This window comes from Heloderma suspectum, chromosome 2, assembly GCF_057233095.1.
Source record: "Heloderma suspectum isolate Gila_16-S chromosome 2, 16-S_ref, whole genome shotgun sequence".
NCBI classification, from domain to species: domain Eukaryota; kingdom Metazoa; phylum Chordata; class Lepidosauria; order Squamata; family Helodermatidae; genus Heloderma; species Heloderma suspectum.
The window spans coordinates 406740561-406812027 of NC_139459.1; the positions used below are offsets into that span (position 1 = coordinate 406740561).

At 49.6% G+C, this 71467-nt stretch overlaps 1 protein-coding gene across 1 annotated transcript; it reads right to left on the reverse strand.

The window, feature by feature from the left end:
* Window positions 1-1793: 1793 nt before the first annotated feature.
* Window positions 1794-17552, reverse strand: LOC146356774 (extracellular calcium-sensing receptor-like). The gene is made up of 9 exons (XM_084830291.1): window positions 17440-17552; window positions 17038-17326; window positions 15448-16302; window positions 15015-15301; window positions 14365-14511; window positions 14204-14270; window positions 13456-14094; window positions 12828-12954; window positions 1794-2698 (listed from the first exon to the last, which is right to left on the reverse strand). Exons 1-9 carry the CDS (start codon window positions 17550-17552, stop codon window positions 1794-1796), a joined length of 3429 nt encoding a protein of 1142 aa, XP_084686417.1.
* Window positions 17553-71467: the final 53915 nt, after the last annotated feature.

Consider the following 71467-nt stretch of genomic DNA (forward strand, 5'->3'; position numbering starts at 1 on the left):
CCACAGAGTAGTGGCCACCACAGAGAAGGCCCTCTCCTTCATCCTCACCAGCCTAGCTGTCCTGGCTGATGGGACAGGGAGAAGGCCATCCGAGGCTGATCTTGTTGAGCGGCCTGTCTGGCGTTGCTGGAGGCGCTCCTTGAGAGTAGTGAGCCTGAAGCCTGGTATAGGGTTTTAAAGGTCAAAACCAAGACCTAGAATTTGGCCCGGAAAACAACTGGTAATCAGCGCAACTCCTTCAATGCTGGAGTGATGTGATCTCGCCGGCAGCTGCCTGTAATCAGGCGAGACTCCGCGTTCTGTGCGAGCTGCAGCTTCCGAACCGTCTTCAAGGGTAACCCCACGTAGAGTGCATTACAGTAGTCTAGACGAGAGGAGACCAGGGCATGTACTGCCGATGGGAGCAGATGGTCAGGAAGGTGGGGGCACAGCCACCGTATCAGATGGAGTTGGTACAATGCTGTCCAGCTCATGGCTGACACCTGAGCCTCCATGGACAGCTGGGAGTCTAAAATGACCCCCAGGCTGCGGACCTGGTCTTTCAAGGGCAGCCGTACCCCATTCAACACCAGGTCGACATCCCCCAGCCTCCTCTTGTCTCCCACCAAAAGTACCTCGGTCTCGTCAGGGTTCAGCATCAGCTTATTCCTCCCCACCCAGCCACTCACCATCTCCAGACATTTGGACAGGGATTCTACGGCCAACCTTGGTGAAGATTTGAACGAGAGGTAGAGCTGCGTGTCATCCGCATATTGATGACACCACATCCCAAACCTCCTGCTGATAGCCCCCAGCGGCTTCACATAGATGTTAAATAGCATCAGGGAGAGGATGGAACCCTGTGGCACCCAACAAGTGAACAGCCACGGGTGTGGCACCTTCTCTCCCAGTGCTACCCTCTGGTACCTGCCAGACAGGAAGGACCGGAACCACCGTAATACAATGTCTCCAATGCCCATCCTCTCCAGGCAGTCCAGGAGGAAAATGTGGTCAATGGTATCAAAAGCCGCTGAGAGGACAAGGAGAACAAGGAAGGAGCATTCACTCCTACCCAAAGCCCTCCTCATGTCATCCACCAAAGTGACCAAGGCCGTTTGAAAATGAAATATCTTTTTTTAGGTGTGCTGACCAGAACTGTACACAGTATTTCAAGTGTGGTCGCACCACACATTTGTACAGGAGCCGTATGATATTGACACATTTATTCTCAATTCCTTTTCTAATTATGCCTAACATGGAGTTTGCCTTTTTTATATCAGCCGCACACTGAGCTGACATTTTCATCAAGCTGCCCACTGGTACCAGTTCCCCTCTACTCAGCAGTGGTTAGGCCTCATCTGGAGTACCACAGTTCTGGGCACCACACTTGAAGAAGGATGCAGGCAAACTGGAGAGGGTTCAGAGGAGGGCAACAAAGATGATCAGGGGACTGGAAACAAAGCCCTATGAGGAGAGACTGAAAGAACTGGGCACATTTAGCCTTGAGAAGAGAAGGCCAGGATCTCTTCTCCATCATCCAGAGTGCAGGACATGGAATAAAGGGTTCGAGTAACAGGAAGCCAGATTCCGGCTGAACATCAGGAAAAACAATGGAACCAATGACTTAGGGAGGTTGTGGGCAATCCCACACTGGAGGCATTCAAGATGAAGCTGGGCAGCCATTCATCAGGGATGCTTTGACTTGGGACTCCTGCACTGAGCAGGGAGTTGGACTCGATGGTCTTATAGGCCTCTTCCAACCCTACTATTCTATGATTCTATGATCAGGGTCTTGGTAAGACTATGAATCAGATTTAGACTTTTGTTTTTGTCACAAGATGCTCCTTTGTATTCAGCTCAGGCCTCAGGACAATAATGTAGCACTTGGGAAGAAAGATGCATCCCAGTAACCCAGCACTGGAGGCCAAGATGGAGAAGACCTGCACGGCCACCATGTATTTCCCCTTCGTGCTCAGGTAGGTGGGCACAAAGGACACCCACACGCTGCAGAAGACCAGCATGCTGAAGGTGATCAGCTTGGCCTCATTGAAGGCCCCGGGCAGCTTCCGGGCTAGGAAAGCCACCGTGAAGCAGATGGCAGCCAGGAAGCCCATGTAGCCAAGGGCAGCATAGAACATGGCGACAGAACCTTCATTGCACTGCAGGACGATCTCTCCAGGCTGGGAGTGCATGTCAGAGTCAGGGAATGGGGGAGAGAGGCCCAGCCAGATGGTGCAGATGACAACTTGGACAGTGGAACCAGAAATGACAATGGAGTTGGCCAGACTCTTCCCCAGCCACCCCCTCGCCCTGTTCCCTGGCTTTGTGGCCAGGAAGGCCAGCACCACAGTGATCGTTTTGGCCAACAGTGAAGAGACGGCAACGGAGAAGATGATGCTGAAGGCCGTTTGTCGGAGGAGGCAGGTCACTTTCCTTGGCTGGCCAATGAAGAGAAAGGAGGAGAAGAAGGAAAGCAGGAGGGAGACGAGGAGAATGTAGGAGAGGTCCCGGTTGTTGGCTTTGACTATTGGGGTTTCAAGGAATTTTATGAAGATTCCTAACACAAGGCCTGTGGTTAAGGACAGGAATAGGGCCAAGGAAGCCAGGATGATCCCCAGATACTCTTCGTAGGACAGGAAGGTTGCAACCTTGGGCATACATCCATCTCGGTCCTGGTTTGGATGCTGATCGCCGGGACACTTGGTGCAATGGCCTGAATCTGAAAGGCACAAGAGTCACATCTCCCTTCCGTCCTCAGCAGTCTCTGTGCTTTTACTTTCCCTCCAGCTGTTGCTGGGGGGTGACTCACGGCACGCCTTGATTTCACGCAGGGCGCAGGCAGGCCTGCTGGGCCTCCCCCTTCTCCCACGTGAACACGCCACAGTTGGTGTTTCGTGTGTTTAAACATGTATTTGTTTATACCACCAAGCAGAGCTACGAAGAGATCACATCAGACTTTGAAGCTCTGGGAAGGAAACTCAAGAACTTTTGGGCCCAGATAGTTTTCCCATCCATCCTTCCAATAGTTAGAAGAGGGATAGAAAGGGAATGAAAAATACTCCGGGTGAATGACTGGCTATGAAGGTGGTGCCGACGAGAGAGATTTGGATTCTAGGACCACGGGCTATACTTCCTGGAAGATGGGCTGTCGGCAAGGGACGGGTTACACCTCACAAAGGATGGGAAGAATGTGTTTGGCCACAGCATGAAGAACTTCATCAGGAGGGCTTTAAACTGAATCCTACGGGGAAGCGAGATGTAATGTTGGGGGTAACAATGGACGTAGGCGCATGCACTGCACCGGAGAGAACAGCTCTGATAGCGCCCAATAATAGTCTTCAGACACATGCAGGAAGAAAGCCAGACTATGAAGCACATGGTCTTCGATGTCTATATACTAATGCCCAGAGTATGGGAAACAAACAGAACGAACTTGAACTCTTAATACAAGAGGGAAATTATGACCTGATAGGTATAACTGAGACTTGGTGGGATGACTCTCATGACTGGAATACAGCAATGGAAGGATATCACTTGTTCAAAAAGAACAGGAGGAACAGAAAGGGAGGTGGGGTTGCACTGTATGTGAAAAATACATATCTCTGCACAGAAATACAGGAGGAGGAGCTTGGTAGCCCCATCGAGAGCATCTGGGTTGAAATAAATGGAGCAAAGCATAAAAGGAACCTGGTGGTCGGAGTCTACTACCGGCCACCCAATCAAGGAGAAGACGAGGATGAAACTTTTGAAAAGCAAATAGCCAATGTTTTAAGGAAGCATGATGTAGTAGTAATGGGGGACTTCAATTTCCCCGATATTTGTTGGGAGACAAATTCAGCAAAACATGGCCCCTCCAGGAAATTTCTGACTTGTGTGGCGGATAACGTCCTCGTACAGAAAGTAGAGGAAGGAACTAGAGGATCGGCTATCCTTGACTTGATCCTAACCAACAGAGATGACTTAGTGGATAAAGTAGCAGTTACAGGAACTCTGGGGGAAAGTGACCATGTTGTACTTGAGTTCTTGGTTCTAAGGGAAGCAAAAGCTGAGTGTAGTCAAACATGTACCCTGGATTTTAGGAAAGCTGATTTTAATAAACTCAGAACAATGATCAGTAAGGTCCCATGGCAAGCAATGCTAGTGAGAAAAGGAGTCCAAGATGGGTGGGAGCTTTTAAAAAAGGAAATTCTCAAGGCACAATCACAAGCAATTCCAACAAGAAGAAAAGGTGGAAGACAACAGAAGAAGCCAATGTGACTTCACAAAAAGCTTAGGGATGACCTGAAAACAAAAAAGGACACATATAGGAAGTGGAAAGAAGGCCAAGTAACAAAGGAAGAGGACAGGCAGATAGCACAGAATTGCAGGGATGGCGTCAGGAAGGCTAAAGCTGAGAACGAGCTGAGGTTAGCGAGGGAGGCTAAAAACAACAAAAAGGCTTTCTTCAGCTACGTGCAGAGTAAAAGGCAGAGGAAAGAAATGGTGGTTCAGCTATTAAATAAGGATGGCAAAATGATAACAGATGACAAAGAAAAGGCAGAGGTGCTCAATTCCTACTTTGGCTCAGTCCTCTCCCAAAAGAGGGTCTATGACCCCCCTGGAAAAGGCGAAGTACAGGCTGAATGGGCAGGATTGCAGCTTGTGATCAATAGGCGTATGGTCAAGGAGCACCTAGTGACTTTGAATGAGTTCAAATCTCCAGGGCCGGATGAACTGCATCCTGGAGTAATAAAGGAAGTGGCAGAAGAACTCTCAGAACCGCTATCTTTTCTCTTTGAGAAATCATGGAGGACGGGGGAAGTGCCAGATGACTGGAGGAGGGCTAACGTTGTCCCTCTCTTCAAAAAGGGTAAAAAGGAGGAACCTGGGAACTACAGACCAGTCAGTCTGACATCAATCCCTGGGAAAATTCTGGAGCAGATCATAAAGCAATCCATCTGGAAGCACCTTGACAACAATGCCGTGATTACTCAAAGCCAACATGGATTTGTCAAAAACAAGTCCTGCCAGACAAATCTGATCTCATTTTTTGATCAAGAACCTCCCTTGTAGACCGTGGGAATGCTGTAGACATCATATACCTCGACTTCAGCAAAGCTTTCAACAAAGTGCCCCATGATCTCCAGATGAACAAACTAGCTCAAAGTGGGCTAGAGGAAACTGAGCCCTGCGGTACCCCACTTGTTACCTCTCCCCAGTTGGAGAAGGTCCCATTGATAAGCACTCTTTGAGTCCGATTCTGTAGCCAACTGTGGATCCACCGGATCGTTGTTTCATCTAGCCCACTTTGAGCTAGTTTGCTGAAGTCGAGGTATATGATGTAATACATAATATAATGTAGCAGCCATATCGGGGGTCAGACTAAGTAGCCTCATGCAGTCTCATGCTTCATGTTCTTGCTGAGCTCTTTCTCCCCTGAATATATTGTTGTAAGCTGACGAGACACAGGAATTCCTTATCTTGTCAAAGGTCATACAGTTGTATATCTTGTTCTGTGCTGTTCTCTTCTGTTCTCTCCTTATCATGGCTACCCTATAACCCAGTTCTTGTATTATAAACAATAGTGCTAGGAGGAAAAATGTTGAGGACTGCAACCCCACGCGGGAGGGGGAGGAGGAGCCGTTTCATATGTGTCACAAAGTCTATAAAACCAATGTACTAATGTAAATCGGGGCTTCTGGCTCTTTGGAAACGATTCCAGCCTTAAGCCCGCGCGTTAAATAAAGAATCTCTTTTTCCTTCACTCCGTGGTCTCTCTGACTCTGGGTTCTGCAACATAAATGGTGCCGTGACTCGGATGTGGCAGGCTCTGAGCCAGACAGGTGGCAGTTGCCTGCTCTTGATCGCCGCACCGGGAAGACGAGCTCGGCGCATGCCTCCCTTTCTTGGCGCCACCGACCTTTTTGTCGAGTGAATGGGAGAAAGCCTGCACCGGGATCGCCCAAACGGCAGCGAGCGGCAAGAGAACCTTGGGAAGCGGAGGAAGGAACTTGAGCCCTGCCTGTATCGCAGCTGCAATTGAGTTGAAACCCACATTGGAAGCCTTCAGGAGAAAGGCAAGTATTTGGGAAAAAGAGGGCCCCGCCTTTAGGGAGAAAGGCCACTGGGCAGAAAAAAAGAGGGCCCCGCCTTATGAAGAAGGTCAGTGTTGGTGGTATACGTATACAAAAGAACCTACTCCTTGCGGGTAGAAGGGGGGCCTGATCACACCCCCGAGTGGGCGCCAGTACCCAGCACGCCAGTACTCAGTAGGAAGCTGAGGAAGCTGGGGAAGCCGTTTTCCGCTCTGGTAAAAAGTGGGAAAAGTGGGTGGCAGGGACATATGGATGTAGTGGAGAGATTGATGATTGTGTGAGTGGCTACTGCGGTTTCTGACGCATACCGTTGACCGTCCGGGTGCCCAGGCCAGTAGCAAAGTGCGTGGTGTGAAAAATCCTCTTGTGTCGGCCAGTGAGACCCCTTACTCACTGACCAATTCCCATTCCCTAATTGTGTCTGTCTTCAATTTAGGAGGGAGGCTATGGGTGGTGGGGGAAGCAAACCTTGCACCCCCTTGAGATGTATGTCAAACAAAGAAAGAAAAAGGTTTTTTTTAAAAGATTCAGAATAGAGAGAGAAAACAGCAAAAAGCTCAAGGTCGAGCTGAGAGGAAAAAAAACAAGATCTGAGGCTGTTAATTAGAAAAATGTTGCAGGACAGTCTGGCTTTTAACAAAGCGTGGGAGCGTGAGAGTGTGAGGCCGAAGAAGTAGCTGTTAGCCTAGCGCGCCGAGAGAGGGGGGGCAGGAAAATTGCCCACAACGTTCTGAGTTGTGCAACATCATCACCTCGCCTAATTGAGATGAAATCCCTAAGAAATGGAAACTGAAAATGAAGACCCAGAAGATGAAGGCAAAATAGAAAATAAAGGTGAAGAATCAGCCCCCAGAGCACAGGCTAGACCCCTCTTCGAGTGAAAAGTGTGCCATAAGACTGTCCCAAAGCAGAATGAAGCGGAGAGACCATGTTGAAGATCTCTGTCAAGGTAACCGTGTTTAGCTTTGAACTGTGTTAGAATTGCATAGAGCCTGTAGCTACTGACCATCAGCTATATGATTTCTGAAGAGCGTAACCATTAAGCTTTTGCCGTGGGATTCCCTGCAATGAAGAAATCTCACTGATTCGAGTGTCCAGTGTTACACTGCCTAAGTGTGTGTGCTAAAGAGACCGAGAAACCAGACAGCATGTTCCTGGCCAAGCCAAAATCACGCTACTGCCATGCTCCTGGAAGCTGCAATAAACTGTGTAAGCTGGGAGACCCAACCTGAGTGAGAAGAAAAGAAGATATTGGAGCAACTGTCTTGAAAAACAATGAGATCTGTGTAGCTGGCTGGCTGACGCTGTCAGTGATGTTACAACTTTAAATTAAGACTGTTTTCCTGTTTGAGACCCCAGCGAAGAAAGCTAACCCGAGTTATTTGTTGCCCGTGCCAAAGCAAGAATTTGGTGGCCCTGTACCTCATCGTGTCCTGTTTTGAGCTTGGGATTTACAAATACAAACAAACTGAGAAGCTTGCCTTTGAAGTCCTGCAAATCACCCCACCGCCTCCCCGAAGATTAATGGCTGCCTGAAAAATGCAAGTATAAAGCGATGCCCATCACCCCCCAGCGTCCTGAGTTTCGGCACTCAGTGTTTCAGTGCTTTCGTGTACCAGGTTAGAAGAGAAAAAAAAAAAAAAAGAGTAAGTTTTTAAAATGTCTGTGAGAGAACCTGACAGAAGTAAAATAAAATTTACAGAGGAGTTGCCCAAGTTAAAGCATCATGGCTAGAGAGCTGAGCTGTGCCGCTCTGTTTAAACAGAAGCCTTGCTAAAAAGTTAAAGGCCCTTGTCTGTCAGAAGGGGTGTGGGGCCACACTTCCCCTTTTTAAACTGATGCAAAAGTAGAGAGCCTTTGCTGGAAACATCGCATCTTCATTGCCCAGAGCCTTCTCTGTTTGCCTCCATCAATGTCTGGGCTTTTTAGAGACACTCTGCACATGAACTAAAATTTTAAATTGTCAAAGACTTGCCATGGACAGTGCTGTGAAGCTTTGGATAAACTTGAACTCTCATCGCTGTAGACCATGTGTCTGTGTTTGTAGTCAGCTCAGTGTACAGCAGGCTGAGTTTGATCTGTGACTTTTAGATTTCCTTCTGCCAGAACTCATGCAGCATAGAGTTGCCAATGCAAAAATGGTGACCTAGAACTCTGCGTGTGTGGGTATGCCCGTCCCTTGATTTTAATGAGCCCTGAGCTTTCAGCCAGAAGACCAGTATGATTGCTGGATCTGCTCCATCATGCCTTACCATGCAAGAAGTGTTTTCCATTCATTGTGTTAAATTGCAGAAAAAGTTTGTTGTATATATTTTATGATTTCTTAGATATCATAAAGTATATGTGATATTTGCAGATTAGTGTTAGTTGCAACTCCAAATGATACTAAGTGTGGTTCCCAATGGATGACGAAGAGAAAAGACAAAAGCAAGTAGAAAAGAAGGAATAGAGAAAGTAGAAGACAGATAGAGAAGAGAGAAAAAGAAAAGGCAAAAGGCAAAGAAAAAACATTTGTAAAAAAGAAGCGTGGCCATAGTTGCCCCCAGGGTAAATTAAAAGCAGCTGATTGTGCCTGGAGCTTATTACCTGGGGTAAAGTAGCCACAATAATGTAATAGTTCTTTAAAATGAAGAAAATGTAACTAGAAGGAGAAGAAGAGCCTATCCCAAATGTGTGTCAGTGGGACTAGTGTAAGGCAGAAAAGTTTAAGTAAGTTTAACTTGAAAAAGACAAATAAAGAGACAAGGCTGGTGCATGGAGCAGAAAGTTTTATATAAAAAGTTTGAAACATGATCTGCAATACAGGCAGATCAGCAAAGAAAAAGAAAGCAAAAGAAAGAGAAAAAATTTGTCTTCCCATACTAATAAATAAAAAGTGTTATCAAGCACTTTGGGAAGCGAAGTTGTTTACAGGAAGCTGTGCCTGAGAACCAAACACTTCTAGCCTATGCTGAAAATGCTTGCTAGTGTTATGGGTAACATGTATAGTATAAAAACCCATTTAGTGCAATAGCTCGTGGTTCAGAGAAGCTGTCTGATCCAAAAATTAAGTACGCCTGTGTGCTGTAAGTTACCCAATAAAGTCTCCTTGTAAGTAACCCCCCCCTGCTGGAATCCCAAAACACAAGTTGGGCTAGAGCGCCTCACCCAGTATCAAACCCTGCTGTTAGAAGCCATGAAAGGCAGGTATAAAGAAGTCAATTAATATGACCAAAGTGTCTAAAGTGCTGCAAGGTGCCACCGAGGCCCCAGAGCGTACTTGGAGCATCTTTCAAATGCCTATCGCCAGTACACCCCCCTCGACCCAGAGGCCCAAGAAGACGTAAACGAAAAAAGAAAAGAAGAAGACCCGGCAGAGGCAGAAGATTCTTAAAAAAAGAACCAGTGTGCCCAGTGTGGACAAGATGGACATTAGTGGCATGAATGCCCAAATAAAATAAATCAAATACACAAAGGAAAAAACCAAAGGGGCCAGAATGGGCAAAGAGGGAGACAGCTTGAGAGGGGCCGTGACATTGACTGTGAGGGGCCGTGACATTGACTTCATGATTGACACTGGAGTGGCATCAAGAGCAAGCAAACGTTAGCCTTAAACAAGAAGTCCAAACACTGAGCAAAGGTCTTCAAGCCCAGCGTCGCTTTGTCTTAAAAAAATAAGCCATTCCCATCACAGAAGTTCATCCTTTCCAACCAAGAGTTAAAGTATGAGTTAAAGAGAGAAAAATAACCCTTTGACTCCCAGATGGAGAGGACTGAAAACTGTCATACTTTCCACCCCCGCAGCTATGAAAGCAGCTAGAGTTAAACCCTAGATACATTGGACACGAGTCAAGAGAGCGAGAGGGGGAGAGTAGACTGTAAACAGAAATCCTGAAAATCCTTTAAAAATCATTCTGAAAAAGCAGTAAGAAGACTCAGGCTAGACCTTACTGTGGACACACCGGGAAACTGTCCCCCTGCGTACGGTCAGACCTGCAACTGGAGAATTGAAGAAGGGGACTAGACCCTACTGCAGCTTGCCAGGTGAATAGCTGCCCAGCGTACGGTCAGATCCCAAAGAAGATCAAACATGCGTATTGTAGTGTTGTAGTGTTAGTAGTGTTGCATTGTGTCTCCTTAATAAGGTGCAAAAAGGGGGGTCTGCCCCTGGAAAAAGAAGTTTGTCCCAGTGATTTGCTGATAATTACTGGCTTCACCTGGCTAACATCACGAGAGTAAAACATTTTTGTTTGCCAAGAGGTATACCTGCAAACAGGCTTATTAGCTCTTGCCTAATACCTGTCTGTAGACATCCTGGGAAAATTCAAAAAGATACCATGTTAAGAGTTTATGGTGTAAGTTTAACTTATTCCCAAAATGCTAATTGGGGCGTGGTTGCAAAGATCCTACCCCCTACAGAGTTCACTCTACGCACCCCCATCATTGCTGAAACAAATGCTACGTGTGCACAAATGCTTAATTGTCAAAATTTTTTCCAGAAAATACAAAGCTATCCCTGGCCCCCTTCCACTGTAATAAAATTCAAAACATATCTTTTAATGATGCCCACATACTTTTGCCTCATGGATGGTTTTAGACATGTAGTTCCCGCACTTGGTCATTCATTCCTGCCAACTTGTCTGATAACCACCCATGTTGCCTCAGCCGCCACTTGAACTGGTGCCAATTCTTCCCCTGTAGCCCGAGAAAATCCGTCAACGGCAGCCTCGAGCACTCCAACTAACTAAAAATTGTAATAGTCATGTGCAGTTATATTCTGACTCAGAAAAATTGGCCTTAGCAATGTCACTGGTTAAGGTTCCAGGTTTAGCCTTGGCTGATGGTCTGGAAATCAACCGGTTAGCTTGCAGCTTAGCCAAAAGCATAAATGCCACCTCACGAGCATTGTCATTGTTAAATAAAAAGCTGCGTGATCTAAAAGGTGCAGTTCTAGAAAACAGAGCTGGTATAGATTACCTCTTCCTTCTTCATCATTTAAGTTGTGAGACACACCAAAAGCTCTGTTGTTTTAACTTAACTGATAATGGCAATGCTGTAGATGAACAGATCAACGAGCTGCACAATATAGTAGCTAACAAAACAATAAGACAAAACAATTAGCTCAATTAGTTAACCCCTTGGCTTCCAGATCTTAGCTGGCTTAAAAGCATTGTTCATCCTAATTCTACCAGTATTGTTCATAAAAGTTCTGTTATGTCTCTGCGTTCCTTGTCTTATGCGCTGTTTAACCAATCTGTTTTATGTCTCAGCTAGTAAAACTGCTGCCCTCTATGCTCTAATAGCCCAACAAGAGGCTAAGTAATATGTATGTCACAAAAAGCTTTGTATAGTTATCAGAAATGCTATAATTGTAATGAAATTATGCATTTAAGGGGGGAATGTAGCAGCCATATCGGGGGTCAGACTAAGTAGCCTCATGCAGTCTCATGCTTCATGTTCTTGCTGAGCTCTTTCTCCCCTGAATATATTGTTGTAAGCTGACGAGACACAGGAATTCCTTATCTTGTCAAAGGTCATACAGTTGTATATCTTGTTCTGTGCTGTTCTCTTCTGTTCTCTCCTTATCATGGCTACCCTATAACCCAGTTCTTGTATTATAAACAATAGTGCTAGGAGGAAAAATGTTGAGGATTGCAACCCCATGCGGGAGGGGGAGGAGGAGCCGTTTCATATGTGTCACAAAGTCTATAAAACCAATGTACTAATGTAAATCGGGGCTTCTGGCTCTTTGGAAACGATTCCAGCCTTAAGCCCGCGCGTTAAATAAAGAATCTCTTTTTCCTTCACTCCGTGGTCTCTCTGACTCTGGGTTCTGCAACAATAATACTTTGCTCTGTGGCCATGGATGTGATCTGTGATTTAATGGTGCATTTGTGGGGACACTTGGTTAAAATCCAGAGGATATATGTCTTGAATCCCCTTTTGGGGGTCCATCCCAGCTCTGAGAACTATAGGATCCATGCCAGTGACGTGGATGTGCTTTGCGATTCCGCTGAGACTTTGGATGCGCTACTTGTAAAATCCAGACGATCCCGCCGGATCGGTGCCCGCGTAAACGGTTGACGCCATGATGTGAAGCAGCAGATCTGGGGCTCTCAGCGGTGCATACTTGGACACAGGTGAGTTCTGTGCCTCGACTGGGGCTGGGGGGCGAGTGGGAATCCAGCATAAAAGGTCAGAGGATCCATGTTGGGGTGGTGGCTTGGGTACGTTCCTCATAAAAACCAGGCGGGACCAGGAGGAGCCATGCCTTGGACCCAACTTTTTGCACTGCTGCGGCCAGCAAGTGATGGATCTCTGCTTTTAGCGATGGAGTCCAGGGAAGCACTGTGCGCTGTGCTGTCACGGCGGCTGGGGCATCCTCCAGGTAAACACCAGGAGGATCCATGAAGATCCCCGCCTCAGGTCCACGTTTCTGTGCTGCTGTGGCGCTGACTGGTGGATCGCTGACCTTTCTGGCTCAGCCCATGGAGGCAGATGTGCCCTGTGATTTGATGGTGGTTTAGGGGGGTATGAGGATATGACGTCCTGAGGATCCGTCTTTGATTTCATAATCTGGCTTTTAATTTCTTCCCGATTCAAAGTGCGGGAGACACATGTATGCTGGTGGTGCTGATCCCTGCCCCATCCACTGCGTCCCCCCCCCGGTCCAACTCCAGTTCTTGTGAGACACCTTGTGAAACACATCACAGCTGGTGCAATAAAGGATCCGCGTTTAGAAATGGCGTGAAGAAAACCTTCACAGGACTTGTCGTTTCCTTCAGACTCACCCACCTTCCTGGGCAGAGATGGTCCCTTCCGCGCAGGGGATACAGTCGTAGCAGCAAACGGGCCTTCCTTCCTGAACCGCCTTGAGGGATCCGGGGCGACAGCTTTCCACGCACCGGGAATGCGGCACCGTCTAAGCACAGAAGCAAGGACCATCGAGGAAAAAACGTTAGGGCCAATTTACGTCGAGAAACTCGACAGAGTTGGAAAGGAGCCAGCAGGACCTCTGGGGTTTAACTTGAAGCCCATAACTAAGCTTAAAGACGGCAACTGCAGGAAGTGCCCCTCGCTTCCCAATCCCCCGCCCTGGCTTCTACTCCCCTTCCTCTCGGGTTTCCCTGGCGACAGAATTCAAGGGACCGGTCCTCTTCGGGTCCGTAAAGTGCCATGTACACTGGTGCTGAAATATTGTCAGCGCCAGGTAACCTGCAGCCTGTATTCACAGGCAGTCCTTCTGCCACGCAGCTGGGAAGCAGAGGCGGGCAAAGGCTCCCCTCTGCGAGCTCCTGAAGAGCGGCTCCTGGTTGCTGCCCCCAGCGGCGTTCGACAGCCTGGCGCCCCGGAGTCTGTGGCCTTAGTAGAGGTGGAGGGATGGAGAGAAGGGCACTGAAAGGAAAGGCGTGATTCCCCCCACCTGGTTGAGCCACGTGGGCCAGAGAATGGCGTCCTGGTCGAGGGTGAACGTCAGGCCTGGGCGTCCCCGTCTTTCCATACCCCCAAATTTCACCCTGACGACGGACTTATTCGGAAACTTCACCCAGTTCACGATGTCAAAGTCGGCTGCCAGGTCCCCGTTCTCATCCAGATACACGCCGTCCATGGAGCGGTTGTAGAACTGGGGGTTTCTCAGGAAAGGGTGGAGCTGGAACGGCAGAGGAAACACCGGCATGGAGGAGACAAGACAGCACGGTCGATGCCTCGGTTCTGCCCATGTCGCGCCCGGGTCTCGCCAGGCTCGGGGCTGGTTCAGACTCAAGTGGCTGGCTGTGTCTTCCATCATTTGCGGGGGACCTGATTTCATCCCCGAGCGCCCTTTGGCTGCCCTCTCGGAGTCTGGGGAGGCGAAGCCATCGGACACGCACAGCCAGCTCATACATACGGGTGATTCCTGGGTTGTCTGACCCAAGAATCGCCGCGGCTGGGCGAGAGTGAGCCAGGGAGTGGGTGAACCTGCCGCCTCCATGCGCGCGCTGCTTCCGCTCTCAGTCAGCCCCCCGAGTGGTTCTCGCGAGGTCCAGGCCTGATTATCGCCTGCAGCCCGGGCCTGGTCTTGCTTTCAGGCAGAGGGGGGCTGGTCAAGTCATGGGGCACATTGCGGACACCGTGAAAAGGCAGCAAGGCATCGCGGATGTAACTGAGCCTGCCGTCCTGGGCACACTTACCCGGGAGTGTCTTCGACGGAGCTCGGTAGGGTTCGCCTTACACGGATTTGCCAGATACGTTATATTTCTAGTGTGGGCTTGGGAGAGACACTGAATGTCCTGCCTCAGGCATCAGATTGTGCAAGGTGAGTACAGAAATGCTCCCAGCACACAACTGTTACCTTCTTGACGTGCAGACAGCTACAAGAAACACCGCTCCGTATACAGCTGCCAACATCTCACCGCCGCCGTACAAATTCCTGATGTGATCACAGCTGGAATCCTGCATCCAGTTCTGGTCACTGCCCCTCAAAAAGGATATGGTAGCGCTGGAAGGAGTGCAGAAACGGGCCACCAAGACGATCAAGGGGCTGGAGCATCTCCCCTGTGCGGGAAGGCCACAACTGGGCCTGTTTAGCTTAGCAAAAAGGCGAGTGAGGGGAGATTATGCTGTAAATACGGAAGTTTAGCATGTGTGTAGTAACTGGAAACTGTGGAGCCCAATACTGTCTCCAGTTATTATGGGTTGGAGTTTAGACTCCACCCCTTCAGCTTGTGTTTGTGATTATTTCCCTTTCCTGTTTCGTTCAGTGTTAGCCCGTCCCTCAATAAATAGTCTCTTGTTGTTTGGGCCTCCAAGGGAGTACTCTGTCTCATGTATGTTACATAACTGAGCACTTAGCAATGCGCTTTGGAGAAAAATCTGAACGTTTTGCCTCAGACATCATGGAATTGTACTTGTTGATTTAAAATAAAATGTTCCCACTACAAAACTGTTATTGGTAAAAACATACAAGGCGCACTTCTGCGCATGCCGGAAAATAATGGGTACAAGTGCAGCTCGGCACGAGACGGGGCGTCACCAGAAAGATTAGGGCTCTCCACGCCTGTCCAACACTGCCAGGACAGGAGCCACCCAGACCCCCAGTGAAGGGTCCGGCGCGACACCCGTGGGCACTCCTGCAGACGGAAGAGGGGGGGACACGCCCCAGTGGAGCCCGGGAGGCGCCCAAGTAGCCGCCCAGTCAGGCGGCCAGAGGGCTCGGAGAGAGGCACCGCTGTTCCCCCGGCCCAAGGGAGCTCCTGGGCAGAGTGCGGGTAGGTGGGTGGGGTCCTCCTCTGGGGCGGGGGGCACGAGAAGTGGGCCCAGGCAGCACAGAGGGGTCGGCCAGTGAGGGGCTCTGTTAAATCCAGCCTTTCCCCTCATTTGCTGATATTCTTGGGTTCTAAATCCAAGGCACTCAGGCTGGAACCGGACAACGGACCGTCACAGTCAGCACAGCTATCCGAGACGGGAAAGGGAGTACCTGCCATGGCTGCAGCCTCTGCACGTCCAGCCTGCCTCCCCCCTCCACCGCCCTCCTCTGGGAGCTGGACGAAGAAGCGGCATCCAAGGCTTGGGCCACAGCCTGGATGGCGCTGTAAATGACGTGGTTGTCTAGGGACAGGAACCTCTCCAGGTCCTCCTGGGGCAGGAACTCCAGGTCCTCCTTCTCCCTGCATCTTGTCCAGCCTTTCACAGACCACGCACGCTTCGCGTATGAGCAGCTAAATGCCTTCGCCCCAAACTTTTTGATAGGAGAGAAAAGGAATCGAAAATCAGCGTATTTTGTCCGTCTCTTTGTCTGGATGAAGAAGGAAAAAAGACCATGGATGTGTTGGAAAGATACTTCGTGAATCAACTCCAAGGTGATGTCCCACAAAGCGGTTGTGATCCAGACTTTCCCTACAACAGGTTTCATCAACATTTTAATTACTTTTTGCATAACGTGTAATCCATTTAAGAAGGAACTCGTCTCTGCACAATAAACAAAAGCGTTGACTTGTCCCCAATTCTGCAATGAAGATTTATGGATCCTTGCTTGCTGTGTAGTCAGTCCTGGGATGGTTTGCGTGAAAGCAACGCAAACACCGTTCCTGCTGAGCTCCGGCGTCAAGGTCTTCACGCATCTCTCTCCGTTGTCGGTGTCTGGAGCGATGAGACCTGTCATTGTCCACCTGAAATGCAGGAGCAGTCTGACAATCCCCGGGTACTGGGTTCCTTCTTTGGGGACCGTCGGGTAGAAAAACGGGAACTGAGTTTGATCACTCAGAACGTGAGAAACAAAACCATAACTGACCTGACCAAGGAAGGAAGAGAATGTTAGATTGTTTTGCACTAAATTTCAGTTCTCACCGGGCATTTCTGAAACCTGGCCAGATTACGCCTATTAACTGGCAATTATTTATAGATGTTGCACAACAGTGATGCGAGCATTGGGAAAAAGGCGGGATATAAATAAATATGACAACAACAACAACCACTCCAAAATCAGGCCCAAATGTTGAAAAAGAAAAGTGGAGACTGACTGGTTGTTCTCAGTACAATGACCATTTCTGGCACTCCCCGACGGCCGCCTGGTAGCGCCCATGGTCCGTCTTCCCCACCCTGGAGTAGCAGATAAGAAGGGTAGTATCGATTGAGTCAGTCCCCTAAGGGGTGAGGTGCTATAATGCTTTAGATCAAGCAAGTTGCATAGATGTGCAAATGCCTTTAATGTACTCTGTAACTTCGTTTTTGCTTTTTGAGAAAATACCTGCATTTGGGGCTATTGTTCCTGCCACGTGAGAGTGTGAGCTTTCTACTCCTCTTAGTCACCAGTGCCTGTGCTTTGGGTGTGCTGGATGGATTGTCCTATATGCCACCCCAAAGCTGCAGTAGCAGCAGCCTCCCTTGTACCAAGATCAAGATGCAGTGACTGCGTGTGACTGGCAGTGGAGAGTGAGGGTTGGCTGAGGATCATCTGTAATATTCTGATCACTCTGGAGGGGACCCCACAGGAGAATGAGATTCAGCCTGCAAACACCCTCTTCACCTGTGGGATTTTGTGGATGCCCAGCATGGTTGAAATCTGGATGGCGATGTCAGAGTCGGCCCCTTCCAGAACAGCCAGCGGCGGATTCCGTCTTCCACAGCTGTAGTTGGGAACATTCGCCTGGCCAGGAGACAGCAGGTCTAGCAAAGCGTCAGAGGTCATTCTTGCCTCAAAATAGTCGTCATGGATGTTGTAGCCCAGGGTGATGTTGGGTAAGAACCTGGGATTCTGGTTGATCTCCTGAACTGCAATCAAGAAGGACAAGATCTTCCAGTATTCTGTGTCTGCTCTAAAAACAAAAAAGCAGAAAAGGTGTCACATAAAGAAACAAAACTATACAGTTGTTGCTTCTTTGACATCTATATCTCTGTGTTATGCTTCTAGAACTTTCCTCATGCTAACACTGATCCCGATCCAAAGCCAGAAGCACGATAGCCAATCCCCACTTCACGGCCGGTGTGGTTCTGTGGGCAAGAGAAGGTAGCCGACTTCCGGGGACAAGAGCCACGATCCATTTTTTAAAAACATCCGGGGCAGCTGAGTGTTCCTGTTGTACAAAATGCTAGTTTCGCCCCCTGGAGGCTAGTCCAATTTGCCCCAAAGAGGAGAGTCAACTTCAGGCTGGGTCCAACTCGATTTTATTGTTTGCAAACAGTTCGACAAAGGAGCTCACGCTCAAAGCAGAGTCGACCCTGGGCAACCTCCGCGCTACTGTTTTATCACTTAGCTTGCATTCCTCAGCCAGCGTGTTACTTTTGATTGGTTGCCAGCGGTTTGCTTGGCAACCTTATCTTAGGGTTACTGTCTGCTCATTCCAGGCATGCGCAGCTCTTACAGTACTACGTGCTGCTTAAGACACATCCAATGGCTTTTAGGTTACATTTTTACTACAATTCCCCCCTCAAAAGGCTTTTCTCAAATTTATACTCTCTTTGGTCCCGCGGTGGACTACGCACTTAAAGGCGCAAACTATTATCGCTGTGGCGTTGACGGTTTTCTCTAAACAGCAAGTGAGGCCTGGGACGCCTTTGTTCTAGCTACTAGAATGTTGACAACAAAAACACTTTTTTTTTGAACTTTTGGAACTCAGTTTTGTTCCGTTCATCAGGAACCCTTGAAACGAGAGTGCCCTCTTTCTGCAGAGCTACTTGAGTCCTTTCAGGGGTTCATTATTCCAAGGCTGCCTTCAGGTGGGTCAGCTTCCGGTGTGACCCTCTCTGGTGCAGGTGATGCCTTTATTCAGTGTGATGAATCCACTTCTTTTCTTTGGCGACTTTCATAGCAATGGGAGTGGTAAGTAGGATCTGAAACAGACCCTTCTGCTTCTTGGTAGGTGGTTCATCTTGCTAGGACTGGATTAGCACCCAATCGCTGGGATTGAGATTATGCACTGGAGCATCTAAAGGCCAGGATTGGTGCGGTGTCGCAAACCTGTGAAAACAAAACAGACTGCAAGGCGGTAACATAACCTTGAACCTTAAAACTTTTACTTTTAAATTCACATTTAAGCTATCAGCCATAGGTAATATCCGAGGTGGGCACTTATAGAACGTTTAAAGGGTGTCAATTTAATACTTCCCTTGGGGGTGCACCATACTCAAGTCAAGGTGACTGGCAAGGCCTGTGGCCTTTCAACTTAATCTTTAAACAAATTCTAGTGAGCATTGTCTTTAAGGCGCGGTTCATCTTCTCAACTTGTGGATTGAGGTTTCCAAGGGGAGTGTAGCTTCTAGTTAGTTTGTTATGCCTGGGCCACTACTTGCGTCACTTGTCCAACAAAATGCGGCCCCTGATTTGATTCACTCTCTTTAGGTAACAAGAGCCTAGGGATTACTTTTTAACAGGATCTTGGCTACTGTCTGTGCGGTGCAGTCAATTGCTTTTATCATTACTAGCAGGTAGCGATAGCCATGAGTCTGGGGCAACTCTGAAAAGTCAATTTGAAATCTCTGAAAAGGACAGTAAGCGCATGGGCGACTTCTCATTTGAGCTGGGGGCTCAAACATCTTTGAATCGTTTTTGAGACACAAAGGGCAGTCAGCCACTGTTCTCAGGCCTTGGTCTAACCTGAAGGAGGTGCTATCTGCCTCGGGCGCACCCAAAATCGGGGTGTTAAAGGGGGATGATCCCTTTATTAGCTAACCATAACTTTTGAACTTCTCAATGAGCGGCTTCAAGCCTGCACAGGTGGCTTTCTTCAGAGGATACTGCCTCACGCACACAGGGCTCTCCCTTTTTAAAAGACGATTTTAACTGGTGTTATGCATTTGCTTGGGCAGGGGTTCTGTCTGCCCACACACATGGATCAGCATTCTCTAAAATCTCAGTCCCTTTGGCCTCTGACACAATCTCGATTGCTTGAAGGGCCATTCGATAATTTGAGCCCTGCATTATTGGCAGCTGTACTACAATCTGATTATCACGGAAGAAGATTTTAGCTTGCAGTTTTGTTAACAAGTCCCGCTCCAAGAGGGCAACCAGGTGTGCAGATGAAACTACAAAGGCATGTTCTAGTATGTTATTTCCAGTCTTCGTGAGGAGGGGCTTACACAGGGGCAATTTAGTTTGTTTTTTTTCCCTTTAATTTCTTTTATAGTTACATGCTTTCCACGTTCTCTTGCCGGGGGGCTTCACAGGGATCATAGAAAATGTGGCTCCAGTATCTACTAGGGCTTTACAGTCCTCGCCACCAACCCTTACTTTTACCTTGGGATTCTCCCGAGCGTTTGTTCGTAGGGTGGTGGCCCTTCAGCTAGACTCCCCCCCACTGGAGGACCCTGCCAGCATTTGGCAGCCTTCAGGGTGAGTCTCTTTTCTCTTTTCTTTCAGCTCTGGACAATCTTTCTTCCAATGTCTCTTCTCTCGGCAATACGCACATTTATTGAGCCCCGGTCGGCCCTTTCCTTTTCTGCCCCCCCCCCCTCTGGTCTGTGCTCTCAAGCTGCTGTTTATATCTCCACCCATGGTGGCTGCCAGCATTGCCTTTTCCTTTTTCCAGGAATGGCACTTTTTTATGTGCTCTCATGTGCACCATAGCTCTAAAAACTTCATGATCTGGGGTCTGATAAGGCTAAAGCAGGCGGTGGTATTAAGGCTTGCTTCAATTTAAGAAAAGCCTTTTTTATTTTAATTGTCCACTTCTAGTGGGTAATATTTTTGTTAAAGCTTCATACGGGGGCTTCACCCCTTTTTATGGCTACTATAGCCTCCCTCTTGTAACAGGCACACTTATCTTTTGGCTTTCCTGTTCTGCAGATCATGTTTCAAATTCTCTGTGCCATGCACCAGTTTTAACTCTTTGTTTTCTCTGCAAGTTAGGCTGTTTGCCATTGCTTCGACAGAGACTCGCTTGCTTAGATCTTCTTACTAATCTCAACGACACACATTTGGGATAAGCTTTCTTTCTTTTTTAAGCCTTTTTGTCTGCTACTTTCTTCTGCCTCCTTTTATACCTTTTTCATATCATTAAAATCTAACACCATGACTGGAAAACATTTGTTTTGTATCGTAGGGCATGGTGGAGCAGATCTAACCATTATACTGCTCCTCTGACTGCATGGTCAGGGCCCATCAAAATCAAGGGAAGGGCGTTCTCATATGTGGAAAGAGTTCCAAGCCACCATTTTTGCATTGGCAACTCCACACTGCATGAGTTTTGGCAGAGTGTCAGGTTTGCCTCTGAGCAAATGGAACGTCAGAACAGTTCAGATTTTGAGAAAGAGCTGGAACACGTGGGGCAGGAACTTTCTCAGGCTTCAGAAACACAGCTGGCCTTAGAAGTATCACGGGAGAGTGGGGGACTCTTTCCCTCTCACCTCTTAAGTTAAGAGAATTTGCTGCCCCCCTTTTAAAGGGAAACTAACTTTCGTAGTTTCTCTTTGAACTTTTTGAAGGCTGTTTCCTTTGTAGTCTATGAATCTCTAGCAATTTGTATCTGTATGCTTCATTAGGGTAAATGAAATCAAAGCCTTGGAAATCATAGAATCATAGAATAGTAGGGTTGGAAGAGGCTTACAAGGCCATCGAGTCCAACCCCTTGCCCAGTGCAGGAATCCAAATCAGAGCATCCCTGACAGATGGCTGTCCAGCCTCGTCTTGAAGGCCTCCAGCGTGGGAGAGCCCACCGCCTCCCCAGGTAATTGGTTCCATTGTCGTATTGCTCTAACAGGACGTTTCTCCTGATGTTCAGTCGGAATCTGGCTTCCTGTCACTTGAGCCCATTATTCCGTGTCCTGCACTCTGGGATGATCGAGAAGAGATCCTGGCCTTCTTCTCTGGGACAACCTTTCAAGTCCTTGAAGAGTGCTATCAGATCTCCCCTCAGTCTTCTCTTCTCAAGGCTAAATATACCCAGTTCTTTCAGTCAAATGCAGCTTTTTATCTGAGTGTTGAAATCACAAATCAAACTGTACACTGAGCTGATCACAAACAAACACACAATCTACAACAACGGGAGTTTAAGGCTATGACAAGCCTCACAGTACTTTTTACGGCAAGTCTTTAACTGGCCAAAGTTCCAGTCCATGTGCAGAGTGCCTCTAACAAAGAAGGCTTTGGGCCATAAAGAAGGGATGTTTTTAACAAAAGCGCTCTGTCTCTTCATCAGTTCGAATGGGGAAGGTCTAACCTTACACCTCTTCTAGATTCCTCCACAGAGCAGTGCTGCTCAGCTTCCCGGCTGTGATGCCTTTCTTGTTTTTTTGCAAATCTCACTCTTTTGTCAGGTCCTCACAGACACCTTCCAGCCTCTCTGCTTGCCAAGGCTAAACCAGCCACGGCGAAGGGGGGTTAGGCAAGTCCCCCTTGGCTCTGCTCTGAGCAGGCTGACAGAGAGAAGCTCACGCAGACCCTGATATTTTAAGAACTTGCTCTGTCTTTGTTTCTTGATTCTGCCACAGTCTTTAAGACGTCAAACAAATCTCTTTCTTCAGAAGTTGCAACTTTTTAAACTGTTTTTGCTTCTTCTCTCTGAGCAATACGACAATGGAACCAATTACCTGGGGAGGCGGTGGGCTCTCCCACACTGGAGGCCTTCAAGACGAGGCTGGACAGCCATTTGTCAGGGACGCTCTGACTTGGATTCCTGCATTGAGCAGGGGGTTGGACTCGATGGCCTTGTAGGCCCCTTCCAACCCTACTATTCTATGATTCTATGATAAAGCAAACCAAACACACAGTTGCAAGATGGGGGATACGTGGCTCAACAAAACGACAAGCAAGAAGGATCTTGGAATTGTTGTCGATCACAAGCTGAATATGAGCCAACAATGTGATGTGGCTGCAAAAAAGGCCAATGCTCTTTTGGGCTGCATGAATAGAAGCATAGCTTCCAAATGCCGGGAAGTACTAGTTCCCCTCTACTCAGCACTGGTTAGGCCTCATCTGGAGTACTGTGTCCAGTTCTGGGCACCACACTTTAAGAAGGATGCAGACAAACTGGAGAGGGTTCAGAGGAGGGGAGATATGATAGCGCTCTTCAAGTACTTGAAAGGTCATCACAGAGAGGAATGCCAGGATCTCTTCTCGATCATCCCAGAATGCAGGGCACGGAAGAATGGGCTCAAGTTACAGGAAGCCAGATTCCGGCTGAGCATCAGGAAAAACTTCCTGACTGTTAGAGCGATACGACAATGGAACCCATGACCTAGGGAGGTGGTGGGCTCTCCCACACTGGAGGCGTTCATGGCGAGGCTGGACGCCATCTGTCAGGGATGGTCTGACTTCGATTCCTGCATTGAGCGAGGGGTTGGACTCGATGGCCTTGTAGGCCCTTCCAACCCTACTATTCCATGACTCTATGAAATCTGGCAAACAAGGAGTACTTATGAGTCGGGGTATTTGCAAAAGTAAGTGAACCCCTGGTTGCATCAGCCCTAAAGGGCATAATTAGAATCCAGGGTTGGAGTAATGAGGTGGCTCTTCGGGGTGAGTTTGAGGGGCCCACGCTATAAAAGGATCAGAAACTTGGTGAGTTTGGTCTCCACCATGCGCTTATGTGGAAACACGTCATGCCACAGTCAAAAGACTCCTCTGAGGACCTCAGAAAAGCAGTTATTGCCACTCATCGGTCTAGAAAGGGCACAAAACCATTTCTGTGATCTGGGGCTCCACCAATCCACTGTCAGACAGGTAGGCTACAAATGGAGAAGGTTCACGACCACAGTCACTTTACCCACGAGCGGTCGTCCTACCAAAATCTCTCCAAGAACAAACCTGCGCATCATCGAGGAAGTAAAAAACACCCCAGAGGAACATCCTAGGATCCGCAGTCCACTCTCGCCTTGGCTAATGTGAGTGTTCATGACTGAACGATCAGAAAGTGCGTCATGCAACAAGGCAGTGATCGTAAACATACAAGCAGATCTACAAAAGAATGGCTGCGGAAGAAGAAATTCCGTCTTCCAGAATGGCCTAGTCAAGGTCCGGACCTAAACCCCATCGAAAGGCTGTGGCAGGACCTGAAGCGAGCTGTTCATGCAAGGAAGCCCTCCTATGTCACTGAGCTGAAGCGGTTCTGTAACGCGGAATGGGCCAATGCGTGTGAGAGACTGGCCAACACTGACAGGAAACGCTGACTTGAAGTCATCGCTGCTCGGGGCGGGGGGGGGGGGGGAGGAACCAGGGACTGAATCTAGAGGTTCACGTACTTTTTCACAGGTGGATATTGAATGTTGAATCCGGTGTGGATAAATAGATGCTGAAAAGCATCATCTTTGGGTGTCATTTGTTTAATCGCGTTATCTATCGTTCTTTAGGATTATGGGGTAAGGTTAAGATCTGATAACTTTTTAGGTTGGAAATATGTGACAGTCCTAAGGGGTTCACAAACTTTTTCTTGCCACTGCTGGAACAGACCAAGGATCCTTCTAGTCCAGCATTCGGTTCACACAGTGGCCAACCAGCTGCCCTCCTCTGAACCCTCTCCAGCTTGTCTGCATCCTTCTTCAAGTGTGATGCCCAGAACTGGACACAGTACTCCAGATGAGGCCTAACCAGTGCTGAGTAGAGGGGAACTAGCACTTCCCGGGATTTGGAAGCGATGCTTCTGTTCAAGCAACCTCATCTTTGACTTGCTCTGCCTTGGATTCCTGCATTGAGCAGGGGGTTGGACTCGATGGTCTTACAGGCCCCTTCCAACCCTACTATGATTCTATGATTCCTCCTCCTCCTCCTCCTTTCATCTGTCTGTCTGTCTCCTCTCTCTCTCTCTCTCCTGTTGCAGGACATGGAATAGTGGGCTCGAGTTACAGGAAGCCAGATTCCAGCTGAACATCAGGAAAAACGTCCTGACTGTAAGAGCAATACGACAATGGAACCAATGACCTGGGGAGGTGGTGGGCTCTCCCACACTGGAGGCCTTCAAGACGAGGCTGGACAGCCATCTGCCAGGGATGCTCTGACTTGGATTCCTGCATGGAGCAGGGGGTTGGACTCGATGGTCTTAGAGGCCCCTTCTAGCCTACTATTCTATGATTCTAGCCCTAAACAGCATTTGTGTTTTATGCAGGCACATCACATTGTTGGTTCATATTCCGCTTGTGATCTACAACAATTCCATGATCCTTCTCACTTGTGGTATTGTGGAGCCAAGGATCCCCCTTCTTGTAATTGTGCATTTGGTTTCTTTTTCCTAGGTGCACAACTTGGCATTTATCCTTCTTAAATATCATTCTGTTGCTTTCTGCCCAGCGCTCCAGTCTATCCAGATCACTTTCAATTTTGTTTCTGTCTTCCAAAGTCTTAGCTATCCCGCCCAATTTTGTGTCATCTGCAAATTTGGTCAGCATTCCCTGCACCTCCTCCTCCAAGTCATTCATAAAAATGTGGAAGAGCACCGGGCCCAGGACTGAGCCCTGCGGTGCCCCGCTTGTTACTTCCCCCAGTTGGAGAAGGTCCCACTGATCAGCACTCTCTGAGTCCGATCCTGTAGCCAACTGTGGATCCACCGGATCGTTGTTTCATCTAGTCCACTCTTAGCTAGTCATATTAGTTATGAGGTAATTTCTGCACAAAAAAAGTATAAATATGTGCTGATTTTAGAATGTGGGAGCTTCTTATGAGAAACGTACTAGGCCTGTGTACCTGTCAGCTGAATGCCCTATTCAGTATTGAATAGAGATCTTGGCACTTAGAAAGAGATCTCTCTTTTTGATGCTGTCAGGACGAGAAGTCTAAGAACAAGAAATGTTTAAGAAATCCTGTTTCCTGTTAAGCTATTAAGATCTAAGGATCTAAGGAGAGTCAGGGCCTGCAGGAGAAGCCACCACCGGGGAAGAGGCGTCCCTGCTGCTGCTGGACCTGCTGCTGCTGCCGCCGCCGCCGCCGCCACCAGGCCTCCCTGTGGACTCCTGCCTGGCATTATTTTTAAGGGGATTTGTTTTTTTGTTTGTTTGTTTTTTGTTGTTGTTTCGTTTTGTTTTTCTGGGGGATTTTGTTGTGTTTTTAGGGGTGGGTAGCCTGCCTGATAGGCGGGAGCGAGGGGGCATGTGTCCACCTGATGGAGGCAGTGGGGGGAGTGTTGGGGGCCAGAACATACTGAGGCTGGGCGGCAGGCGCTGGCGGAGCGCTAGGGGCAGGCCATGCCAGCTAAGGGGAACAGATGTGTAGTATCTGTCCCCTGCTCCGGGCCTGTCCAGAGCCAAAGGATGGCTGGGGGAGGCGTGACCCCATCTTCTGGCCTTCGTTTGCTGCTCTGCAATGCCAGGTCTGTTACCCAGAAAACCTCCCTCATCCATGACATGATCCTGGATGAGGGTGCAGACCTGGCATGTATTACGGAGACCTGGCTGGCCGAGGCTGCTGCTCCAACCCTTGCAGCCATGTGTCCAGCTGGATTTTCGTATGCACAGCAGACGAGGGCTGGGGATCCGGGAGGGGGAGTGGCTGTTATCTACCGAGAGTCCTTGGTCTTCACCAGACCCCCTCTCCGGGAGACCAAGGTTGTTGAGTGCATGTACTGGAGGTTGGGCCCGAAGGGCAGTCTGGGGATTCTGCTCGTGTACCGTCCACCCCACTGCACGACTGACTCCCTGGCCGAGGTGCTTGAGGTGGTCTCTGATGTGCGTGTACAGTCCCCTAACTTACTGGTGTTGGGGGACTTCAACGTACATTCGGAGGCCATCCTCACAGGAGCACCTCGGGACTTCATGGAGACCATGGCCTCCTGGGAGCTGCACCATATTCTAACTGGGCCCACCCATGAAGCCGGTCATGCACTAGACCTTGTGTTTGTTTCTGGGGAAGCGGGGAGTGATCTGGAAGTCGGGGGTATATCCACCACCCCCTTGTCATGGTCAGATCACTATCTGGTGATGTTGGACTTCTCGGTTCCACAACCCCTCCGCAGGGGTGGAGGACCCATTAAAATGGTCCGCCCCAGGCGTCTTATGGATCCAAATGGATTCCTGAACACGCTTGGGGATTCTCTGGAGCATGCCAACGGCCACTCGGTCGAGACCCTGGTGGGTGGCTGGAATGCCGCAACCGCTGGGGCATTAGATCAGGTGGCTCCGAAACGCCCTCTCCCCGTGAACAGGGCTCGGACTGCACCATGGTTCAATCCGCGGTTACGAGCTCTGAAGCAGGAGGTGAGACGGCTAGAGCGCCGGTGGCGGAAGTCTCGCTCCAAAGACGATCAGACATGGGCTAGAGCTGTATCTTCAGCCTATCACGTGGCGGTGAAGGCAGCAAAAAAGGAATATTATGCTGCCTCCATCGCGTCTGCAGAGTGCTGCCCCAGGAGGCTGTTCCAAGTGGTCCGGAGCCTGGTCGGTCCTGTGGCTCCAGAACCACTGGAGCATTCTAAGGCCTCCTGTGAGGCCTTGGCAAGGCACTTTGCATATAAAATTGATCAGATTAGGTGTGTTACTCTGCACACTGTGGATACAGTTAGGGAGCAAGACGCGGCCTGTGGCAAACCGGTTTTGTGGGATCGGTTCCAGCTTCTTCCTCCTGATGAAGTGGACAAGGTGCTTTCATCGGTACGGCCGACCACCTGCTTACTTGATCCTTGCCCATCTTGGCTCATTATGGGCTGCAGAGAGAGAGACTGGGTGAGGGGATCAGGGCGGTGGTGAACGCCTCCCTTGAGGAGGGAGCGATGCCATCAGCCCTCAAGGAGGCAGTGATAAGACCGCTCTTAAAGAAGCCCTCCTTGGATCCTCAAGTTCTGAACAACTTTCGCCCAGTCTCAAATCTGCCATTTTTGGGCAAGGTGATTGAGCGGGTGGTGGCGGTGCAGTTGAAGGCACACTTGGAAGAAACTGATTATCTAGACCCATTTCAGTCGGGCTTCAGGCTTGGGCATGGGACAGAAACGGCCTTGGTCGCCTTGGTAGATGATATGAGGAGGGCTCTGGATAGGGGTGAATGCTCCTTCCTTGTTCTCCTCAACCTCTCAGCGGCTTTTGATACCGTTGACCACAGTATCCTCCTGGACCGCCTGGAGGGGTTGGGCATTGGAGACACCGTATTGCGGTGGTTCCGGTCCTTCCTGTCCGGCAGGTACCAGAGGGTAGCACTGGGAGAGGAGGTTTCGGACCCGTGGCCGCTCACTTGTGAGGTGCCACAGGGTTCCAGCCTCTCCCTGATGCTATTTAACATCTATGTGAAGCCGCTGGGGGCTATCATCAGGAGGTTTGGGGTGCGGTGTCATCAATATGCGGATGACACGCAGCTCTACCTCTCGTCTAAATCTTCAACACGGTTGGCTGTAGAATCCCTGTCCAAATGTCTGGAGACGGTGAGTGGCTGGATGGGGAGGAATAGGCTGAAGCTGAACCCTGACAAGACCGAGGTACTTTTGGTGGGAGACAAGAGGAGGCTGGGGGATGTTGACCTGGTGTTGAATGGGGTACGGCTACCCTTGAAAGACCAGGTCCGCAGCCTGGGGGTCATTTTGGACTCCCAGCTGTCCATGGAGGCTCAGGTGTCAGCTGTGAGCCGGACAGTGCTATGTCAACTCCATCTGATACGGCGGCTGCGCCCCTTCCTTCCCGACCATCTGCTCCCATCGGTAGTACATGCCCTGGTCTCCTCTCGTTTAGACTACTGTAATGCGCTCTACGTGGGGTTACCCTTGAAGACGGTTCGGAAACTGCAGCTGGTACAGAACGCGGCGGCTCGCCTGATTAAAGGCAGCCGCCGGCGAGATCACATCACTCCAGTGCTGAAGGAGTTGCACTGGTTACCAGTTGTTTTCCGGGCCAAATTCAAGGTGTTGGTTTTGACCTTTAAAACCCTATATGGTTCCGGCCCAGCCTATCTTAAGGAGCGCCTCCAGTAACACCAGACAGGCTGCTTAACAAGATCAGCCTCGGATGGCCTTCTCTCTGTCCCATCAGCCAGGACAGCTAGACTGGTGGGGACGAGGGAGAGGGCCTTTTCTGTGGTGGCCCCCACTCTGTGGAACTCCCTCCCTAGGGAACTCTGTCATGCCCCCTCTTTAATGAGCTTCCGTCGTGCATTAAAAACGTGGTTGTTCAGGCAGGCATTTGGGGTGGGTTAGGGTATTTTAGAAAATGTTTTTATTGTAGAATTTTATTGTTTTAAACTGTTTTATTGTATGTTGTACATCGCCCAGAGTGGCTGGGTGACCAGCCAGATGGGCAATGAATAAATTTAATAATAAATAAATAAATAAATAAACGCTGTTTAACCAGAAATGTTATTTTATGCAAGTTATATTTTGATGTGGTGCTATAAGTATGTTTCTAATAAAAATAATACATGGATCAAAAAAGATTTTCCTTTACTAATTCTTGTTAGTACAAAACTGGAATGGAATCCACTTAAAACAGTCTTTGGCGTGCACTATGTTTAGAAGTATCTTTATCTGCTATAGAGTGTAAACGGGCAGGTGAAGCCTCCCAAAGTACTGAAATATAGACATGTAGCTCAAACGAAGTGGGAAAGTAACGCCTCGAAAACATGGCGTACATTTGCAACCGGTCCAAGCCGGTTGCATTACTAGAAGACAAGGCGGGGGGCCTGGAAGAGCGAGCGGCTGAACTCGAGTGTATAAGAGCGCATGAAGCGCTCGTGGACAGAAGCAGGAAGCGCTGGAAGGACAAGCGTGGGGAGCCGCTGAAAGAGGAGCAGGGCGAGCGAAGGGGGGAGCGACCTGCAGGGATGACGGGGCCAGCCCGGAGGAAGAGATCCGGAAGGCGCTCTGCGCCGCTGGCACTGAGGAGCCCCTCCGCGGCTCTTGAAGACGGGGCGGCTCTGAGCCCCCGGGGGAGATCCACAGCAGACCTCGCAGGACAGGCAGCAAGACGCTGGCGCCTATGGAACTGATGGGATGGAATCGCTCCCTTCCCCAGGAGGAAGAGCAGGATGCCATGGCTGGTGACTGCCTCCTGCGAGGAACAGAAGAGCCGTGTGCCGGCCAGACCCACCGGCTCAGGGGGTCAGTTGCCCCCCAAGCACAAGCGGGAGATGCGGATGAACACCTGCCCAAGCTGCTCAGGTCCACAGGCAGTCATCCGCTCCCACTCACCCTTGTGGGAACTGCGGACACCGCCTCGCGCAGCCGTGACCACATCGTCCCAGACTCTCAAGGGCGCTCGAGGGCTGTGGGCCCAGTGGCCTTCTCATCCCCCCTCCAGCCCAGGCAGAGGGTGGGGAAGGGGAGGAGGATTCTGCAGGTGAGCTACTGGCCATGGGGAGGTGTTGCTGGGAGCGACTTGGTTTCCTGCCTGTCACAGGGACGGAGCGAGCAGCTCTAGTGGGCCGCGATAAGGCTCCTAAAGGAAGTGCAAGGAGGCCACTGCAGCATATGAGGTACGTGGCTCTAGCTGTCTCTCTCGCAACGCTCTGAGTAAGGAACAGCAACACTGAGGGCAGTCAAAGGTGCACCTGGAGCGTCAGGAAAGTCCCCTGGAGAAGGAAATGACAACCCACTCCAGTAACCTTGCCAAGAAAACCCCATGGAACGTATCACAAGGCTAAAAGAGATGACGCCAGAAGATGAGACCCTCAGGTCGGAAGGTGTCAAATATACTACTGGGGAAGAGCAGAGGGTATTTCCAAGTAGCGCCAGAAAGAGTGAAGCGGCTGGGCCAAAGCCGAAGGGACACTCAGCTGTGGATGTGTCTGGTGGTGAAAAGAAAATCCGATGCTGTAAAGAACATTATTGTTTAGGTACCTGGAATGTCAGATCAATGAATCAAGGTAAGCTGGAGGTGGTCAAATATGAGATGGCAAGATTGAACATCGACATCTTGGGAATCAGCGAACTAAAATGGACAGGCATGGGCGAATTTAATTCGGGTGACCATGATATCTACTACTGTGGGCAAGAATCCCTTAGAAGAAATGGAGTAGCACTCATAGTCAACAAAAGGGTGGGAAAAGCAGTATTGGGGTACAATCTTAAAAACAATAGAATGATCTCAGTACGAATCCAAGGCAAACCATTCAACATCACAGTAATTCAAGCCTATGCCCCAACCACTGATGCCGAAGAAGCTGAGGTTGATCGGTTCTATGAAGACCTACAACACCTTCTAGAACTAACACCAAAAAAAGATGTCCTCTTCATCATAGGGGATTGGAATGCTAAAGCAGGAAGTCAAGAAATCACCGGGATAACAGGCAGGCATGGCCTTGGTGCACAAAATGAAGCAGGACAAAGGCTGATAGAGTTTTGCCAGGAGAACACGCTGATCATAGCAAACACTCTTTTCCAACAGCACAAGAGGCAACTCTACACATGGACATCACCAGATGGTCAATATCGAAATCAGATTGATTATGTCCTTTGCAGTCAAAGATGGAGAAGCTCTACACAGTCAGTAAAAACAAGACCTGGAGCTGACTGTGGCTCAGATCATGAGCTTCTTGTTGCAAAATTTCAGCTGAAATTGAAGAACGTAGGGAAAACCACTAAACCATTCAGGTATGACCTAAATCATATCCTTTATGAATATACAGTGGAGGTGAGGAATAGATTTAAGGGATTAGACCTGATGGACAGAGTGCCTGAGGAACTATGGACGGAAGTCCGTAACATTGTTCAGGAGGCAGCAATGAAATCCATCCCAAAGAAAAAGAAATGCAAGAAAGCCAAGGGGCTGTCTGAGGAGGCTTTACAAGTAGCTGAGGAAAGGGAAGCGAAAAGCAAGGGAGAAAGGGGAAGATATATCCAACTGAATGCAGAGTTCCAGAGAATAGCAAGGAGAGACAAGAAGGCCTTCTTAAATGAACAATGCAAAGAAATCGAGGAAAACAACAGAATGGGAAAGACTAGAGATCTCTTCAAGAAAATCGGAGATCTCAAGGGAACGTTTTGTACAAAGACAGGCATGATAAAGGACAAAGAAGGCAGGGACCTAACAGAAGCAGATGAGATTAAGAAGAGGTGGAAAGAACACACAGAAGAACTATACAGGAAAGATCTTAATGCCCCTGATAGCCATGATAGTGCGGCCACTGAACTTGAGCCGGACATCCTCGAGAGTGAAGTCAAGTGGGCCTTAGGAAGCATTAGTAACAACAAAGCTAGCGGAGATGACAGTATTCCAGCTGAGCTATTTAAAATCCTAAAAGATGATGCTGTTAAAGTGCTGCATTCAATATGCCAACAAATTTCGAACACTCAGCAATGGCCGCAAGACTGGAAAAGGTCAGTTTACATTCCAATTCCAAAGAAGGGCAACACCAAAGAGTGTTCAAACTACCGCACAATTGCGCTCATTTCACATGCCAGCAAGGTGATGCTCAAAATCCTACAAGCTAGGCTTCAGCAGTATGCGAACCGAGAACTAATAGAAGTACAAGCTGGGTTTCGAAGAGGCAGAGGAACTAGAGATCAAATCGCCAACATTCGCTGCATCATGGAGAAAGCAAGAGAATTCCAGAAAAACGTCTATTTCTGCTTCATTGACTATGCTAAAGCCTTTGATTGTGTGGATCACAACAAACTGTGGCAAATTCTTAAAGTGATGGGAGTACCAGACCACCTTACCTGTCTCCTGAGAAACCTGTACGAGGGTCAAGAAGCAACAGTAAGAACCAGACATGGAACAACCGAGTGGTTCAAAATTGGGAAAGGAGTATGGCAAGGCCGCATATTGTCACCCTGCTTATTTAATTTATATGCAGAGTACATAATGAGAAACGCTAGGTTGGATGAATCACAGGTCGGAATTAAGATTGCTGGGAGAATTATCAACAACCTCCGATATGCAGACGATACCACCCTAATGGCAGAAAACGAAGAGGATCTCAAGAGCCTCTTGTTGAGGGTGAAAGAGGAGAGTGCAAAAGCTGGTTTGAAACTCAACATTAAAAAAAATAAGATCATGGAATCCATTCCCATCACTTCCTGGCATATAGAAGGGGAAGAAATGGAAGCAGTGACAGATTTTACTTTCTTGGGCTCCAAGATCACCGCAGACGGTGACTGTAGCCATGAAATTAAAAGACGCTTGCTCCTTGGGAGCAAAGCTATGGCCAACCTAGACAGCATAGTAAGAAGCAGAGACATCACCTTGCCGACAAAGGTCCGTCTAATCAAAGCTATGGCTTTCCCACCCAGTAGTAATGTATGGCTGGGACAGCTGGACTATAAGGAAGGCTGAGCGCCGAAGAATTGATGCTTTCGAACTGTGGTGCTGGAGAAGACGCTCACGAGTTCCCTGGACTGCAAGGAGGTCCAATCAGTCCATCCTAAAGGAAATCAACCCTGAGTGCTCATTGGAAGGACAGATACTGAAGCTGAAGCTGAAATATTTTGGCCACCTAATGCAAAGAGAAAACTCTCTGGAAAAGACCCTGATGCTGGGAAAGACTGAAGGCAAAAGGAGAAGGGGACGGCAGAGGATGAGATGGCTAGATAGCATCACCGATGCAATGGAGATGAACTTGAGCACACTCCAGGAGACAGCACAGGACAGGAAGGCCTGGCGTGCTATGGTCCATGGGGTCACGAAGAGTCGGACATGACTGAACGACTGAACAACAACAATAAACACAGAGCAATGATCAGTAGGATTCCGCGGCAGGAAGTCCTAAGAGGGAGGGGGGTTCCAGAGGGATGGGAGGTACTGAAGGCACAATCCGAAATAATTCCGGGGGGCAGGGGGATGGAGGACATCAGAAGAAGCCAATGTGGCTACACAAAAGCTTAGCAGAGGTTTGAAAATGAAGACTGACACGCCTGACTCTGCTAGGCTGGCATTTGGAGCCTCGGTACTGTAGGTGATGGCTTTGTATCACAAACACCGTTCTGCTCGGAATGTGAGGCCCAGCTTTTAAGACAGCAGACGTCTCATCCCCATTTCCAAGCTGGAATGACGCCTTTCTTTCCATGTCAAAAGCAGCAGAACACTGGGGTGTCTAGCAGCAATTCTGTGCTTTAGAACTTGTTCAGAAATGCTGCAGAATTAGGAAGGAGCATCATTTGGAGGGGTTAAAGCAAAAAGGGATTGTGAAGAGCTCAAGAAGGATCTCCCCAAACTGGGGGAATGGGCATTAGGAGGACACATGCAATCCAATGTACGGAACGTATACGGCTCAAGGAAAAGGCCCACCTCATCTGCTGCTGCTGTGGAAAAGGCAAGTTCCACGCTGGGGATCATGAGGAGAACAATAAGAGAAGCGTAGAGTCGGACGGGATCCTGGCGGTCGTCTCGTTCAACCCCCTGCTCAATGCAGGGCCTGCAGTGCAGGACAGAAATGCAGTGTCCCCGACAAGTGGGCGTCCAACCTCTGCTTAAATACCTCCGAAGAGGGAGAACTCGCCACCTCCCGAGGCAGAGACTGTTCCATCGCTCAGCTGCCCTCGCCTTAGCAAGGTTCTCCTCCTGTTTTGCTGAAATCGGTTTTCCTGCTATTTCCACCCGTTGTGCGGCATCTGCCCTGGTTCAGAAATTCTCTCACACTATATTGCCAGTGCGTGGGCAACCACGGATCACCTGTCTACTGTGTATACAATCAGATTTCTCTTGCAACCAGATACCAGCTAGAGCCAGTTCAATACTTCACTCTGATCCAGGTAGTACAGAATTCCAGTTCCTAAGGGACACCCTCTCAGACAAGACTTTGTCTTTTTCCTTTGACTACAAAGTATTAGCATCACAATACTAACTACGGGAGCTTGTGCATGCATAAATTCAAACACACAAAAACATCGAACATCATTCTTAAACAAGGCTGCTAAGCAGAGTGAAGCACGTTTGCTAGGTCTCAACGATAATCAGTACCAGGCTTACCAGGTTGATTCTACAGGCAACACGTTGGGGAAAGCTGATCCTAAAGGATGGCTTCCCCTGTGGCGTGTTCTGAGTCTCCTTTATATACTTTTTGGCTGCTGTAAAATATGCCTGAACTATTTTACTACAGCTCATATTTCTTATCCAAGAATTCCAGGGATAACCTTTCTACTCTAAATAAGAGTGTCAAATGTTGAAGTTTCTTATCGAGAGTCATGTGCATAGCAACGTACTTATGCAAGCATCTTAACTTTCCTTGACATGGTACAGGTATATTTTGACACAAATCCATTCCCTTGATGTCATCCTGTCTTGTGGGCTTGCTTCTCCCACGTATTTATGGTCTCCAGTGAGGCCTCTTGGTCACTTATCTGATGGCCCATCCGACCTGATGACTTTACAAGACTCTGCTACTTGCAAGTCATAAACCTAAATTTAACATTGACACCTCCTTCTCTGGAATCCTTTCTAAACAATAAAAGGATCGATTTCTAATTGCCTGGTAGAACTGTCTCTCATCTGGCAACCCAGGCTAAAATGTTTTGATCACTCTTGGGTGGGAAGCCCATACGGGGGGATATTAGGCCTTGGGATCCCCTTTTTAATCCCAGACTTCCCTTGGAGGCATTTGATCTCAGAATTTCCTAACCGAGCAGCAGGGGGAAGATCATGCAGATGTGAAAGATGTGCTTGATCTGCCACAGTGGGTTCTCGCCCCGCCCCCGGGAGCAGCAGGGACCGACTCTGCCAGATCTCTGCCACGAGAGCCTCCCAGACAGTTGGAGACCGCCGTCACGTCTCCCCTTAACCTTCTCCTCCCCGTGCTGAACATGGACCGTCCTGCTTAGGACGCGCTGTCCAGACTGGCCTTTGCGCTCCTAGCAGGCAGTCAGGGGGTAGCAGTGCTCTGCCCCCGAGCTGCAGCCAGGGTCTGCTCACGGGGTTCGAAAGAAAGCTTGGCGTTCATTCTGCACGTTAGCAAGAGGGCGGAAAGGCCAACGTGTCCGTGGTGTGTGCCTGCACCTTGAAAAATGAACCAGCAGATCGTGTTCGGAATGGGGCCTTAGCGCTGACCCCTCCCCGAAGGCAAGAGAGGGCAGCCATTTCCCAGGGACCAGGTACAGCCCGCGGGAATTCGGGATAACTAGAGCTCATGAAATCAGCACTGGGTGGAGCAGCAGGAACTCCATCGCACACACAGTGACTTACGAGCGACCTCTGATAGCAGGAGACTTGCTGAAAGTGTCTGGCTCAAAGAAAGCATACGTTGCGGAGATGACCCCGCCCAGGAGGAGGTCCCCTGGCCGGTAATGGTTCCGTGGGTCTATTCCAGCCCTTTCCAGAGTCAAGGGGCATTTGGCCTTGAGCGCCCCACAGGCTGCCTGCGGCAGCAGCAGCAGCAGCAAGAGCGGAGTCATGCTATGTGCCTGGCACAGCCTCCGCCTGGCTCCTCTCCTCTAACTGGAAGAATGAACAGAAGAAGTCAAAGCGCTCTTTCCAGACTGGGGCTTCCGTGTATTTCCCGGCACAGATGGGAGCCCCGCCAGCCACGGCTTCCTGTCTGAAGGGGATGGCAGGAAGGCAGCCTCACGCCCACACAGGCCTCCTCGCCTGCCCCGAGCCTCCTGCAAAGCATCCAGCAGCACAGGGGGCATTTATGCACTGGCTGCCAGACGTCTCCTCACGTTGCTCTTGAGTCTGATGTCTATGGCAGTGGACTCAAGGGTGACCTCTTTTTCTGAGAGTGGAAGTCCCTTGGGCTCTGGAAGAAGAAGAATAAATCACTATGATCTGGGTAATTATACAGGGGAAGAAGCGGCACCCCCTCTGCCAAGTCCTGAACTCTGCTCAGTTCCATGCGCAGGTGCACGGCTGGAAGAAAGCATGTTTGTGAGGACTGGCTGATGTGGCTCCATCCTCTTGACACGGGCCAGTCGGGTGGGGGGCGGGGAGGCGAGCTTGGCCTGACCTTCACCCACGAATCTCCTTCGAAAGGGCCAGGACCAAGCATGTCCCCATGATATGTATGACTAGGGAAGTACGGATTCCCCACCTTCCGATCCAGTGGGGAATCCACCCGGGGGGGAGGAGATCGGTTCCAGATCAGATCCCCAGAATCAGATCCCCGAGGATTCCGCGGAGCCGCACTCTGGCCACCATGACCGTATCGCCAGTGCTCTGGATCCGAACTGCTGTTCCGGCCAGAATCCTCCTGGAGCGGAGGTAAGTGGAGCCATTCTGCCACGGATTCCGGAGCCCTGATTCCAAAGAATCCAGCCTCACGTGAGTCTGCGGTGGACTTCTCTGACATCCCTGTGTATGAACCTGAACTAGTCGGTCTTGGATAAGTTAGCCCTGAAGGCGCCTTCTGCAGTATCAGACTGTTGCTAATCGTGTGATACACATCCATGCCGAGGGAATGAACCACAAAAATCACAGATTTGGGGCTTCGTGGCACCATCATGGTGTAAAAACACAGATATGAGGCACAATTCAATATGGATCCTCTGAACTGTTACCTGGATTCCCACCTCACCCCCCAACCCCAGTCAAGGCACAGAACTCATCTGTGTCCAAGTATGCACTGCTAAGAACCCCAGAACTGCAGCTTCACATCATGGTGTGAACCATTTACGCGGGCACCGATCCTGAGGGATCATCTGGATTTTACAAGTAATGCAACCAAAATCGCAGTGGAATCGCAAAGCACATCCATGCCGCTGGCAGGGATCCTATAGTTCCCCGAGCTGGGATGGCCAAAAAATAGTCAGCATGAGGTTTACCAGGCAAGTTCTACTTGCAAATAAACATGGGGTAAGATGTTGTTGAATATGTAAGGTGTTTGAATCTATGCATGTAGAAGCATAGACTGTTTCCCGCCTCCCAGCTGAGCAGAGCAGAGCAGAGCAGAGCAAGCTGCTCCAGCTGGTCCAGGGACTACAGAAGCAGGCAAGCTCCCAGACAGCGAGCGGTAAGGGGGAGCAAACAGGAGTTGGCCAGGGGAGTGCGGCAGGGGAGGGCAAGGGGGAGGCCCCTAACATTTTTTTTATTTTTTAACTAACTTTTTTTTCATTTATTTGTCTTGTAACACACACTTCCACACCAGTGGGACTCTGCTTTTAACCTCTACTGAGTAGAGGAGCAGGCACAGGCTAGTCTAGAACAATCACAAAGCCAGACACAAAAGGGACAAGAGGCAATGGAAGGACAGGACTCTCCAGTGGTGGTGACCTGCAAGGAGTGTGCCGTGTTTGTTTTCTTGCCTGAGAACATCATGGCCTACACCTGCAACAAGTGCAAGTCGATCACGCTGCTGGAAGAAAAAGTAAGCGGACTGGAGCGGCGACTGTCGACCCTCCGGGGAATAAGAGAACACAAAGAGTTCTTGGACAGAATGGGGGAACTACAGCAGCAAAGGGCAGACCAGAAGATTGAACATCAACAGCAAGATGAGGCAGTGGGAAATGCTGAGGTGAAGAAAAACGGAGTAGAGGATACTCCTTGGAAAAGGGTGACAGTTAGGAGAAGAAGAACTAGACGCCACTCTGCACCAGTGGAAGCAGTGGAGCTGTGGAACCAATTCCAGGCACTTGCAGATGAGACCGGAGGACAGCCTGGAGAGGGAGAATCACAGGGGAACCTGCATGAGAGTGAGCAAGAGGCTGAAGGTCAGTCAAACAGAGGCAATGAAACCCAGGCCTACAACAAAAAGAAGAGAAGAGTGCTAGTAGTGGGAGACTCCTTGCTGCGTGGGATCGAGACCCAAGTATGTCGCGAAGACCCGTGGACTCGCCAGGTATGTAGTCTCCCGGGAGGGCAGATTAGAGACGTGACTGAAAGGTTGCCTGCACTCATAAAGCCCACTGACAGGTATCCCTTTCTTCTCATCCATGTGGGAACAAATGATACCGACAAGCGGAGCTGCAAAGAAATCACATCAGACTTTGGGAAGGGAATAAGAGAACACGAAGAGTTCTTGGACAGAATGGGGGAACATGGTCTTCGATGTCTATATACGAATGCCCAGAGTATGGGAAACAAACAGAACAAACTTGAACTATTAAAATACAGGAGGGAAATTATGACTTGATAGGTATAACTGAGACTTGGTGGGATGACTCTCATGACTGGAATACAGCAATGGAAGGATATCACTTGTTCAAAAAGAACAGGAGGAACAGAAAGGGAGGTGGGGTTGCACTGTATGTGAAAAATACATCTCTCTGCACAGAAATGCAGGAGGATGAGCTTGGTAGCGTCATCGAGAGCATCTGGATCATAGAATCATAGAATCATAGAATAGTAGGGTTGGAAGGGGCCTACAAGGCCATCGAGTCCAACCCCCTGCTCAATGCAGGAATCCAAGTCAGAGTATCCCTGACAAATGGCTGTCCAGCCTCATCTTGAAGGCCTCCAGTGTGGGAGAGCCCACCACCTCCCCAGGTAATTGGTTCCATTGCCGTATTGCTCTGACACTCAGGAAGTTTTTCCTGATGTTCAGTCGGAATCTGGCTTCCTGTAACTTGAGCCCATTATTCCGTGTCCTGCACTCTGGGATGATCAAGAAGAGATCCTGGCCTTCTTCTCTGTGACAACCTTTCAAGTACTTGAAGAGTGCTATCATATCTCCCCTCAGTCTTCTCTTCTCAAGGCTAAACATGCCCAGTTCTTTCAGTCTCTCTTCATAGGGCTTTGTTTCCAGTCCCCTGATCATCTTTGTTGCCCTCCTTTGAACCCTCTCTAGCTTGTCTGCATCCTTCTTAAAGTGTGGTGCCCAGAACTGGACACAGTACTCCAGATGAGGCCTAACCAGTGCTGAGTAGAGGGGAACTAGTACTTCCCGGGATTTGGAAGCGATGCTTCTATGAATGCAGCCCAAAATAGCATTTGCCTTTTTTGCAGCCACATCACATTGTTGGCTCATATTCAGCTTGTGATCGACAACAATTCCAAGATCCTTCTCGCTCGTAGTGTGGTTGAGCCACGTATCCCCCATCTTGTAACTGTGCATTTGGTTTCTTTTTCCTAGGTGCAGAACTTGGCATTTGTCCCTATTAAATGCCATTCTGTTGTTTTCTGCCCAGCACTCCAGTCTATCCAGATCACTTTGAATTTTGTTTCTGTCTTCCAAAGTATTAGCTATCCCTCCCAATTTTGTGTCATCTGCAAATTTGATCAGCATTCCCTGCACCTCCTCCTCCAAGTCATTCATACAAATGTGGAAGAGCACTGGGCCAAGGACTGAGCCCTGCGGTACCCCACTCGTTACCTCTCCCCAGCTTGAGAAGGTCCCATTGATAAGCACTCTTTGAGTCCGATTCTGTAGCCAACTGTGGATCCACCGGATCGTTGTTTCATCTAGCCCACTTCGAGCAAGTTTGCTCATCAGGATATCATGGGGCACTTTGTCGAAAGCTTTGCTGAAGTCGAGGTATATGATGTCTACAGCATTCCCACGGTCTACAAGGGAGGTGACTTGATCAAAAAATGAGATCAGATTTGTCTGGCAGGACTTGTTTTTGACAAATCCATGTTGGCTTCGAGTAATCACGGCATTGTTGTCAAGGTGCTTCCAGATGGATTGCTTTATGATCTGCTCCAGAATTTTCCCAGGGATTGGTGTCAGACTGACTGGTCTGTAGTTCCCAGGTTCCTCCTTTTTACCCTTTTTGAAGATAGGGACAACGTTAGCCCTCCTCCAGTCATCTGGCACTTCCCCGGTCCTCCATGATTTCTCAAAGAGAATAGAAAGCGGTTCTGAGAGTTCTTCTGACAGTTCCTTTATTACTCTAGGATGCAGTTCATCTGGCCCTGGAGATTTGAATCAAAATAAATGGAGCAAAGCATAAAAGGAACCTGGTGGTCGGAGTCTACTTCCAGCCACCCAATCAAAGAGAAGACGAGGATGAAACTTTTGAAAAGCAAATAGCCAATGTTTTAAGGAAGCACGATGTAGTAGTAATGGGGGAACTTCAATTTCCCCGATATTTGTTGGGAGACAAATTCTGCAAAACATGGCCCCTCCAGGAAATTCCTGACTTGTGTGGCGGATAACTTCCTCCTACAGAAAGTAGAGGAAGGAACTAGAGGATCGGCTATCCTTGACTTGATCCTAACCAACAGAGATGACTTAGTGGATAAAGTAGCAGTTACAGGAACTCTGGGGGAAAGTGGCCATGTTGTACTTGAGTTCTTGGTTCTAAGGGAAGCAAAAGCCGAGTGTAGTCAAACGCGTACCCTGGATTTTAGGAAAGCTGATTTTCATAAACTCAGAACAATGACCAGTAAGGTCCCATGGCAAGCGACGCTGACAGAAAAGGAGTCCAAGATGGGTGGGAGCTTTTAAAAAAGGAAATTCTCAAGGCACAATTACAAACAATTCCAACAAGAAGGAAAGGTGGAAGACAACAGAAGAAGCCAATGTGGCTTCACAAAGAGCTTAGGGATGACCTGAAAACAAAAAAGGACACATATAGGAAGTGGAAAGAAGGCCAAGTAACAAAGGAAGAGTACAGGCAGGTCGCACAGAATTGCAGGGATGGCGTCAGGAAGGCTAAAGCTGAGAATGAGCTGAGGTTAGCAAGGGATGCTAAAAGCAACAAAAAGGCTTTCTTCAGCTACATGCATAGTAAAAGGCAGACGAAAGAAATGGTGGTTCACGTATTAAATAAGGATGGCAAAATGATAACAGATGGCAAAGAAAAGGCAGAGGTGCTTAACTCCTACTTTGGCTCAGTCTTCTCCCAAAAGAGGGTCTATGACCCCCCTGGCAAAGGCGAAGTACAGGCTGAATGGTCAGGATTGCAGCTTGAGATCGATAGGAGGCTGGACAGCCATAGAATCATAGAATCGTAGAATAGTAGGGTTGGAAGGGGCCTACAAGGCCATCGAGTCCAGCCCCCTGCTCAATGCAGGTATCCAACTCAGAGCATCCCTGACAGATGGCTGTCCAGCCTCATCTTGAACGCCTCCAGTGTGGGAGAGCCCACCACCTCCCTAGGGAATTGATTCCACTGTCGTATTGCTCTACCAGTCAGGACGTTTTTCCTGATGTTCAGCTGGAATCTGGTTTCCTGTAGCTTGAGCCCATTATTCCATGTCCTGCACTCTGGGATGATCGAGAAGAGATCCTGGCCTTCCTCTCTGTGACAACCTTTCAAGTCTTTGAAGAGTGCTATCATATCTCCCCTCAGTCTTCTCTTCTCAAGGCTCAACATGCCCAGTTCTTTCAGACTCTCTTCACAGGACTTTGTTTCCAGTCCCCTGATCATTGTTGCCTTCCTCTGAACCCTCTCCAGTTTGTCTGCATCCTTCTTAAAGTGTGGTGTCCATCTGTCCCATCTGTCAGGGATGCTCTGACTTGGATTCCTGCATTGAGCAGGGGGTTGGACTCAATGGCCTTGTAGGCCCCTTCCAGCCCTACTATTCTATGATTCTTTGTGATTCTATCTGTTGGAGGGGCCTTCCTCTGTGTCCCACCAGTAGGAGACGTACGCTATGGTGGGATGTGGGAGAGGGCCTTCTCTGCTGTGGCACCCCGCTTGTGGAATGCCCTCCCCTTGGAGGCCCAATTGGAGCAGACATCGGTCTCGTTTCGGCACCAAGTAAAAACATGGCTTTTTACCAAAGCTTTTGAGGGCTAAACGCATTCCCTAAAGTAACACATGATTTTAATTGTTTTATTGTTTTAGATTTTAATTGGTATTAACATGTTTAATGGTTTAATATGTTTTTAGCTGTTTAAATTATTTATTGTTTTATACTGCTTAAACTGATTTTATCTGTACGCCGGCCTGAGATCTTAATGATATAGGGTGGGATACAAATGTTTTACATACATAAACAAACAAACAAACAAACAAATAAATAACAAACCCTTGGACCCGAGAGAGAAATAGTGACCCACCAGGGGGGGAGGATTCAGGTCCATTCAACGGCTGGGCATTGCTCTAAGGCAGCCTTGCTCAACCTGGTGCCCTCCAGCTGCTTCGGACTACAACTCCCAGCATTCCTGGCCATCGGCCAACGCGGAAGTCCAAAGCATCTGAAGGCGCCAGGTGGGGAGGGCTGCTCTGAGGGGAGGGGGCTTTGCTGGTCTTTGATTCTTTGAAGAAGGGGGGTGCCTGGGTGCAGCTGTGGTGAAACGGAGCAATCCGCCTCTACGCTAGGGAGTAACTCAGTGAAGAAAGCTTTTCTGTGTGTGTGTGTGTGGGGGGGGTGTCAGGACCTCCCCAGAGATGCCCCCTCTTCCAGCTCCCGCGAGGGGCTGTGGCCTGGTGGTCAGGGGTGGGGCTGCCCCCTTCCCTCTTCCTCCCCACCTGCAGTAGGGCGGCTTTCACAGCCAGTGGCCTCCTTTCCCCGTTCATAATATCAGTAGCCCCGTTTCCCTCACAGTAGTGGAGCGACCCGTCTATACGTAGTGCGCGATCAAGACGGCACAGAGCGGAAGCAGAGAGGCGGCCAGCCGCGGTTACGCAGTGGCGACACCTGCAGCCTCTCAGTCGCGCAGCATCTGCGGGGTTGATAGCGCTCCCTTCGAGGAGCGGGACGCCGCCCATCCAGCCGCAGAGTGAGGCGGAGCAGACTGCTGTCTGACCTGTGAAAGGCGGGTTTCACGGCCGGGTTGACTCCACGTTTTTTGCTTCCTGTGCTCCTGGCGGACCAAAGCCCATTTCGTGAAATCCGCATCAAGCGTGAAAGCGCTTCACATTCGCTGCCACGTAGATCCGGCCCTGGAGTTGCAAACCCCAGGCAATGGAGATCCCTTTGAATTTTGTTTCTGTCTTCCCAGGTATTAGCTATCCCGCCCAATGTGTCCTCTGCAAATCTGATCAGCATTCCCTGCACCTCCTCCTCCAAGTCATTAATACAAATGTTGAAGAGCACTGGGCCCCGGACTGAGCCCTGCGGTACCCCGCTCCCCCGCACCAATTACCTGGGGAGGTAGTGGGCTCTCCCACACTCAGGGCATTCAAGGCGAGGCTGGACAGCCATCTGTCAGGGATGCTCTGAGTTGGATTCCTGCATTGAGCAGGGGGTTGGTCTCGATGGTCTTGTAGGCCCCTTCCAACCCTACTATTCTATGATTCTATGACTAGATGGACCCTTGGTCTGATCCAGAAGGGCTTTTCTTATGATTCTAAGAATCATAGACGTTTGTTTTTGTCACAAGATGCTCCTTTGTATTCAGCTCAGGCCTCAGGACAATAATGTAGCACTTGGGAAGAAAGATGCAGCCCAGTAACCCAGCACTAGAGGCCAAAATGGAGAAGACCTGTACGGCCACCATGTATTTCCCTTTCGTGCTCAGGTAGGTGGGCACAAAGGACACCCACACGCTGCAGAAGACCAGCATGCAGAAGGTGATCAGCTTGGCTTCATTGAAGGCCCCGGGCAGCTTCCGGGCTAGGAAAGCCACCGTGAAGCAGATGGCAGCCAGGAAGCCCATGTAGCCAAGGGCAGCATAGAACATGGTGACAGACCCTTCGCTGCACCGCAGGACAATCTCTCCAGGCTGGGAGTGCATGTCAGAGTCCGGGAATGGGGGAGAGAGGCCCAGCCAGATGGTGCAGATGACAACTTGGACAGTGGAACCAGAAATGACAATGGAGTTGGCCAGACTCTTCCCCAGCCACCCCCTCGCCCTGTTCCCTGGCTTTGTGGCCAGGAAGGCCAGCACCACAGTGATTGTTTTGGCCAACAGTGAAGAAACGGCAACGGAGAAGATGATGCTGAAGGCTGTTTGTCGGAGGAGGCAGGTCGCTTTCCTTGGCCGGCCAATGAAGAGAAAGGAGGAGAAGAAGGAAAGCAGGAGGGAGACGAGGAGAATGTAGGAGAGGTCCCGGTTGTTGGCTTTGACTATTGGGGTTTCGAGAAATTTAATGAAGATTCCTAACACAAGGCCTGCGGTTAAGGACAGGAATAGGGCCAAGGAAGCCAGGATGATCCCCAGATACTCTTCGTAGGACAGGAAGGTTGCAACCTTGGGCATACATCCATCTCGGTCCTGGTTTGGATGCTGATCGCCGGAACACTTGGTGCAATGGCCTGAATCTGAAAGGCACAAGAGTCACATCTCCCTTCCGTCCTCAGCAGTCTCTGTGCTTTTACTTTCCATCCAGCTGTTGCTGGGGGGTGACACACGGCACGCCTCGATTTCACGCATGGCACAGGCAGGCCTGCTGGGCCTCCCCTTCTCCCACGTGAACACGCCACAGTTGGTGTTTTGTGTGTTTAAACATGTCTGTGGCATCTGTGCCAGTTCAGAGGTTCTCTGCAGTGACGTTCTCAGAATGTGGGCAACCCTGACTGACCTGTCTAACTACACATAATCCGATTCCTCTTAAAACCAGATACCATCGCAGGGCAAGATAAATCGCTTTATCTTGGATAGAGGACGTACACAGTTTGCATTTCCTTGAATCACAGTCTCGGACAAGATCCCACACTGGAGGCCTTCAAGACGAGGCTGGACAGCCATTTGTCAGGGATGCTCTGACTTGGATTCCTGCATTGAGCAGGGGTTTGGACTCGATGGCCTTGTAGGCCCCTTCCAGCCCTACTATTCTGTGATTCTATGATTCTATGATTTGTCTTTTGTTCCTTTACTATAAAAACACCAGCATAACTGTACTGGATACAAGGCTTCTACATGCAGAGATTCAAACACCTTACACATTCAGCAACATCTTACCCCATATTTAATTGCAAGTAGAACTTGCTGACTATTTTGGGGGCCATCCCAGCTCAGAGAACTGTAGGATCCATGCCACTGACATGGATGTGCTTTGCGATCCCACTGTGATTTTGGATACTTGGACACAGATGAGTTCCGTGCCTTGACTGGGATTGGGGGGCGAGGTGGGAATCCAACGTAACAGTTCAGCGGATCCATATTGAACTGTGCCTCATACCTATGTTTTTATACCATGGTGGTGCCACGAAGCCCCAAATCTGTGATTTCGGGGGTTCATTCCCTGGGCATGGATGTGTTTCCTGATTTGATTATAGCTCTCCGGATATCCCCTGAAAAAATCCAGTAGACCGGCTCCATGACGTGCCTTTTCTGTAGTTTTTATGGTTCAGTCTGTGGACACAGATGCAGTCTGTGATCTGGTGGAGGTGATCATGGAATCCCCACAGAAACCTGCGGGCTCCAAGATGGGCAGTGCTTCAGATCCAAAGCTGTGTTCCATAATGGCACCATGAGCATGGGACCTCTGGTTTTATGGTTTGATCTATGGCCATGGATGCGACATCTATGAAGTGACAGTGTTTTGGGGGGCATACCATGCAAAAATCACGAGGGTCCATGAAGATTTGCACAACACATGCGTGATTTTGCGCCATGCATGTTTTTGTGCCGTGATGGCGCTGTGAAGTGGTGGATCCGTGAATTGTATTTATTCATTTACTGCATTGTACCACCCAATGGCCACAGCTCTCTGGGCCGTTTCATTGGGCAATCCATGGAGAAGGATGTGTTCTGTGATTTGATTGGGGTTTGGGACAGATCTTGTGTAAGAACCAAGGGGAACCGTGTGGATCCATGCCTCAGATCCACGTCTTGTGCTGCATTGATGCCGAGTGGCAGATCCACGATTTTTGTGGTTCAGTCCCTTGAGGTGCATCTGCTCTGGGATGGGATGGTGATTTGGGGTATGTTTCCTACAAAAACCATGAGGATCCCGGAGGATCCATGCCTCGGATCCATGTTTCCATGCCGTGGAGGCACCAACGAGTGGCGAATCCAAAATTTTCTGGGTTCAGTCCCTGGAGGCAGATGTGCCCCATGATTTGACTGTGGTTCGGGAGATTTTCCCTGTACAAATTGTCAGCATCCATGAGTATTTGTGCCTCGGGTCCAACTTTTGCGCTGCAGCGGCGCCCACAAGTGGCGGGTCTGTGCTTGCAGTGATGGCGTCCGTGGACGCACATAGAATAGTAGGGTTGGAAGGGGCCTACAAGGCCATCGCTCTGCGACGTCCTGGTGCGTCAGCTCCAGTTGGTGGCCAGATGCAGGAGGCAGCCTGGCCCACACTGCAGGGCTTGCAGGATTAAGCCCTGGGCCAGCAGGTGCCCGCAGGGCCTCCAATGCAGACCGGCTGGGAGCCCCAGGAAGCCCTGTGAAAGGTCTCCTCGCCCCTCCAAGCTTTGCGACAGCAACACGGGTCTTCGTGGGGGCAGCAGCATGCTTCTGCCGCTTGTTCCTGGCCTCGCCACGCCTTGCTGTTCTTGACCCTCGCCTGTTCTCGACGGCGCCTCTGCCTCTGGCCCTGCGGCACCTTGCCAGTAGCTGACTGTAGCCGGCCGGACCCCGCTCTTCCCTCTGGCCCTGCCACACCTTGTCTGTGCCCGAGCCCTGCCCCCTCGGCACCCTGTTCTCGCCTCTGGCCCTCCTGCTGTTCGCCTGTGTCCGACCCTCACCGGGTGACCTCGCCTCTCGGCCCACCTGCCTCAGCCTTGGCCCTGGTGTCCTGCTCGAGGACGCCTGCCGCTCACATCCCGGACCTGGCTGGGTGGTCTGGGCTATTTCCCTGTAAGAATCGTGAGGACCCACGAAGATCCGTGCCCCGGACCCACGTTATTGCACTATGCTGGCGCTCGGTGGCAGATCTGTGGTTTTGCTGGCTCAGCCCGTGGGGGCAGACGTGCCCTGTGGCTGGACTGTGGTGGGGGGGTTCCCTTAGAAATCACATGAAACCGCGAGGATCCATGCCTCGGACCCACATCCTTGTGCTGCGGCAGCATCTGTTGGGACGGAACCTGTGCACGGGGAGAGAGTTAGCAGCTCGGCAGAAGAGGAGCAGCCAGAGTGGGGGAGGCTTTTCCGCCGGCCGGTCAGCTGTGGGCAGGCGTGCTTCTCAGGTGGCCAGCTCCCAGACGGCCGGGCGCGACGCCGCATCCTCAGCCCCCGTGAGGAGCAGCGAGCGGGAGGAGGAGGGCTGGAGGGCTGCGACCTGAGGGACGCCAGGCGAGACGCAGAGCCACGGGGAGACGTCGGGCCGGAGCGGAGCCCTTCGGACCGGTTAGCGAGGCGTGTGAGGCGACGCAGGGGAGCGGCAGGCGCGGGGCGGGACCTCCCTCTCTCAGCTGGCCGAGCCAGACAGCCGCCCTTCCCGACCGCGGGCAACTCTCGTTTCCCCCAGTTGAGCCCCCTGGAGGCATTCCTCTGCCGCCAGAGTCTTCGAGGGTTTGCTTCTGGCTCAACAACACGGCAGGCGAGAAGGATCGTGGAATGGTGGTCGATCACACGCTGAATAGGAGCCAACACTGTGATGTGGCTGCCGCAAAGGCACATGCTTTTTGGGCCGCAGTAATAGAAGCACAGCTTCCAAATCCCGGAAGGACTAGTTCCCCTCCACTCAGCACTGGCTAGGCCTCACCTGGAGTACTGGTCTTATAGGCCCCTTCCATCCCTACTGTTCTATGCTTCTACGAGGCAGCTGTTTTCTGTGTTTTGAGTGTGGTTTGGGGGTGCTCCCTTAGAAATCATATGAAGTCCTGAGGATCCGTCTTTGATTTCATAATCTGGCTTTTAATTTCTTCCCGATTCAAAGTGCGGGAGACACATGTATGCTGGTGGTGCTGATCCCTGCCCCATCCACTGCGTCCCCCCCCCGGTCCAACTCCAGTTCTTGTGAGACACCTTGTGAAACACATCACAGCCGGTGCAATAAAGGATCCGCTTTTAGAAATGGCGTGAAGAAAACCTTCACAGGACTTGTCGTTTCCTTCAGACTCACCCACCTTCCTGGGCGGAGATGGTCCCTTCCGCGCAGGGGATACAGTCGTAGCAGCAAACGGGCCTTCCTTCCTGAACCGCCTTGAGGGATCCGGGGCGACAGCTTTCCACGCACCGGGAATGCGGCACCGTCTAAGCACAGAAGCAAGGACCATCGAGGAAAAAACGTTAGGGCCAATTTACGTCGAGAAACTCGACAGAGTTGGAAAGGAGCCAGCAGGACCTCTGGGGTTTAACTTGAAGCCCATAACTAAGCTTAAAGACGGCAACTGCAGGAAGTGCCCCTCGCTTCCCAATCCCCCGCCCCGGCTTCTACTCCCCTTCCTCTCGGGTTTCCCTGGCGACAGAATTCAAGGGACCGGTCCTCTTCGGGTCCGTAAAGTGCCATGTACACTGGTGCTGAAATATTGTCAGCGCCAGGTAACCCGCAGCCTGTATTCACAGGCAGTCCTTCTGCCGCGCAGCTGGGAAGCAGAGGCGGGCAAAGGCTCCCCTCTGCGAGCTCCTGAAGAGCGGCTCCTGGTTGCTGCCCCCAGCGGCGTTCGACAGCCTGGCGCCCCGGAGTCTGTGGCCTTAGTAGAGGTGGAGGGATGGAGAGAAGAGCACTGAAAGGAAAGGCGTGATTCCCCCCACCTGGTTGAGCCACGTGGGCCAGAGAATGGTGTCCTGGTCGAGGGTGAACGTCAGGGCTGGGCGTCCCCGTCTTTCCATACCCCCAAATTTCACCCTGACGACGGACTTATTCGGAAACTTCACCCAGTTCACGATGTCAAAGTCGGCTGCCAGGTCCCCGTTCTCATCCAGATACACGCCGTCCATGGAGCGGTTGTAGAACTGGGGGTTTCTCAGGAAAGGGTGGAGCTGGAATGGCAGAGGGAACACCGGCATGGAGGAGACAAGACAGCACGGTCGATGCCTCGGTTCTGCCCATGTCGCGCCCGGGTCTCGCCAGGCTCGGGGCTGGTTCAGACTCAAGTGGCTGGCTGTGTCTTCCATCATTTGCGGGGGACCTGATTTCATCCCCGAGCGCCCTTTGGCTGCCCTCTCGGAGTCTGGGGAGGCGAAGCCATCGGACACGCACAGCCAGCTCATACATACGGGTGATTCCTGGGTTGTCTGACCCAAGAATCGCCGCGGCCGGGCGAGAGTGAGCCAGGGAGTGGGTGACCCTGCCGCCTCCATGCGCGCGCTGCTTCCGCTCTCAGTCAGCCCCCCGAGTGGTTCTCGCGAGGTCCAGGCCTGATTATCGCCTGCAGCCCGGGCCTGGTCTTGCTCTCAGGCAGAGGGGGGCCGGTCAAGTCATGGGGCACATTGCGGACACCGTGAAAAGGCAGCAAGGCGTCGCGGATGTAACTGAGCCTGCCGTCCTGGGCACACTTACCCGGGAGTGTCTTCGACGGAGCTCGGTAGGGTTCGCCTTACACGGATTTGCCAGATACGTTATATTTCTAGTGTGGGCTTGGGAGAGACACTGAATGTCCTGCCTCAGGCATCAGATTGTGCAAGGTGAGTACAGAAATGCTCCCAGCACACAACTGTTACCTTCTTGACGTGCAGACAGCTACAAGAAACACCGCTCCGTATACAGCTGCCAACATCTCACCGCCGCCGTACAAATTCCTGATGTGATCACAGCTGGAATCCTGCGTCCAGTTCTGGTCACTGACCCTCAAAAAGGATATGGTAGCGCTGGAAGGAGTGCAGAAACGGGCCACCAAGACGATCAAGGGGCTGGAGCATCTCCCCTGTGCGGGAAGGCCACAACTGGGCCTGTTTAGCTTAGCAAAAAGGCGAGTGAGGGGAGATTATGCTGTAAATACGGAAGTTTAGCATGTGTGTAGTAACTGGAAACTGTGGAGCCCAATACTGTCTCCAGTTATTATGGGTTGGAGTTTAGACTCCACCCCTTCAGCTTGTGTTTGTGATTATTTCCCTTTCCTGTTTCGTTCAGTGTTAGCCCGTCCCTCAATAAACAGTCTCTTGTTGTTTGGGCCTCCAAGGGAGTACTCTGTCTCATGTATGTTACATAACTGAGCACTTAGCAATGCGCTTTGGAGAAAAATCTGAACGTATTGCCTCAGACATCATGGAATTGTACTCGTTGATTTAAAATAAAATGTTCCCACTACAAAACTGTTATTGGTAAAAACATACAAGGCGCACTTCTGCGCATGCCGGAAAATAATGGGTACAAGTGCAGCTCGGCACGAGACGGGGCGTCACCAGAAAGATTAGGGCTCTCCACGCCTGTCCAACACTGCCAGGACAGGAGCCACCCAGACCCCCAGTGAAGGGTCCGGCGCGACACCCGTGGGCACTCCTGCAGACGGAAGGGGGGGGACACGCCCCAGTGGAGCCCGGGAGGCGCCCAAGTAGCCGCCCAGTCAGGCGGCCAGAGGGCTTGGAGAGAGGCACCGCTGTTCCCCCGGCCCAAGGGAGCTCCCGGGCAGAGTGTGGGTAGGTGGGTGGGGTCCTCCTCCGAGGGGGGGAGCACAAGGAGTGGGCCCAGGCAGCACAGGGGGGTCAGCCAGTGAGGGGCTCTTTTAAATCCAGCCTTTCCCCTCATTTGCTGATATTCTTGGGTTCTAAATCCAAGGCACTCAGGCTGGAACAGGACAACGGACCGTCACAGTCAGCACAGCTATCCGAGACGGGAAAGGGAGTACCTGCCATGGCTGCAGCCTCTGCACGTCCAGCCTGCCTCCCCCCTCCACTGCCCTCCTCTGGGAGCTGGACGAAGAAGCGGCATCCAAGGCTCGGGCCACAGCCTGGATGGCGCTGTAAATGACGTGGTTGTCTAGGGACAGGAACCTCTCCAGGTCCTCCTGGGGCAGGAACTCCAGGTCCTCCTTCCCCCTGCATCTTGTCCAGCCTTTCACAGACAACGCACGCTTCGCGTATGAGCAGCTAAATGCCTTCACCCCAAACTTTTTGATAGGAGAGAAAAGGAATCGAAAATCAACGTATTTTGTCTGAGTATTTGTCTGGATGAAGAAGGAAAAAAGACCATGGATGTGTTGGAAAGATATTTCATGAATCAACTCCAAGGTGATGTCCCACAAAGCGGTTGTGATCCAGACTTTCCCTACAACAGGTTTCATCAACATTTTAATTACTTTTTGCATAATGTGTAATCCATTTAAGAAGGAACTCGTCTCTGCACAATAAACAAAAGTGTTGACTTGTCCCCAATTCTGCAATGAAGATTTATGGAGCCTTGCTTGCTGTGTAGTCAGTCCTGGGATGGTTTGCGTGAAAGCAACACAAATACCGTTCCTGCTGAGCTCCGGCGTCAAGGTCTTCACGCATCTCTCTCCGTTGTCGGTGTCTGGAGCGATGAGACCTGTCATTGTCCACCTGAAATGCAGGAGCAGTCTGACAATCCCCGGGTACTGGGTTCCTTCTTTGGGGACCGTCGGGTAGAAAAACGGGAACTGAGTTTTATCACTCAGAACGTGAGAAACAAAACCATAACTGACCTGACCAAGGAAGGAAGAGAAAGTTAGATTGTTTTGCAGTAAATTTCAATTCTCACTGGGCATTTCTGAAACCTGGCCAGATTACGTCTATTAACTGGCAATTATTTATAGATGTTGCACAACAATGATGTGAGCATTGGGAAAAAGGCGGGATATAAATAAATATGACAACAACAACAACCACTCCAAAATCAGGCCCAAATGTTGAAAAAGAAAAGTGGAGACTGACTGATTGTTCTCAGTACAATGACCATTTCTGGCACTCCCCCGATGGCCGCCTGGTAGCGCCCATGGTTTGTCTTCCCCACCCTGGAGTAGCAGATAAGAAGGGTAGTATCGATTGAGTCAGTCCCCTAAGGGGTGAGGTGGTAAAATGCTTTAGATCAAGCAAGTTGCATAGATGTTAATAATGCAATGAGAGAGATTTGGATTCTGGGACCACGGGCTATACTTCCTGGAAGATGGGCTGTTGGCTAGGGACGGGTTGCACCTCACAAAGGATGTGAAGAATATGTTTGGCCACAGCATGAAGAACTTCATCAGGAGGGCTTTCAACTGAATCCTACAGGGAAGCGAGATGTAATGTTGGGGGTAACAGTGGACGTAGGCGCATGCACTGCAACGGAGAAACAGCTCTGATAGCGCACAATAATAGTCTTCAGACACATGTAGGAAGAAAGCCAGACTATGAAGCACATGGTCTTCGATGTCTATATACTAATGCCCAGAGTATGGGAAACAAACAGAACGAACTTGAACTCTTGATACAGGAGGGAAATTATGACTTGATAGGTATAACTGAGAATGGGTGGGATGACTCTCATGACTGGAATACAGCAACTGAAGGATATAACTTGTTCAAAAAGAACAGGAGGAACAGGAACGGAGGTGGGGTTGCACTGTATGTGAAAAATACATATCTCTGCACAGAAATACAGGAGGAGGAGCTTAGTAGCCCCATTGAGAGCATCTGGATCAAAATAAATGGAGCAAAGAATACAAGGAACCTGGTGGTCAGAGTCTACTACCGGCCACCCAACCAAGGAGAAGACGAGGATGAAACGTTTGAAAAGCAAATAGCCAATGTTTCAAGGAAGAATGATGTAGTAGTAATGGGGGACTTCAATTTCCCCGATATTTGTTGGGAGACAAATTCTGCAAAACATGGCCCCTCCAGGAAATCCAGATGGGCGATTAATAAATTTAATAATAAAATAAAATAAAATAAAATAAATAGCACTCTTCAAGGACTTGGAAGGCTGTCACAGAGAGGAAGGCCAGGATCTCTTCTTGATCATCCCAGAGTGCAGGACACGGAATAATGGGCTCAAGGTACAGGAAGCCAGATTCCGGCTGAACATCAGGAAAAACTTCCTGACTGTTAGAGCAATACGACAATGGAAACCATGACCTCGGGAGGTGGTGGGCTCTCCCACACTGGAGGCATTGAAGACGAGGCTGGACAGCCATCTGTCAGGGATGCTCTGACTCAGATTCCTGCATTGAGCAGGGGGTTGGACTCGATGGCCTTGTAGGCCTCTTCCAACCCTACTATTCTATGATTCTATGATTCGCCTTTCTCCCTTGCTTTTCGCTTCCCTTCTTTCCTCAGCTACTTGTAAAGCCTCCTCAGACAGCCACTTGGCTTTTTTGCATTTCTTTTTCTTTGGGATGGATTGAGTTGCTGCCTCCTGAACAATGTTACGGACCTCCGCCCATAGTTCCTCAGGCACTCAGACTGATAGACAATCAGGTCTAATCCCTTAAATCTATTCCTCACCTCCACTGTATATTCATAAGGGATATGATTTAGGTCATACCTGAATGGTTTTGTGGTTTTCCCTACGTTCTTCAATTTAAGCCGAAATTTTGCAACAAGAACCTCATGATCTGAGCCACAGTCAGCTCCAGGTCTTGTTTTTACTGACTGTATGGAGCTTCTCCATCTTTGGCTGCAAAGGACATAATCAATCTGATTTTGATATTGACCATCTGGTGATGTCCATGTGTAGAGTCGCCTCTTGTGCTGTTGGAAAAGAGTGTTTGCTATGATCAGCGTGTTCTCTTGGCAAAACTCTATTAGCCTTTCTCCTGCTTCATTTTGTGCACCAAGGCCATGCTTGCCTGTTGTCCCAGTTATTTCTTGATGTCCTACTTTGGCATTCCAATCCCCTATGATGAAAAGGACATCTTTTTTTGGTGTTAGTTCTAGAAGGTGTTGTAGGTCTTCACAGAACCGACCAACCTCAGCTTCTTCGGCCTCACTAGTTGGGGCATAGACTTGAATTACTGTGATGTTGAATGGTTTGCCTTGGATTCGTACTGAGATCATTCTATCATTTTTGAGATTGTACCCCAGTACTGCTTTTCCCACCCTTTTCTTGACTATGAGTGCTACTCCTTTTCTTCTAAGGGATTCTTGCCCACAGTAGTAGATATAATGGTCACCTGAATTAAATTCTCCCATGCTTGTCTGTTTTAGTTCACTGATGCCCAAGATGTCAATGTTCAATCTTGCCATCTCATGTTTGACCGCCTCCAGCTTACCTTGATTTATTGATCTTACATTCCAGGTTCCTAAATATTGTTCTTTACAGCATCAGATTTTCTTTTCACCACCAGACACATCCACAGCTGAGTGTCCTTTTGGCTTTGGCCCAGCCGCTTCACTCTTTCTGGCACTACTAGGAAATTCCCTCTGCTCTTCCCCAGTAGTATATTGGACACCTTCCGACCTGAGGGGCTCATCTTCCAGCGTCATATCTTTCAGCCTTGTGATACGTTCGATGGGGTTTTCTTGGCAAGAATACTGAGTGGGTTGCCATTTCCTTCTCCAGTGGACCACATCTTGTCAGAACTCTCCACCATGACCTGTACATCTTGGGTGGCCCTGCATGGCATAGCTTATGGCTTCACTGAGTTACACAAGCCCCTTCGCCACAACAAGGCATACCAACGTACTTATCCCAACATCTTAACTTTCCTTGACATGCTACAGGTATGTTTTGTTTTGATGTTTTGATCACTCTTGGGTGGGAAGCCCATACGGGGGGATATTAGGCCTTGGGATCCCATTTTTAATCCCAGACTTCCCTTGGAGGCATTTGATCTCAGAATTTCCTAACCGAGCAGCAGGGGGAAGATCATGCAGATGTGAAAGATGTGCTTGATCTGCCACAGTGGGTTCTCGCCCCGCCCCCGGGAGCAGCAGGGACCGACTCTGCCAGATCTCTGCCACGAGAGCCTCCCAGACAGTTGGAGACCACCATCACATCTCCCCTTAACCTTCTCCTCCCCGTGCTGAACATGGACCGTCCCGCTTAGGACGTGCTGTCCAGACTGGCCTTTGCACTCCTAGCAGGCAGTCGGGGGGTAGCAGTGCTCTACCCCCGAGCCGCAGCCAGGGTCTGCTCACAGGGTTCAAAAGAAAGCTTGGCATTCATTCTGCACATTAGCAAGAGGGCGGAAAGGCCAACTTGTCCGTGGTGTGTACCTGCACCTTGAAAAATGAACCAGCAGATCGTGAAAAATGAACCAGCAGATCGGGCTGCATTAATAGAAGCATCGCTTCCAAATCCCGGGAAGTACTAGTTCCCCTCTACTCAGCACTGGTTAGGCCTCATCTGGAGTACTGTGTCCAGTTCTGGGCACCACACTTTAAGAAGGATGCAGACAAGCTGGAGAGGGTTCAAAGGAGGGCAACAAAGATGATCAGGGGACTGGAAACAAAGCCCTATGAAGAGAGACTGAAAGAACTGGGCATGTTTAGCCTTGAGAAGAGAAGACTGAGGGGAGATATGACAGCACTCTTCAAGTACTTGAAAGGTTGTCACAGAGAAGAAGGCCAGGATCTCTTCTTGATCATCCCAGAGTGCAGGACACGGAATAATGGGCTCAAGTTACAGGAAGCCAGATTCCGGCTGAACATCAGGAAAAACTTCCTGAGTGTCAGAGCAATACGGCAATGGAACCAATTACCTGGGGAGGTGGTGGGCTCTCCCACACTGGAGGCCTTCAAGACGAGGCTGGACAGCCATTTGTCAGGGATGCTCTGACTTGGATTCCTGCATTGAGCAGGGGGTTGGACTCGATGGCCTTGTAGGCCCCTTCCAACCCTACTATTCTATGATTCTATGTGTTCGGAATGGGGCCTTAGCGCTGACCCCTCCCCGAAGGCAAGAGAGGGCAGCCATTTCCCAGGGACCAGGTACAGCCCGCGGGAATTCGGGATAACTGGAGCTCATGAAATCAGCACTGGGTGGAGCAGCAGGAACTCCATCGCACACACAATGACTTACGAGCGACCTCTGATAGCAGGAGTCTTGCTGAAAGTGTCTGGCTCAAAGAAAGCATACGTTGCGGAGATGACCCCGCCCAGGAGGAGGTCCCCTGGCCGGTAATGGTTCCGTGGGTCTATTCCAGCCCTTTTTCCAAGCACAGACAACCTCATTAAAAATTAGCAGAATATGAGGGTTCTTGGTCAGAATATGAATCATAGAGTCATAGAATCATAGACATTTGTCATAAGATGCTCCTTTGTATTCAGCTCAGGCCTCAGGACAATAATGTAGCACTTGGGAATGAAGATGCATCCCAGTAACCCAGCACTGGAGGCCAAGATGGAGAAGACCTGCACGGCCACCATGTATTTCCCCTTCGTGCTCAGGTAGGTGGGCACAAAGGACACCCACACGCTGCAGAAGACGCTGAATCACGCTGAAGGTGATCAGCTTGGCCTCACTGAAGGCCCCGGGCAGCTTCCTGGCTAGGAAAGCCACCGTGAAGCAAATGGCAGCCAGGAAGCCCATGTAGCCAAGGGCAGCATACAACATGGCGACAGACCCTTCGTTGCACTGCAGGATGATCTCTCCAGGCTGGGAGTGCATGTCGGAGTCAGGGAATGGGGGAGAGAGGCCCAGCCAGATGGTGCAGATGACAACTTGGGCACCGGAACAGGAAATGACAATGGAGTTGGCCAGACTCTTCCCCAGCCACCCCCTCACCCTGTTCCCTGGCTTTGTGGCCAGGAAGGCCAGCACCACAGTGATCGTTTTGGCCAACAGTGAAAAAACGGCAACAGATGATGCTGAAGGCTGTTTGTCAGAGCAGGCAGGTCGCTTTCCTTGGCCGGCCAATGAAGAGAAAGGAGGAGAAGAAGGAAAGCAGGAGGGAGACGAGGAGAATGTAGGAGGGGTCCCGGTTGTTGGCTTTGACTATTGGGGTTTCGAGGAATTTAATGAAGATTCCTAACACAAGGCCTGTGGTTAAGGACAGGAATAGGGCCAAGGAAGCCAGGATAATCCCCAGATACTCTTCATAGGACAGGAAGGTTGCAACCTTGGGCATACATCCATCTCGGTCCTGGTTTGGATGCTGATCGCTGGGACACTTGGTGCAATGGCCTGAATCTGAAAAGCACACGAGTCACATCTCCCTGCTGTTCTCAGCAGTCTCTGTGCTTTTACTTTCCCTCCAGCTGTTGCTCGGGGGTGATTCACGGCACGCCTTGATTTCACGCAGGGCGCAGGCAGGCCTGCTGGGCCTCCCCCTTCTCCCACGTGAACATGCCACCATTGGCGATTCATGTGTTCAGACATGTCTGTGGCATCTGCGCCGGTTCAGAGGTCCTCTCCAGTGATGTTCTCAGAATGTGGGCAACCCTGACTGACTTGCCTAACTACACATAATCCGATTCCTCTTAAAACCAGGTACCATCACAGGGTAAGATAAACCTCTTTATCTTGGATAGAGGACGTACAGACGGCTGATCTACACTTATGGTTTTTTTCACTTCCAATAAGCTTTCACCGCTCGTCTTTCACACTACGTGGGACCTGCCTTGAATTGGGACCGTAATTTCCCCCTTCTCTGCTCTCGCTTTCAGTACACTGGTATCCCTGCGTTCCCCATTCATGTGCTCTGCTCCTCCGTGTTCATTGCCTTATAAGGTTGTAGTCCCCTCCCACACCTGTCCATATATGGTGGTGTTTGTATTTCCCCCCTGTCCAATCCCAGCTCTAATGCCCCCATCTGGTCTTCTGGCTACTGACAGCACAGGTTCCTTAGCACTGGAAGTTTTATCACCAACCAGCAGAGGCTAGAGGTGCCGGCCCGTGTCTGAGCTGGGAAACTAAGCGGGGTCGGCCCTGGCCAGGATTTTGGATGGGCCACTGCAAGGGAATCAGGCTTCCTGCACTGAGCAGGCACTTGTTCTCTCCCTTCAAATGAAACTAGCTTTTACCTCCCTCTATCCCCTGCTTGCCTTTTTAAAAAACAAAATTAAGCATCACAACTAAGTGCCTGTACACACCCGTTCCCCACACCCATTCTAGCTTAACTGGTGCTGAAATTTTTTCTTGCGGCCCCAATCCTGGGCACTCACTTACTTGGGAGTAAGCCACATTGAACTCAGTGGAACTTACTACTGAGTATACACCACACACACACACACACAGAGGGATAGAGGAAGAGAGGGGCAGTGGGCGGGGAATCAGCAAAAAGCGGGAGAGTTTCTGCTCCTCCAATGAGAGCCACCATCTTTAAGGGCAGGAAAACAGCACAGCTCTCCAGTGTGAACCGAGCTCGCGCATTCGATCAAGAGCCCCAACGGGCAAAATGGGTGAGTGTGGATAATCACGTTTAATCCGAGTGCGTTTAACCTGACAGGAGCCTGACTTGGTTGCAATGGCAGGACCAACGTCGATCCGCCCAGAGTTTGCATTTTCATGAATCACTGTCTCAGACAGATGTTGCCAGATCTGACCTCTCAAACTCAGGCTTTGTCCTTCCCTTCTCCCTCCATTATTTCTGGTTTTCCATTGTTGGGGCCCATCCTGACTCCCCTGAGCATCTTGCTCACTTGGTACATTTTCACAACCTGTCTGATTTGAATAAGTTACTACAGCAACTTTCTTATCTTTCTTGTCCCTCTCTTTCATGCCCAACAACCATTCTGCTCTTTTGGATCCTTCCACTAGCCGTTCAAATGGAACTTGCATTGGGTCCTCTGTTCCCAGAAAACACCTTATGCCATCCTTCAGTCCTTCAAATCATGCATCTTTATACCTAGCCGGTAACATATCAGGCTTCCCTTCTTCATTTAGATCTATATGTTCTGAAACTATGCCTACAGCTTGGAATCTTAAGAAGTACTCTGCTACCATCTCCTTGTCTTGTCGAGTACAAGTCAGGAAATGTCGTCCCATCTGAGCTATAGTCACGAACTGATTACCAACATAGTTCAGTATGTACTGGAGTCCAAACTGCTCTCTATCTACCCAGTCCCCTCTGGCATCCTCTAATTCTGCCTGCATCACTTGTCCTATACCTGGGACACAAACTGGAATCATGTCTACAATATTGTGTCCATCCAATTGTGTCTGAGACCGAACCATGGCAGCCCATTTATACACATTGTCAGCATCTAAGGGACCAAGCACCTTTGCCAAAGCCTGTTTCTCTGTTTCCGTAAGACGCCTGGTCACTGTCTCGGTGACTTTCCTCCTGGTGGGGGCTGGAGGGACTTGTGCCACAACCTGAGGAGTAATAACTTCCTCCCCAACTGTCTCTTCCACCACAGTGTCCGCCCCGTCTACCATCTCCGAAGGCACTAAAGTCCTCCTACGTTTTATCTGCTTCCGAAAAAGGGAGCAGGCTGTGAAGTAATGACAGGTGTCTGAGTGGGAGGCTCTTCCTCATACTTAGTCCCACTATGCAGGATGATATTCACATGCTTGGGATTCCCTTTCCCTTCCTTTAATGGTAAGGTAGGAGCAGCTGGCACTATTTTCTCCTGATAACAACTGCTCTCCCAGTCCCATTCAAAACATTTTAAATCATCTCCACCGACATCCAAAGCAGGTCTTCCAACTATGAAACAAATTGTCTTTTGTGCCCGTAAAGCTCCCTTCAGCTTATCTAGCGGAGCTATGCATGATGCATGGTTCTCCTCACACTTCTGGGCAGTCTGCTGTTTCCTCAGCTGCTGCGTCATGACCTCAGTGGCACCTTCTGGGTCTGCGTTCCTCGCACTGAATGCTTCTAGTTGCCCTTCCAGCTGATTGCAGCTGGACCCCACCAGGTCTACCTGTCCCCGCTATCCCTCTTCCTCTGTGACTAAGCTCAAGTTCTGAATAGGGATGTCAGAGAATTCCGCCACGGATCTCGGTGAGGCCGAATGCCAGTGCATTCAGCCCCCCAAAATCTGTGGCGGAACGAAGCCCCCCCCCCCGTGAAATGGGCCCGGAACGGAGCACCTACCTGCTGCCGTCCGCGCTGACTTGCAAATGGCAGCCACGTCTGCGGCCACCATTCGCTTCTTCCATGTAGCTGTGACAGGCTACGTAAATTTGCGTCCCTGCGGAAGCCGTGATAGGCTACGTAAGTATTTATGTAGTCTATCACGGCAAGACTAAGGGAATGCAAATGGCAGTGGCTATGGCGGCCGCATTTGCATTCCCTTGTTTTTTGCCGTTTTAGCCTACATAAATATTTACGTAGGCTATTACGGGAAGAAAAAAAAAGAAATGCAAATGGCATAGTGGCCGCCATTTGCGTTCCTTTTTTTTGTTTTTGCCATAATAGCCTACGTAAATATTTATGTAGGCTAAAACGGCAAAAAACAAGGGAACGCAAATGGCGGCCACCGTAGCCGCCATTTGCGTTTGCTCTTTTGTGGGTTTCTTTTTGCCGTGATAGGCTACGTAAATATTTACGAAGCCTATCATGGCAAAATACAGGGACGCAAATGGCGGCGGCTACAGCCGCCGCCATTTGCATTCCTGCAGGCTGCCCAGCGGCCGGATGTCCGGTTGTAGGCGGCCCCGGCCGGCCGGAGAGAATTTCAGGGGGAAGGACAGAGCGCCTCCCCCCCACCGTAAATGTCACCCTTCGAAAAGGTAAGTGACTTTCGTACATCCCAAGTTCTGAATTACTGCTTGCTTCAATTCCCTCTCAAAACATTCACATTTCAGCTGCAATTTCTCGTAGTCCCCTGCCTTGCTTATCAAAGCCACCCTCGCCTGATCCCGTTCCTCAGTTGCCTGTGCCAAGCCAACAGTCATAAGCCAAAGACATGCATTCAGTTCCTTCATACTACCGGGCTTCACCTTTTCCTGCTCCATATACTGGTCAAGCAACTTACTCACACTATCCTCTTCAAACGGTACAGGAAGGGGTGCTTTCCCGAAGGGTTAGATCCTGTACTTTCACAAATCTGTACCAATTTGGACTTCACTGCTATTGGAAGCTTCTTTTTACTCATCAAGACATCATTCGGAGGAGCTTTAGATTCCTTCCCCATATTCTCTGGTTTTTTCTTAGCATGAAACAGCTTTTTCAATAAACCCGGCATTATGGCTACAATCTCGGGGTCAATCTCTAGACACAATAAATATTCAGCAACTATGTCTGCAGAGCGGCTTGGCTTTGCCCGGCTCTGCCAGCTCTGCCCTTGGATATGGCCTCCCTGTCCTTGGAAATACCACGGGAATAGCTTGGTTTCCAAGCCAACGCACCTATGTAAATTCGGTCCTGGCTAACCTCAGAACCATCACCAAATGGGTCTGAAGCACCCGGGTGGGTAACCAAGCTCAACCAACTTGGCTCAATGGATAAACAACACCACAGAACATCAGTACAGATTAGATTGTAAATTGAAACTACATTTATGGCTTTCTTGCAGAAAATTCAGGAAAATACAAAATAAAAAAATGGCATGGTGGTTATATGAGCGTTAGAAACTCTGTCTCCAATTACAGGGAAAGAGAATACAACAAAAATAGAAGATAAATCAAAAGAATTGCCATTGCCAAAGCTGGTACTATGAACTGGCCCAATAAGATAACGGCTTGAGCTTCTAACATTGTTATCGCTCCTCTTTCCAACTCGCTCCCATTTTCTACTTGCATTTCAGAGGCTAACGAAAACGACCTAGCCTATGTGTTAACCCTCCCATTACCTCCTCCTGCATCCTACTTGAATATAAAAAGCTAAAGCATTACTAAGTTCCTCTAGGCATAGGAAGAGTAGCGGAAGGAGTTGGAGTGAACAGAAAACTCAAGACTTAGGAATAATTCCAGTTGTCACCTCTGAAGATGGGATTCCAAATCCCCTCCTCAGATACAACCTCCAAGTCCCAAGCTAAGGAAACACTCCAAGTCCCAAACTCAGAAATCACTCTAAGTTCTACTTTGAGAAAACATCCTCAGTTCCAAAGTCTAAGAGTCTAAAGAGGTCCATAGTTACCCAAGTCCGTGGGTCTGGTGGCAAGGCAAAAAGAGGGAAGTGGAGCAGCAGCAGAAACAAAAGCACCCCGCCCCCCTGGAGCTCCCATTCCCTGGGCTTTTATACCCCTGCCCTGGCCACAGGTGGGGCCCAAGGAGCAATGAGACGATCAGCCTCCAATAGGAAATGGGGTGCACGTGGTTAGAGCATTTGCTCACCAGCCAGAAGCAAGGTGTCCCATCTGTCTCCCACAATTTCATGTGTCTGGGGAACGTGTCTGGCACCAGTACAAACGGGCTACTTTGAAATGTCCCAACATATGATCCACAGTCTGCCATCTGGGCATGTTATCTTGATTGATGCACTGCTCTTTGGTATATCTTCTTTGAACTCCCAGTCATCTTCGGCCATTTCTGGTCATATCCACCCAAACGCCTCCTTCCCAGTTGTTGCTCATGCTCAGGGCTACACTTTCCCGCCCAACTAGCCTTGAGGAAGGCCACTCTCTTGTTGGCAGGGGTGCACCATGAGATGCCGAAACAGCCCTTTTCCTCCTCTCAGGGGGCCTCTGAGCAGGCCCCGTTCTGCTGTTCGTCTCACTCTGCCAGCACGTCAGGGCCTCGAGCAAGCCCTGTGAAGCCGCCTGTAAAGACAACTGCATTTTTTCCCCCTTCTTCAAAGACAGTCCTGCAAAATCTCAGTTAGAGTCTCCATTAGTGAAATAACATTTAGCATAGAATCAAAGTTCACGGTCTTCTCGCCCAGGGGTCAAGAGTCTGGAACATAAAGCTGGTTACTCTCAAGGTGGAAACTGAGCCCATAGAGCCCCAGAGCAGTTCTGATTCTAAGGAGGAACAGCAATCGTGGGAGAGGAGCTCGCTCATCTCTCACAAGCACAGCAGCTGGCCGAGATTCCTCCTGCCAGCATTCCTGGGATAGATAGTGACCCTGGCAGCAAGAGAGCACCGGAGGGGGGCTTGCTGGACGCTCAGCATAGACGCAGGGAGTGGCGCCAGATGGAGGGCGCAGAAAGGAGGCGTTCCGGTTGTTTGGCGCGCAAGCAACGTTTGCATCCCGAGGACCCAAGGATAAGAGGGAGGATCTCTCCATAGCCCATAAGTTCAGAGTCTTCCCGTGCTTCTCCTTCAAACGGGGACCAACTGCCTTACCTGGAGCTTAGGCTACTCTGCTCTCTACCCCAGTGCAGTTCCTTGCTTATTTGCTAGTGATTAGTATCTGTAAGAGTCATTAAGTAATAAAGGAATAAAGCCCTGGAAAGAATCCTCATCATCTGTGTCTTGAGTTGGCTATTAGAGGGGACTGTAAGAGGCAGCTAGGGCGCTCCTGACAGTTATGAGTCTGGGGTCTTCTAGGGGCTCTTCTTGTAGGCCTCCCCCAGATTAAATCAGCCATCTTTACTCTTTGTTAACCCTTTTTAGTACCAGATTAACAATCATGGAATCCCCTGCAGAAATCTGCGGGATTCAAGATGATCAATGCTTCAGATCCATAGTTGTGTTCCATAATGGCACCATGAGCATGGGACCTCTGGTTTTATGGTTTGATCTATGGCCATGGATGCGACATTTATGAAGTGACAGCGTTTTTGACGCATCCCATGGAAAAATCATGAGGATCCATGAAGATCTATACAACACATGCATGATTTTGCGCCATGAATGTTTTGGTGCCGTGATGGTGCTGTGAAGTGGTGGATCCATAAATTGTATTTATTTATTTACTACATTGTACCACCCAATAGCGAAAGCTCTCTGGGTCATTTCATTGTGCAATCCATGGAGAAGGATGTGTTCTGTGATTTGATTGGGGTTTGGGACAGATCTTGCATAAGAACCAAGGGGAACCGTATGGATCCATGCCTCAGATCCACGTCTTGTGCTGCATTGATGCCGAGTGGCAGATCCACGATTTTTGTGGTTCAGTCCCTTGAGATGCATCTGCTCTGGGATGGGATGGGATGGGATGGTGATTTGGGGTATGTTTCCTACAAAAACCATGAGGATCCCGGAGGATCCATGCCTCAGATCCATGTTTCTATGCTGTGGAGGCACCAACGAGTGGCGAATCCAAAATTTTCTGGGTTCAGTCCCTGGAGGCAGATGTGCCCCATGATTTGACTGTGGTTCGGGAGATTTTCCCTGTACAAATCGTCAGCATCCATGAGTATCTGTACCTCGGGTCCAACTTTTGCGCTGCAGCGGCGCCCACGAGTGGCGGATCTGTGCTTGCAGTGATGGCGTCCGTGGACGCACATAGAATAGTAGGGTTGGAAGGAGCCTACAAGGCCATCACTCTGCGACGTCCTGGTGCGTCAGGCTCCGCTCTACCAGGGAAGCCCTGCAGCTCCAGCTGGTGGACAGATGCAGGAGGCAGCCTGGCCCACACTGCAGGGCTTGCAGGATTAAGCCCTGGGCCAGCAGGTGCCCGCAGAGCCTCCAATGCAGACCGGCTGGGAGCCCCAGGAAGTCCTGTGAAAGGTCTCCTCGCCCCTCCAAGCTTTGTGACAGCAACACGAGTCTTTGTGGGGGCAGCAGCATGCTTCTGCCGCTTGTTCCTGGCCTCGCCACGCCTTGCTGTTCTCGACCCTCGCCTGTTCTCTATGGCACCTCTGCCTCTGGCCCTGCGGCACCTTGCCAGTAGCTGACCGTAGCCGGCCGGACCCCGCTGTTCCCTCTGGCCCTGCCACACCTTGTCTGCGCCCGAGCCCTGCCCCCTTGGCACCTTGTTCTTGGCTCTGGCCCTCCTGCCGCTCACCGGTGTCCGACCCTCGCCGGGTGACCTCAGCTCTCGGCCCACCTCCCTCAGCCTTGGCCCTGGTGTCCTGCTCGAGGACGCCTGCTGCTCACATCCCGGACCTGGCCGGGTGGTCTGGGCTATTTCCCTGTAAGAATCGTGAGGACCCACGAAGCACTCATAAAGCCCACTGACAGGTATCCCTTTCTTCTCATCCATGTGGGAACAAATGATACCGCCAAGCGGAGCTACGAAGAGATCACGTCAGACTTTGAAGCTTTGGGAAGGAAACTCAAGAACTTTGGGGCCCAGATAGTTTTCTCATCCATCCTTCCAGTAGTTAGAAGAGGGATAGAAAGGGAACGAAAAATACTCCGGGTGAATGACTGGCTACGAAGGTGGTGCCGACGAGAGAGATTTGGATTCTGGGACCACGGGCTACACTTCCTGGAAGATGGGCTGTTGGCTAGGGATGGGTTGCACCTCACAAAGGCTGGGAAGAATGTGTTTGGCCACAGCATGAAGAACTTCATCAGGAGGGCTTTAAACTGAATCCTACGGGGAAGGGAGATGTAATGTTGGGGGTAACAATGGACGTAGGCGCATGCACTGCAATGGAGAGAACAGCTCTGATAGCGTCCAATAATAGTCTTCAGACACAGGTAGGAAGAAAGCCAGACTATGAAGCACATGGTCTTCGATGTCTATATACTAATGCCCAGAGTATGGGAAACAAACAGAACGAACTTGAACTCTTAATACAGGAGGGAAATTATGACTTGATAGGTATAACTGAGACTTGGTGGGATGACTCTCATGACTGGAATACAGCAGTTGAAGGATATAACTTGTTCAAAAAGAACAGGAGGAACAGAAAGGGAGGCGGGGTTGCACTGTATGTGAAAAATACATATCTCTGCACAGAAATACAGGAGGAGGAGCTTGGTAGCCCCATCGAGAGCATCTGGGTTGAAATAAATGGAGCAAAGAATAAAAGGAACCTGGTGGTCGGAGTCTACTACCGGCCACCCAATCAAGGAGAAGACAAGGATGAAACTTTTGAAAAGCAAATAGCCAATGTTTTAAGGAAGCATGATGTAGTAGTAATGGGGGACTTCAATTTCCCCGATATTTGTTGGGAGACAAATTCTGCAAAACATGGCCCCTCCAGGAAATTCCTGACTTGTGTGGCGGATAACTTCCTCCTACAGAAAGTAGAGGAAGGAACTAGAGGATCGGCTATCCTTGACTTGATCCTAACCAACAGAGATGACTTAGTGGATAAAGTAGCAGTTACAGGAACTCTGGGGGAAAGCGACCATGTTGTACTTGAGTTTTTGGTTCTAAGGGAAGCAAAAGCCGAGTGTACTCAAACGCGTACCCTGGATTTTAGGAAAGCTGATTTTAATAAACTCAGAACAATGATCAGTAAGGTCCCATGGCAAGCAATGCTAGCGAGAAAAGGAGTCCAAGATGGGTGGGAACTTTTAAAAAAGGAAATTCTCAATGCACAATCACAAACAATTCCAACAAGAAGAAAAGGTGGAAGACAACAGAAGAAGCCAATGTGGCTTCACAAAAAGCTTAGGGATGACCTGAAAACAAAAAAGGACACATATAGGAAGTGGAAAGAAGGCCAAGTAACAAAGGAAGAGTACAGGCAGGTCGCACAGAATTGCAGGGATGGCGCCAGGAAGGCTAAAGCTGAGAACGAGGTGAGGTTAGCGAGGGATGCTAAAAACAACAAAAAGGCTTTCTTCAGCTACGTGCATAGTAAAAGGCAGAGGAAAGAAATGGTTGTTCAGCTATTAAATAAGGATGGCAAAATGATAACAGAGGACAAAGAAAAGGCAGAGGTGCTCAATTCCTACTTTGGCTCAGTCTTCTCCCAAAAGAGGGTCTATGACCCCCCTGGCAAAGGCGAAGTACAGGCTGAAGGGGCAGGATTGCAGCTTGAGATCGACAGGCATATGGTCAAGGAACACCTCATTACTTTGAATGAGTTCAAATCTCCAGGGCCAGATGAACTGCATCCTAGAGTCATAAAGGAACTGGCAGAAGAACTCTCAGAACCGCTGTCTATTCTCTTTGAGAAATCATGGAGGACGGGGGAAGTGCCAGATGACTGGAGGAGGGCTAACGTTGTCCCTATCTTCAAAAAGGGTAAAAAGGAGGAACCTGGGAACTACAGACCAGTCAGTCTGACATCAATCCCTGGGAAAATTCTGGAGCAGATCATAAAGCAATCCATCTGGAAGCACCTTGACAACAATGCAGTGATTACTCGAAGCCAACATGGATTTGTCAAAAACAAGTCCTGCCAGACAAATCTGATCTCATTTTTTGATCAAGTCACCTCCCTTGTAGACCGTGGGAATGCTGTAGACATCATATACCTCGACTTCAGCAAAGCTTTCGACAAAGTGCCCCATGATATCCTGATGAGCAAACTAGCTCGAAGTGGGCTAGATGAAACAACGATCCGGTGGATCCACAGTTGGCTACAGAATCGGACTCAAAGAGTGCTTATCAATGGGACCTTCTCAAGCTGGGGAGAGGTAACGAGTGGGGTACCGCAGGGCTCAGTCCTGGGCCCAGTGCTCTTCAACATTTTTATTAATGACTTGGAGGAGGAGGTGCAGGGAATGCTGATCAAATTTGCAGATGACACAAAATTGGGAGGGATAGCTAATACTTTGGAAGACAGAAACAAAATTCAAAGTGATCTGGATAGACTGGAGTGCTGGGCAGAAAACAACAGAATGGCATTTAATAGGGACAAATGCCAAGTTCTGCACCTAGGAAAAAGAAACCAAATGCACAGTTACAAGATGGGGGATACGTGGCTCAACCACACTACGAGCGAGAAGGATCTTGGAATTGTCGTCGATCACAAGCTGAATATGAGCCAACAATGTGATGTGGCTGCAAAAAAGGCAAATGCTATTTTGGGCTGCATTCATAGAAGCATCGCTTCCAAATCCCGGGAAGTACTAGTTCCCCTCTACTCAGCACTGGTTAGGCCTCATCTGGAGTACTGTGTCCAGTTCTGGGCACCACACTTTAAGAAGGATGCAGACAAGCTGGAGAGGGTTCAAAGGAGGGCAACAAAGATGATCAGGGGACTGGAAACAAAGCCCTATGAAGAGAGACTGAAAGAACTGGGCATGTTTAGCCTTGAGAAGAGAAGACTGAGGGGAGATATGATAGCACTCTTCAAGTACTTGAAAGGTTGTCACAGAGAAGAAGGCCAGGATCTCTTCTTGATCATCCCAGAGTGCAGGACACGGAATAATGGGCTCAAGTTACAGGAAGCCAGATTCCGACTGAACATCAGGAAAAACTTCCTGAGTGTCAGAGCAATACGGCAATGGAACCAATTACCTGGGGAGGTGGTGGGCTCTCCCACACTGGAGGCCTTCAAGACGAGGCTGGACAGCCATTTGTCAGGGATGCTCTGACTTGGATTCCTGCATTGAGCAGGGGGTTGGACTCGATGGCCTTGTAGGCCCCTTCCAACCCTACTATTCTATGATTCTATGATCCGTGCCCCGGACCCACGTTATTGCACTATGCTGGCGCCCGGTGGCAGATCTGTGGTTTTGCTGGCTCAGCCCATGGGGGCAGTTGTGCCCTGTGGCTGGACTGTGGTGGGGGGGTTCCCTTAGAAATCACATGAAACCGCGAGGTAAGCTGGAGGTGGTCAAACATGAGATGGCAAGATTGAACATCGAATTCTTGGGAATCAGTGAACTAAAATGGACAGGCATGGGCAAATTTAATTCAGGTGACCATGATATCTACTATTGTGGGCAAGAATCCCTTAGAAGAAATGGAGTAGCACTCATAGTCAACAAAAGGGTGGGAAAAGCAGGACTGGGGTACAATCTCCAAAACGATAGAATGATCTCAGTACGAATCCAAGGCAAACCATTCAACATCACAGTCATTCAAGTCTATGCCCCAACCACTGATGCCGAAGAAGCTGAGGTTGATCGGTTCTATGAAGACCTACAACACCTTCTAGAACTCACACCAAAAAAAGATGTCCTCTTCATCATAGGGGATTGGAATGCTAAAGTAGGAAGTCAAGAAATCACTGGGATAACAGGCAAGCGTGGCCTTGGTGCACAAAATGAAGCAGGACAAAAGCTAATAGAGTTTTGCCAGGAGAACACGCTGATCATAGCAAACACTCTTTTCCAACAGCACAAGAGGCGACTCTACACATGGACATCACCAGATGGTCAATATCGAACTCAGATTGATTATGTACTTTGCAGCCAAAGATGGAGAAGCTCCATACAGTCAGTAAAAACAAGACCTGGAGCTGACTGTGGCTTCTCAGCTTCTTATTGCAAAATTTCGGCTTAAATTGAAAAACGTAGGGAAAACCACTAAACCATTCAGGTGTGACCTAAATCATATCCCTTATGAATATACAGTGGAGGTGAGGAATAGATTTAAGGGATTAGACCTGACAGACAGAGTGCCTGAGGAACTATGGACGGAGGTCCGTAACATTGTTCAGGAGGCAGCAACTCAATCCATCCCAAAGAAAAAGAAATGCAAGAAAGCCAAGTGGCTGTCTGAGGAGGCTTTACAAGTAGCTGAGGAAAGAAGGGAAGCGAAAAGCAAGGGAGAAAGGGGAAGATATACCCAACTGAATGCAGAGTTCCAGAGAATAGCAAGGAGAGACAAGAAGGCCTTCTTAAATGAACAATGCAGAAGACTGAGGGGAGATAGGACAGTGCTCTTCAAGGACTTGAAAGGTTGTCACAGAGAGGAAGGCCAGGATCTCTTCTCGATTATCCCATAGTGCAGGACACGGAATCATGGGCTCAAGTGCCAGGAAGCCAGATTTCTGCTGAACATCAGGAAAAACGTCCTGACTGTTAGAGCAATACGACAATGGAACCAATGACCTAGGGAGGTGGTGGGCTCTCCCACACTGGAGGCGTTCAAGACGAGGCTGGACAGCCACCTGTCGGGGATGCTCTGACTTGGATTCCTGCCTTGAGCGGGGGGTTGGACTCGATGGCCTTGTAGGCCCCTTCCAACCCTTCTATTCTATTCTATTCTATTCTATTCTATTCTATTCTATTCTATTCAAGTGCGGGAGACACCCCAGAGGTTGACAACATCATCTAACGGGCTTGCAAACGTCCATGACTATTATTTATTTATTTATTTATTATTTAATTTCTATACCGCCCAATAGCCGAAGCTCTCTGGGCGGTTATTGAGACTAACCATCTCAATCGCGTGCAGAAGCCCTTGGTCAGTCAGAGCCATCTCAGATCCCATCAGCATCTACGTATGTGAAGTTGGGGGCTTTGCCCCAAAGTGCATCACTGTATACTTTACTCACATTGAATTGCATTTGCCATTTTGATTTCCATTCTCCCAGTTTGGAGAGATCCTTTCGGAGCTGTTCCAAATCCGTTTTTGTTTTAACCCCCCTAAATGATTTGGTGGTATCAGCAAACATGGCCACCTCACTGCTCACGCCTATTTATGATCAAGTTCAAAAGCACGGAGGTTTTGCCAGGCACCCCGGTACTTTGCAGTTTTTGTCACGGAAAGGGGGGCTTCACTCCCACTTGGAACAGGTAGGAGAACTCTGATCTCTTAAAGGCCAGGCCTGACATTCAAAGCAGAATAATGTACATGATGCAAAGCCATCATCCCTCTGCTGTGTGCTCTTCCCCTCCTTGACAATCACATCATAGCCTATAGTACCAAGGCTCCAAATGCCAGCCTAGGAGAGTCAGGAGTGTCATTCTTTATTTTCAAATCACTGCTAAACTTTTTGTGTAGCCACATTGGCTTCTTCTTCATGTCTTCCACCCACCACCCACCCCCATGGAATTGTTTCTGATTGTGCCTTCAGTACCTCCCATCCCTCTTGAACCCCTAAGAACATAAGACGAGCCCTGCTGGATCAGACCAAGGGTCCATCTAGTGCAGCATTCTGTTCACACAGTGGCCAACCAGCTGTCAACTGGAAACCCACAAGCAGGGCATGAGCACAACAGCACCCTCCCACCCATGTTCCCCAGCAACTGGTGTACACAGGCTCACTGCCTCTGGTACTGGAGGGAGCATATAGCCATCAAGACTAGTAGCCATTGATAGCCTTTTCCTCCAGGAATTTGTCTAACCCCCTTCTAAAGCCATCCAAACTGGTGGCCATCACTACCTCCTGTGGTAGCAAATTCCATAGTTTAACTGTGCGCTGTGTGAAGAAGTCCGGCCTTTTATCTGTCCTGACTCTCCCACCAATCAGCTTCATAGGATGACCTGGATTCTAGTATTTTGAGAGAGGGAGAAAAATGTCTCCCTACTCACATTCTCCACACCACGCATAATTTTGCACACCTCTATCATGTCTCCCCTTACCTCCCTTTTTCCAAGCTAAACAATCCCAGCTGTTGTAACCTTCCCTCATAGGGGAGGGGCTCCAGCCCCTTAATCATGTTACTTGCCCTTTTCTGTACTTTTTCCAGCTCTACAATATCTTTTTTTAGGTGTGGTGACCAGAACTGTAGACAGTATTCCAAGTGTGGTCGCACCATAGGTTTGTATAGGGGCAGTATGATGTTGGCAGTTTTATTCTCAATTTCTTTTCTAATTATGCCTAACATGGAGTTTGCCTTTTTTACAGCGGCTGCACACTGGGTTGACATCTTCACTGAGCTGCCCACCACAACCCCAAGATCTCTTTCCTGGTCGGTCCCCACTAGCTCAGAACCCATCAGGTTATACTTCAAGTTGGGATTTTTTGCCCCAATGTGCATCACTTTACACTTGCTTACATTGAACTGCATTTGCCATTTGGATGCCCATTCTCCCAGTCTGGAGAGATCCTTTTGGAACTCTTCACATTCCCTTTTTGTTTTAACCACCCTAAATAATTTCGTGTCATCCACAAACCTGGCCACTTCGCTGCCCAGTCCTAATTCAGGATCACTTATGAACAGGTTGAAAAGCTTTGGTCCTAATATAGATCCCTG

Excerpts from the sequence above, each read along its gene's own strand:
- LOC146356774 (XM_084830291.1), bottom strand. The coding sequence starts at position 17,552 with ATGGATCGTGGCTCTTGTCCCCGGAAGTCGGCTACCTTCTCTTGCCCA. Across the intron at positions 17,327-17,439 it reads GGCTTTGGATCGGGATCAGT|AGCAGACACAGAATACTGGA; the intron begins GTTAGCATGAGG and ends TTTTGTTTTTAG. Across the intron at positions 14,095-14,203 it reads TCCGTCGAAGACACTCCCGG|CAAGACCAGGCCCGGGCTGC; the intron begins GTAAGTGTGCCC and ends TCTGCCTGAAAG.